This window comes from Cheilinus undulatus, linkage group 11 (genome assembly GCF_018320785.1).
Source record: "Cheilinus undulatus linkage group 11, ASM1832078v1, whole genome shotgun sequence".
Classification (NCBI taxonomy): domain Eukaryota; kingdom Metazoa; phylum Chordata; class Actinopteri; order Labriformes; family Labridae; genus Cheilinus; species Cheilinus undulatus.
Genome location: NC_054875.1, coordinates 4,137,170 through 4,207,237, shown reverse-complemented (window position 1 = coordinate 4,207,237; position 70,068 = coordinate 4,137,170). Strand labels below are relative to the sequence as shown.

Below are 70,068 nucleotides of genomic sequence, written 5' to 3'. Positions count from 1 at the left end.
GGCATACTCTGCAATTTCAAGCTGACCCTACGACAGTCGTGGCAGAATGTCAACTCATACTGTGCATTTGAATCGCTTACGACGCAAGACCATCGCACACAATTTATGTGGTCAGACTATACAGTCAGATGGTTGTGCTTCGTCTGAGTGCTCACACTGAACTAGTGAAGTCGCGACTGACTGTAGGAGAAATCTGCAGTTTTCTTTTTAAAAAGTTTCACACTCTGAGAGTGACGTGTCTCCAGTCATATTCTCTTTCTCTCTATCCCAAACACACAGACAGCATCACCATCCGTGCCAGCTGCAGGTCCGCAGTTGGGAATATTTCCTACTCATTTATTTCCTTTATCATCGTGAGGATGGAGGGCCATCAAAAAGTCAATCCAGCTGTTGTCAGGGTGATTTACAACATTGTCTGACAGCTAACAAAGGAAAACAATCCCCCAAAGTTTTTAATCTGCATGTGTTTCTGCTCTGACTGTGGAGTGTCTGCAGTCATACAACCAAAATATCAAATGTGTCAGAAATCCATCCGACCAGTTGCGAGCTGCTGGTCGGACTGTGATCGGGACGTTGTCGGCCGTCATATCCTCTTGTACGCAGCACGACAAACAACGCCCAACCCATTGGAAGTCGGCATGACTTCTAAATGTGTCGTGTGACTTAAAATTCATGGCTGAATCAGAGGAAAATTGCACAGTGTATGCCCAGCTTAACGCAGTAAACGTCCATACTTTTGGTTAACAGTGACTTAAAAGTTCAGTTTACACATCATGAACGACAACATGAGCATAACTCACTCTGAAGCTACTCAAGCAGCATTCATGCTCCGTGACATAGACAGAGGCGAAAACCAGCATGTACCAAAGCAGACTGACTGGATATATCCTGTCTGTCAATGCTTGACAGAATGTAAGGTTTCTTACCAATGTAAGGTCAATCCATAGTAAAAATGCTATCTGACTGGTGATTTGACTACCCGTGTTTTCACACAGTGCTTTTTTTTTATGAATATGTTTACAGTGCAGGTATTTCCTTCTCCAGGTCCTTGTCAAACTTCTTCACCAAAAAGAACAAAACAAAACAGTCGCAAAGTCCATTTGCACGCTGTATTTTAATGATTTGAATCATCAGGTTGCAGGTTCCGTTGTTAAAATTAATTGCCTCCTTTTTAATTGCATTTTAAAATTGCACAATTTTACATTCAAAACTGTTTTTGGCATTTTGAGTTTTACCAGTCTTAAAGTAAGGTAAAGGACCTCCTGCTGGAGGTATTGGCCTGCTTCTTTAAGTACACTGTAGATTAAAACATGCACATAAACATGAGAAAAGGAACTTTTTATGGATTGAAACGGAAATGTTTGATATCACAAGTGACTTCAAATGACTTCTGAACCCAAATCAATATGTTTAAATTTGAACAATAGTGTATTAAACTCTAATTCTGGTATTGTGGCATCTCTACTTCCAGGATCACCAGCCCCTCCCCATCCGGGACACCAACGTTGTGGTCAAAATGGAGCCAGGAGAAGACTGCAGGATCTCCAGACAGGTGTCAACTGAAGACGAGTGTCGTGGAGGTTTGAAGCAGTCCATCAACCTCCCCGGTTCTGCTGCTGCCTCCAAGAGACCGGCCAGCTCAGCCAGACCGGTGTCTAGTGTGGAAGCCAACAACCCGCTGGTCACTCAGCTGCTACAGGGCAGTCTGCCCCTGGAGAAGGTTCTGCCCACGCACTCTGCCAACAGGTTAGAGATCAGCCGATTACCGGGACCCCAGCCAAGATTGCCACCGCTGCCACGAGGCAGACCGGACATCTCAGCCCAGTCTCCAAGCCCAGATCTGTCTGCGGCCTATCAGAACCACAACAAGTCTCCTCCAGGACGTCCTGTGTCCTGTCTGATGGAGACCCCAGCTGTTTCCCAGTATCAGTCCCAGCAGGCCCCTGGAGCGGTCCCTGTCATCACCTCTCTGCCCCCCTCCTCCTCCAGTTTAAACTTCAGAGGGAAACCAGACATCAGCTCTCAGGGCGCTATGGAGTCCACCGTCATCAAAGACTCTCACGGCCCCGTGGTCACTCCAGACAGACCGCAGAACTCTCAGCGGACCCTGCAGAACGGCCCCTCTCCTCCCCATGCTGACCCGTGCCCCACGGAAGTGGTGCCCACCATCAAGATCAACTGGCGCCCTCCTCCATCTCAAATCCCCCATGCTCACCAACAGCAGCTATCTCCTGCGTCGTCTGTGAAGAACGAAGTCGGTGCTCGTCCATCCTGCCAGGCTCTGGCTAAATCGCCCCCCACCAAACCTCTGAGTGTTACCAAAAAGGAGCCAAGCAGCTCCATGGATGGCTACCTGAGCGGCGGGGCCATGGAGGGACTCCTCAACATGGAGATGACTTTAGCCAGGATGGCCAAGAAGGAGCACAACAAAGCTCCCTACTCCTCCGGCTCCCCGTCCTCCTCCTCCTCTCCATCGCCCTCATCGTCACTCCCCTTCCAGCTCTACGGGAAGCTCCCCAAGCAAGGCGGAGGAGTCAGCTACACGGCCAACGTGTCTGTGATGGATAACGGCGGTTTCTCCCGCAGCATGGCGGACAGCGTTCTCCAGCTGCGCCCCCGTTTGACCTCCACGCAGGCCACCCTCAGCATCCAGGCCTTTACTGACAGTACGGCCGAGGAGGTGGCGCTCAAATGCTCGTGCCGCCTCAAAGCCATGATCATGTGCCAAGGCTGCGGTGCCTTCTGCCATGACGACTGCATCGGGCCCTCCAAACTGTGCGTGTCGTGTCTGGTGGTCAGATAGTGTGTTACTGAGGTCTCTGTGGGGGGGGCCCAGCTGTACAGAAACCAGGAGGAGCCTGACAGGCAGGATTTGCCTTGTATGATAGATTTGGTCTGTATTTTTCGTTGTTGCAGATTTTCAGATTTTTTTTTAGCTGTATTGATATATTATTATTATTATTGTTATTATTATTATTGTTGTCGTTATAATTATTGTGAATTTGGGGCATGATTGATTGTAAATTGTGCCTTTTTTTGTTTTCTCTCCTCAAAAACATTTACCTCATCTTCTCTCGCTCCACCTGTCATCATTTGGTGGCCATCATTGTTTTGGTCTCTTGTTTCCTCAGTGAACAGAGACGTATTGTTGTCTCTTTGCGCAAAGAAGTATTTTTTTAACCATTAAAATGAGTAAATGACACGTTCACTGGGTGGAGTTTTTACTTCCAGTTGCATCTGCACAATTCATCCAATTTTTTCACATTAGCTAAGAAAATTCATTAGAAACAATGTGTGCATTTTATTTAAGGGTGACATTTTTTCTCCAAAAATCAAATTGGCAATATATCATAAATGTGCTGTTTGCAGACGCGTATCGATACAATTCTATAGAATCAACATAGCAGTAACCATGGTAACAGCCGTTTTAAAATGCACATTTATGATGGTTTGTTTCTTTAACCTCCTGAAACCTAAACCTTTGGAGCGCATTTTTATTTTCTCCCACCTATTTGGGATAAATGGGACCTGGTACATTAAAATATCGGTCTTGTTGTTGATCAGGAATTTCTTAGGAAATTTTCCTTTCCAAACCCCCAAAATTCAGGACAATCCTGAAGCAGCAAAAAGGTGGGAAAAGTCAGAAAAAAGTGGCATTCATTGGCGAAAGGCTGAAAAGTTGAAAAGGGGGGGATGCAAAAACAGTATAAAAGTTGCAAAAAAAATGGGCAAAAAGTGGCAGAAATGGGTTAAAGGTGGCAAAAAAAGTGGTAAAAACTGAACGTAAGGGCAATAGAAATATATAGACAGAAAATAAAGCTTGACAATTAAAGCCAACTGTGTAAGTGTGGAAATCAGCCTGACTTGTGACTTGCAATGGATTATTTCTGAGGTCAACATTTCCCTTTTTATAGGTATTCCAGGGGAATAATATTTTAAATGAAGATACAAAAGAGCCACATGTGCCTCAAGAGCCACACCTTGAGTATCACTGCTTTAGTTAGTCCTCAAATCTTTCAGTGAAAATTCCTCATAAAGCCTGAACACTCCAATAAAAATGTATCCAACAAACAACCATGCAAATTCCTGAAAAAATTCAAGCAAATTCTTAAATATTAAAGTAAATTCCAACTTAAATCTCTTGGCAGATTTAAAAAAAACATTCTCCAAAATTCCATGAAAGTGATGCAATGACCAAAACCCCCTAAAGTTTTCTAACAGAAATCCTGAAAATTTCTAAGGACAATCCTGAACTCCAAATTCCTAATCTAGCTCCCCCAAAATTTGGTCATAATTTCCCCATATTCCCATGAAAATGCACAAAAAATTTAAATAAATTCAAAGCCATGAAACCCTCAAATATACAAACATGTCCTCCTAATTTCAATGAAAATACTTTGATAACTTCCAAGCAAATATCCAAACAGAAATTTATCCCAGCATTTCAAGCTCAATACCTTAAAATTGACTGCACATTTTTTTTTGCATCAGTTCTAATACCAAGAGTGATTCCTATAATGTAGGAAAGCCAAAATGTAATGTACTCATATGTTGATGCAGGATCTTAGGAGGTTAAACACCAGACAGTAAGGAGTTAAACAGGAGTCATGCAACATGAATCAGAAAGTATTCAGACCCCCTTCACTTTTTTCTTCTGTTGCAGCAGAATGCTACCATAAAAAAAAATTGTTCTCATTAATCTACACTCAGTCCTCCATCATGACAACAGCAGACCAGAATGTTGGAAGTTTTTGCAACTTTATTAAAATTAAAAACTGAAATATCACATTGACTTTAGTATTCAGACCCTTTGCAACATCACTGTAAATTTAGCTCAGGTTCCTCCCCTTTCTCTGATTGTTGCTGAGAGGTTTCTACACTTTGATTGGAGTCCACCTGTGCTAGATTAAACTGATTATGATTTAGAAAGGCACACACCCTCTCTATACTGACAGTGCATATCAGAGCAAAAACCAAGCCATGAGGTCAAAAGATCTGCCTGCAGAGCTCAGAGACAGTTCTCCTGTACTGAAGGTTCCCAAGGGCACAGCAGCCTCCGTAATACATGAAAGAAGTTTGGTAAAACCAGGACCTTCAAAGAGCTGGTCTTCTGGACAAACCGAGCAATCAGGGGAGAGAGGCCTTAGTAAGAGAGGAGACAGAGAACCAGATGGTCACTCTGACTGAGCTCCAGAGATCCTGTGTGGAGATGAGACAAAGCTCCAGAAGGAAACCATCACTGCAGCCCTCGACTAATCTGAGCTTATGACAAGTGATAAGATGGAAGCATCTCCTAAGTGCAAGACACATGAAGCCCTCTTAGTTTGCAAAAATTTGCTCATGAAATCCAAGCAAGCTTTCATGTTTTTCCTCCGTGTGAGAATTCTGGAGGCCACTGTGATCTTGGGAACCTTCAATGCAGCAGAAATGTTTCTGTAGCCTTCCCCAGATCTGTGCCTCGCAACAATCCTGTCTCTGCAGCTCCTCTGACCTCATGGCTTGGCTTCTGCTCTGGTATTATTGTCAGCTGTGAGGCCTTTTATAGAGAGGTGTGTGGCTTTTCAAATCATGTCCAATCAGTTTAATTTAGCACAGGTAGACTCCAGTCAAGGTGTGGAAACATCTCAGCAGAGATAAGAGGTATGGGGCGAACCTGAGCTAAATTTCTAGTGTTTTTACAAAAGCTCTGAACACTGATGTCAATGTGATATTTGTGATATTGTTGTCTAATTACACTCAGTACATGTCTGCCTGTAATGTGAGGACTACAGATGGAAATTAGCTTTACGCTAAATCTGGTGCAGCCGTCTTTTTATGTTTGTAAATAATCAATGACACTGCACACTGTCCTGTTAAATAATTTCAACCAAATATTTCTGTTTTTGTTTTTGATTAACTGGCAAAATAAATCTGTTTTCACTTTGTCCTGATGGGGTGCTGAGTGTAGATTTGTGACAGAGAAAATATTTTTTAAGAATTGATTTTATAAATCAACCATGGCCAACATAGTTTGTGAGAACAGCCTAGATCTGACTGCAGACAACAACTGCTGGTCAGGTTCTTCACCAGTCAGAGCTTTATGGGAGAGTGGCAAAGAGAAAGACATTGTTGGAGAAAACTCAGATTCACTAGAGTTCACCAAAAGGCATGTGGGAGACTCCATGGTCAAGAGGAAGAAAATTCTTTGGTCTGATTAGACCAAAATGGAGACACCAAACACTGCAGATCAGCACAAACACACCATCCCCACTGTGAAGCATGGTGGTGGCAGCATCATCCTGTGGGGGTGCTTCTCAGCAGCAAGCCCTGGAAGGCTTGTAAAGGTAGAGGGTAAAATGAATGTGGCAAAACACAGGAAAATCCTGGAAGACAATCTTAGTCTGACAGAGAACTACGGCTTGGGAGAATATTTATTTTCTAGTAAGACAATGAGCCAAAGCCTACAAAGAAATCTGCACAGAAATGGTTTAAAGCAGGGGTGTCAAACTCAATCACAGCAGGGGGGCTGGGTTCTGGATTCAGGACTAACCTGAGGGCCTAACAGGGTCACCTTTTTAACCATGAACCGTCAACCTCATATCACCAGTAATAAAATATGAAAAAAAAGAAAACTTAGCACTGATGATAAATGATTTTGATGTTTAAAAAACTAAAAAGATACGTTTAAATTTTCACAATTTGAGAAAGTAAATTTATTAGTCCAAAAAGGTCAAAACATAAAATTGAAATTGAAAAATAATGTATTTTAAAGGCAAATATATGAGAAAGAAAGTCAAAATCATCAGTTTAAAAGGTCAAAATATGAAATAAAATTTGTAACCATGAAATTAAAAGTCAAAATATAATTCAAAATTTTAAATTGTGACTCTAAAAGGTCAAACTATGGGATTATGAAGACACAGTTTGGAGTTGAAAATATTTGATAAAATACAAAATAACTGGTCAAAAAGGTCAAAATATCACTTAAAAATTAGAATTATGAATCTAAAAGCTCAAAATATTATATGAGAAGTCAAAATTATGAGTTGAAATGCTCAAAGTATGAAATAAAAAGTTAAAATTTAGTTTGAGTTCTATTTGTGAGATGCTAAATTGAAAATATGAAATTAAAACACAATTAATTTCTTTTCCCACATTCCTGACTCCTTGTCTAAGTATTTTTACTCCTTACTTTTTCAGATTTTTTGACTTAACAAGGAAATCTTAAATCATCAGGATAAGTTCACATTTTTATACTTGAGGAAATCTGCAGACCTCAGACTGATGGGCCAGTTAGAACCGAAATATGAGATCATCTTGTGGGCCGAATTTAACTGTTCCACGGGCCGGATTTGGCCCCCGGGCCTTGAGTTGGACACCTGTGCTTTAAAGGAAACCAAGGTGAATGTTCTGGAGTGGCAGAGTCAAAGCCCAGACCTCAATCCAAGAGAAAAATTGTGGCTGGACTTGAAAAGGGCTCTTCACTCCAGATCCCCGTGTACTTGAGCAGTTTAGCAAAGAAGAATGGAGTAAAATTGCAGTGTCAATTTTATTGACTTTGATTAATCTGTAAAATCAATTAAAGGGTAAAACATCCAAGGGGGTTAATACTTTTTATAGTCCTTATATAATTGATCTATCAGTGGCTGATCAATTAGGACATCGTTAACGCAGTCTGTAATTTAAAAGATAAGGATAAATAACCAGGCCAGTCGACGTTTTCTGCAGGGTTAACCTTTATTTCAAGAGCAACTTAAATACTAATTCATACACAGCCATCGTTAACACATAGACAATACAAAATAAATATTCACCATCACTTTGTTCTTCATCACCAAATAAATACCAAATATGTGCAGCTCATTATTCCCAGTGTATTGCAATGTACTCAAAATAGTTTGTGAGAATAAAAAGGAAAAATCATATAAACAGAAGCACCGAAAAAAACAAAGAAAATCTTTAGAAAATTATTAAAAAACTTTCCGTTACAAAATATTTGCACTTAAAAAGATTCCAGTATTTTAAATAAATAATAAGATATATAAAAGAATTCATAGTTGATATCTTAAAATATTTCCTCTTTGTTCAACAATGCAGAGGAAATGATTCCTGTCTCTGGGTTTAAAATCTTCTCAGGTAGTGATTGAAACAAGATAATAAATAGATAATGAATAATAAATAGGCCAATAAATAAAAATAAATACAGCAGACATGAATGAATAAGTTAGTAAACCAACGTTTGCAAAGGACTTAAATAGTTACACAGCAATAGTAAGAATGAATCTACAAACTAGTCCTGGAGGTGCAACATCACTATGCTCATATAGATACTATCAACATTATTGAGTGGAGATGGGAGATGTTCACTAACTAAGAGGATCTGCTCAGCTAAGGCCGGATACTGCACTCCTGATTTGTTCATTTATTTTTTAACCTCTGGACGCCCTCGCTTACAGCAACAGTTTGATTCCGGTGTGCGACCACACGCTTTACAGCCACACCCTCATTTCTTCACACATACCGTCATAAAGCAACATGCAAACAAGCAAACAAACGCAAAGAACGGATGACCGGGATCCAAATGAGAAGAATTAAGTACATACAGTATCTAATGGGTTTGGAAAGAAAGATTGGAGTTGTCACTGTGATGCCCTGCCCCCTCGCCCGTCACACCTCAATGCCCTTCACTGCCTGGTTGATGGACTCAAGCAGAGCCCGGTTCTCAGGGTTCTGGTAGCAGTCTTTATTGGTAAACATGTGGGTCAGGGTCTCTACGTAGCTGTCGAAGTTCTGCTCTGACAGCGGCTCCTGCTGGATACACACGAGTCAGACAATCACAATCCTTGCCATAAGGTCTGAATAAAATCCCTGACTAATCCCTCAGAGACCAGATTTTCCTCCAGTGTTTGAAAAATGAAGACAGGAGAATATGCAAGTGAGTTTTTATACTTACTATCGTGGGCAGTCGAATGTTGGTCAGGCTGCGGATCAGGGCCTGACTCAAGCCGGATAACTCCAAGAACAAGGCCTCATTTCTCTCCTCAATCTGTTTGTTCTCCTCCTCCATGTTCTTCAGGTTCTTCTCCATGGATGAGATCTGAGGCACAAAGGACACAGGTCTCTGACAACTGTTTTAGAAGTCACTCATTACCTTGAAGTGATTTCAAACCAAAAGGTCTCACATGGCAGAGACATATTCTTAAAAACTGATGAGTCTTACACTCAAATGGGCGTCAGCTGGGCTCACCTGAGTGTGCAGGTTCATCATGTCAGCCTCCATCTCTGAGTTGGACTCGTTCAGCTCGTTGATCTCCTTGTTGAGCTGCTTGATGTCCTCATCGTTGTCTAGGACTGAGTAAAATCAGTGAACCGTGGTTAGAAGAAACAAATGTGGGTTCTATGATCGCCATTAAATTAGAAAAAGGAAATCTATCCATCTGTTAATCTATCTGTTCCTCCAAACATCCTTAACTTTCAGCCATCCTTATGCTCATCCATCAATAAATCTATCTATCCATGAATATATCTATAAATTAATCCACCCGTCTTTCCATGAGTCCATTAATTCTCCATGATCCACTGAATGGAAAGATCCACAGATCTGTCCAACTATTTATTAATCAGTCCATCCATCTTTTAATAAATCAATCATCTATTATGTTATGGGAAGCAAAGATTTATCGATGGATGTATGAATGACCCATCCATCAAACTCTAAATGAATCCATAAATCCATCCATAAATCCAAGAGACAAGAAGTTTAATGGATGATCCATCCAGTCACAAATCTGTCAATCTATTTATTGATCTGTCCCTCTGTCCATCCATTCATCTATCTTTAAATGAATCCATAAATCCATGCATTAATCCATCTGATTGACTGTTCCTCTATCCATAGATGAAAACATCGTTCATCTATAAATCCATCCCTACATTAATGAATTTGGCCATGCATCTTTCCATCTATCCATCCATCCATCCATAAATCCATCCATCTATGAGATTATCTATCCATGAAACTATCCATCCATACATCTTTTGAACCATCCATTCGTCTTTCCATCTATCCATTCATGCACCCATCAACTATCTATCTATCCATCCATGAAACCATACATCCATTCATCCATCCATCTTTTGAATCATCTATCCATCCTTCCATCCATCCATCAATCCATCCATCCATCCATTCATCCATCCATCCATCTATGAGATTATCCATCCATCCATCCAACTTTTGAATGATCCATCCTTCTTTCCATCCATCCATCCATCCATCCATCCATCCAACTTTTCATCCATCCATGTTACCAAACATCCATCCATCCATCCTGAGATGTTCTTTAGGAATATGAGATATGTAATCCCAAAACTTGGGGTCTCTTTTGAGTCTGACCAGCTTTGTAGACCTCCAGGGAAAGACAACCCAACCAAACAAGGACAATCCTGGTGAAATGGCTATTTTCAATAACAAGGAGCAACAACTCCTCTCAGGCCCAATCACATGTCTGGAGTCTTTATTTTTGACAGCTTGTATTCAAAGTCTCATTCTTTCTATTACTGCCAAGCTCATTTCCAACTGTAAGGAAACACTGATTGAGCAACTGAACACTTTCTGCAACTACAATTAAAGCCAGGTACAAAGCCTGCTCTGATACTGATGGGTTGAGTTTACCCTCAGTTTTACAGTCTGAGAGATACTTTAACCCCATTGGCTGAAGGAGTGCCAACAAAAAGGGCAACTTCCACCCTTTAATACTCCGACATGTCTTCGCAGCTCCCTGAAGTTTGTTCATAAGTCAGTGTTTGTGCCCCAACAAACCTTATTTCTGATTTCTTTTGGTTATTGTGGCAGTTATTTTTTGGAAACGCTAGATATTATCAGAAAGAGGGAAGGAATCGTATCTTACCATCACTGGCTCTGAACTTTGCAGTGATGTACTCGTCTCCTGGGAACCTGGCTTTCTTCTTGTTAGCAGAAGCTCGTGGACAACCTGAGAGACTGAAAGTAGCAGCTGGTTGAGACATAATGTAGTCTTCATAAAACAGCCTTAAAGCCTTCATTAAAGATACATCACTGCTCTATCAGATATAACTGATACCTGCGATGTGTGAGGAAGCTTCCGTTTGCATGTCCTGAGCCATCACAGCCTGGCGTTGGGCAGGTCGGACCCTCCGTCTTGAAGGCCTTCCAGGAGAATGGAGTGCCGTTAAGAAGACCTTCCTTCTGCCGGCGAGCTGCTAGTGGACAGCCGTAGGCACTGCGGTGGGTGGCATACTTCCCACTGATGTGGCCCATACTGTCACAACCAGGAACCGGACACCTGAAGGAGTACAGTTTAGAAGTACACTGACTTTAGTCATGGGTTCAAACAATCATATCATGCATTCGTGCATTTGCACTTTTTAGAAGATAATCGATCAATCCACTGCCAAAAAGATCCAATTCTAAATTTGGGTGGTTTAATGTTCTTGTATTTTTACTCTACTGTGTGTACTGTTCTATAGCACTGACAGTGGTTTAAATAAACGCACTGCTTTGATGCAAAGAGCTATTTCTGCTCACCTCAACAGCTCAGAGTCCTCTTTATCATCCTTGGTAGGAGTCACTTTGTTCCCACTTTTCTTGGCTCGAGGGCATCCAGACAGACTGGAAAAACAGAGGAGCAGTCAAAGCCAGTATGAAATAAAAGCTGGTACAAACAGCAGGCAGACCAGGAGAGCAGATCCTACCTTCTGTGTGAGGCGTAGTTTCCTGTGATGTGGCCTGAGCCGTCACAACCTGGAGTCGGACACCTGAGACACACATGCAGATGCTTTTTTTTACTCCAAAGACTCACATTATCTACTGACACTAACACTATGTAAATCAGAATCATTGCTTTTGGTTTGGAATTGTTCAATAATGGGCTTAACTATGATTGTTATAATATTAGAGTTAAAGGAGAGCAGGGACAGAGCTGTAGCTGCAGACTGAGTGCTCAGTGAACGTGTTGGAGGTGAGAGACAGGAGAAAGCAGACATACTTTAGTTCAGCTGTGTGGGCAGCCATGAGGGTCCGAAGTGATTTATCAGCAAGAGGACAGCCTGACAGACTGGAAAATAGGTCAAAGAGAGAACGTCAGAAAACCAGACTGAGAACAGGACGTCCCAGCATGAGTGAAGGAAAGAGCTGGAACCTGAACTTGGACTGCAGAGCCAGGACACAAAGGACAGGGGTTAAAGTCTTATCACTAGAGTAGAAGAGTCAGTAGTGCATATTGAACAAAGATCTGAGTGGAGAGGGTGAAACTTCATCTGAATCAGTAGATGGCATCACAGTGATTTATGTAAAATTAACAGAAAATAACTCCAAGACTGAGGCTGATGTAGAACAGACCTTAAAAAACCCTGTTGAGTAAAAATACCATAGACAATAAAAAGTGGAAGAAGCTCCTTACGCTCCAAGTTTGCAATTCTGGCATTAATGTCTTGCATGTTTGGATTACATAAGACCATATTTGTGCAAGAAATGTTGCTGCTGCTTGGATATTTTTCAACTAAATGCACATTTTATAAATTCTGCTGCACAGGGATGTCAATCAAAACAGTGATAACGTGAAACCTACAGTAACAGGGAATCAACGGAGTGGCCTTAAGACAATGTAGCTCCCTTTTTTTCCCAAAAGCTACTCCAAAAGAAATAAAAATATTTTTGGAGCGATTACTATCATCAAAGACACAAAACACTAAACAAAAACTTAAAACAGTGGTTCTCTGCTGGTCTTGCACCAGGACCATCAGCTTTATGAGAAATGTAGACCCTCATATTTTTCAATCAAATCAGATTTATCTAAACAAACGTGGTGCAGTTGCGACCACAGATAGTAAGAACCATTTTAAAAAAGTGGCCAAGGCAATACCAAAAATTCTAAGAGGATCTGGCTGCAGACCTCTATGGCGGTGTGTTTCAGGCCTCTACAATGAGGCGACCTAAACCCTTGGGCAGGAAGTGGCACACATAACCCAAGCTGGAACTGGAATGACATAGTGATGTAGGTATAATCTCTGCTCCTGGTCACAGGTTACATAAGTGGCCATTTTTCCCGACAGCAGACTTTTATGTCTAAAAATCCAAATTTACTGAGGGGGTTAACTGAAATTTAACACACCACACACTAAGGAAGAACCAAAAGATGGTTAGGGTTAGGCACCCAGACCCTAAAGGTTAGTGTTAGGGCAAGGGGGAAAGGGGGTAAAATTAAAAAATAACACCAAAACTAATAAAAAAAAAAACCCAAAGATAGTTAGGGTTAGAGTTAGGGTATAAGGAGGCAAGGGAGGAAGGGGGTAAAATTAAAAATAACAACTCAAACTAAGAAAGACCCAAAGAGGGTTAAGGTTAGGCATCCAATCCGTGAAGGTAAGGGTTAGGGTAAGGCGCAGGGAGTTAAAATAAAAAAATAACACCACCATCTAAGGAAGACTTATAGATGGTTAGGGTTAGGCTCACAAACCGTGCAGGTTAGGGTTAGTGTATGGGGGCAGAGGGAATTAAAAATGACACCACAAACTAAAGAAAACCCCAAAGAGGTTTAGGGTTGGGCACCCAAACCCAAAAGGTTAGGGGTTTGGGTAAGGAGGGGAAATAAAACTAAAAATAACATGGCAAACTAAAGAAGAACCAAAGGTAGTTAGGGTTAGGCACCCAAACCCTAAAGGTTAGGGATAGGGATAGGTTAGGCAAGGGGGAAAGGGGGTAAAATCAATCAACACCACAAACTAAAGAAACCCCAACAAGGGTTCGTACATCACTTCCTGCCCCACAGGTGAGGTTGCCCCATTGTAGAGGTCTGCTACAGATGAGCCAGATGCCTCTCAAAGTTCAAACCTGCTGGAAAAGATTGCTGAAGGTTCTGGGAAAGATCCTAATAACGGTTGAAAACTCCTAAAAATTCCTAGTTTCTCATGAAACTGCTTTATATTTACAGGAAAAATCCCAGAGGATATGACTAAGTTGTTGAAGTTTCCTCAGGTTCAAAGGGGAAATTCCTCAAAGTTTTCAGGTAAATTCACAATAAAAACTCTGGAATAATTCAGGGTTTGCTTTCTGTAGTCAAAAACTTAAACTACTGGAAAAAAAAAAATAAAAAAGCTTCATAAAGTTCTGATATTTTTTTACGCTGATACACATTTAGAACCAACTGAACCACTGTCACTCTAAGATGGCTTACTGCACTACAATCAGCGTAAATCATAAATCTTTCTTTTGTTTTGTAAAGTTTTATTTTTCTAGAACTATGAAAAATGATTCAAAACTGTGGATATAAATTAACATTTTAGTCCAGTTTTTGTCCATAAAGAGTGATTATATTTCAGTCTGGTGCCAAATCCTACTCCTGTGCTCCATGCACCCTGCAAAACCTGTGATCCCTGCTTTCTACTGCAGACATGCAGAAGAGTTTTAGATTTGGAGATTTGGATTTGGATGGAGAACTATCACAGATTTTTAACATCTGACAAGAACTAAATTACATTTTAGTCTGATTTTAGTTTTGACTAAAACTCAACCTACTTTTAGTCAAAGTTTAAGTGATCAAAGTTCTATTTTTAGTGAGTCTTAGTCCCATCTTTTTCATGAAAAAAAGCTAGTCCAACATTTTTAGTCAGAGTTTAAGTCTACAAAGTTAGCACTGATGCAATGTGCAAGAAATAATAATCTAGCTATATGAAATACAAGCTATGTTTGTGTACACGCCAGCCTCTGTGAGGGTAAAATATAGACAGAAGCTTTAGGTCCTTATAAAAAGAAATATGCTCTTATCCACCATATTTCCAACTTCCAACATATTGTACTCAACACAGCTGCACATTTTGTCTCTGTGTGGCTTCTTTGAACAGAGAAATTTACCTCAACTGATCCAAGACGTACAGTAAAAATACTATAAAGGGGCAGTAATGATACTCAAACATCATTCATGTCACATTTACTTTCTTTCAGGAGGTAGAATTTAGTAGAGAATAAGGAAAATGAGGTCAAATTAAATCTCCTTTTTTAAAGTTATCTGTCATAAATTTCAGAAGTAGAAGTCAAATTGAAGCAAACTTTAACATAGTATCTGTTTGGAGAATCATAAATGTGCTGAATGAACTGACCTCCGATGGGATGCGTAGTTGCCAGTGATGTGTCCGCTGCCATCACAGCCTGGAGTTGGACATCTAAGGAATAAGACACAAGCAACATCAGCCTCACCCATAGAACCCATAGAACTTTAGGTAGTTGATCACATGATTGACAGACGTCTTAGCCAATCATTATCTTCTAGTTGTTATTTTTCCCTGTCTGAGATCTTTCTACTTACACCAGAATCTCTTTTTTGCTGTCTTTGGGCTGAAACTTGATCTTGAAGCTGCTGGTGGTGACCTCACCGGGGTACTTCCTATCCTCCAGGTTCTCCTGGTCGTCCTCCTCACAGTCAGAGGAGGTGTAAGAGGGAGCAGCATACTCCACCTAAGAAAACATAGTTGCTAAATAATCCAGTAGCCACTGTAAACGATATCATGTACTGTTTTTCTTGAGAGAGTACCTCTTCGTGGTCTTCCTCCTTGACTCCACTGGATTTGGTGAAGTCCAGCGGCCCCTCCCACTCTGGCTGAGCGTGTCCCTGAGACAACGAAGCTGTGATGAGCTGGGAGGATGAAGACGAGGAGGACGAAGGCTCTGGAGGCAGCATGCCCTCCCGTTTAGTCTTCTTCATGCTGAGGTCCAAGGTGCCATTCTCGTCCACCTCGATGTCCGACTCCTGTGTGGTTCACGTGCACAGTCAGAGAAAATCTGCTTCAAAAAGTACCTTTAAAAGAGAGTAAAACACAGCATACCTTAGTGCAGGGTTCCCTGGGCTTGGTGCTGAGGCTCTCGGGTCTCTCCCAGCAGCGTGTCGACAGGTTGAGGATGGCGGTTGCTGCCATGTGAGCGGCCTCGGCATCTTGGCTGTAGTCGTAACCAGAGGAGGACGAGGAGCTCTTCTGAAAACCTCCTGGCACGCTGTGACTCGGGGAGGAGGCCTTAGGGAATGATTTAGCTATGTGGGAAAGAGAAAATGGAACTTCATTCAGTTTATTTTGCCTTTTTATATCTATAAATGTGGGAAAAAACACCTCTTAAATGGGATGACTCCCACCACCCACAAAAAGAGCCAGCTCATCCGCAAACAACACGTCATAACTTCAACTCTAGTAAAGCAAGTTCAGGACATCATTAGGAGGAAAAGCTGTTAAAAAGCCCCCCCTTTTCTTACTTTTGAAGGCTTTGGGTGATGTTTCAGTGCTGCTGGGCGTCTTTGGAACGAGCATACGCTTTCCAAACACCTGGACATCAAAGCTTGCATAGTCAAAAGACACCTTGGAGTATTTCTCCAGCTCCTTGGCCAGGTTAGCGCGGGGCGTGGTCGTCACTGTGTTCGGCCGGTAGCTGCCGTACTGAGGGATCTCCAGCTGTTTCACAAAACACATGGGCCTGAAAGAAAAGAAAAAGATTGTTACTCCATCTGCAGTGGCTTGGACAGATTTGTAAAGAAGAAAAAAAGCCATATTTAGAGTCTGTGTCTGACCTGAGCACTCTGTCGGAGTTGGAAGAGGGTTCACTGGATGACGGCTGTAAATGAACCTGTTTGTCCTGGCCTTTGTTCAGCTTAGCTGCTGCAGCGATGGGGCATCCAGACAGACTACAGGAGGACATGAGGAAGGAGAAAACGCATATTTATAGGTAACAGAAAGGAGCACAGATGTTAAGTGGCCTTGTAAAGACAGCTTAAGTTCATATACACTGTATAACCCATACAAAGCGTTTGTGAAGGGCAAGACATGTCCAAAAATTCTGGGAAGGTTGTTAGACAAATGCTCTGTCCGCCACAATCATTATGGGCCAATCAGAGGGACAGAGACAGACTTTCATATTTCTTTCTCCTCTTTACAAAAGGAAATGCTGTAGATTGGAGTTTAGCAAGATGAATCTGGCTGATCTATTGGCTTTGTAGGATAAGTGGGGTAAGACTCTATAATGCAAAGCCAAAGCCATATATCAACAACATATAGAAGCTCCATCCACTTCTCTAGTCCTAAGGTGATCTGCGATGGACTGGTCTAAAGTGATAGCCAAAGTGATGGCCTAAGTGTGTGAAAAAGTCTACATTTCAAATTGTTTTTGGAAATAACGGCAGCCCAGTCCACCCAAAGTTCAAAAGTCAGCATCTGTGATGGTGTGGGGGGTGTATTAGTACCCATAGCATGGGTCACTGCTCATCTGTGAAGGCATCGGTAATACTGAGAGTTCATGATGGTTTTGGAGCAAGATATGCTTCCATTTAGACTGTTTAATGCAGTGTTACTCGACCCTGCTCAACCAAAGAGCCATACTGTTGAAAAATACCATTGCAAAAGCCACAAATTAAATGGTGAAAAGTGGTGAAATGAGTTATGTGGCAATGAAAATAAGTTACAGATGGCAAAAAAGGTCAAAAAGCTGTAAAAAGAGGCAAAAATGGTTGATAAGGGGGGAAATTGACATACAAGGGCAAAAATTGGGTAAAAAGTGACAATAATGGGGTGAGAAATGGCAGAAGTGGCTGAGAAGTGACAAATACTGAGTTACAGTTGGCAAAAATAGTCAAAAAGTGGCAAAAACGTGGCAAAAATGAGTGAAAAGTGACTAAAAATGTGAAAAAGCAGCAAAGGGTGGCAAAAAGTGGCATTTAATTGCAAAAGGCAGCATAAAGAAGAAAAGAGTTTCAAAAAAATGGGAAAATTGCAAATAGTAAAAAGTCAAATAAAAGAGAAAAAAACTGGGGAAAAGGGGCAGGGTAAGTGGGAAAAATGGGTAGAATGTAGCAAAATTTGATTAAAAGTGGCAAAAAAAGGGAACAAAGGGGCAAAAACTTGCAAATAAGGGCAATGGAAACATACAGACTAAAAAAAATAAAGGTTGACAAGTTTTACAATTAAGTCACACTGTATAAGTCTGGAAAAGAAATTGATTAAAGTGACTTGCAATGGGAAATTCTGGAGGACAAAATTTCTCTATTTAAGGTTTTCTGGGGGAATAATATTTTGAACGTGATAGAGCTAAAAATCATCATTGAAGAGCCACATGTGGCTCAAGAGCCATGTGCTGAGTATCACTGGTATAGTGCATGACAAAACAGAACAACAGATTGATTATTGATTTTAACTATTGATTTGGAAGGATTTCCACTATCAGTACTTCAACAATTCTTCAGTCTTCAGTCCAAGGACTCTAACAGAGTCTAACAGTATGTTAGAAAATAGGCATGCTCCTGCCCCAACCTTTTTGGAACTTGTTGTAGGCATCAAACCTAGAATGTGTTTGCAATTTTAAAAAATCACTAAGGTTTCTCAGTTTGGTCATTAATTACCTTGTCTTTGTGCTTCATTCATTAGGAAATAGTTTGAAAACAATTTAAACAAGATCAAAATTGCAATTTCAGCTGAAATTGTGTGGGGATGCTGAGAGCTGAATTGTGGAAGAACTGCTGAAAATAGCCAAAAGCACATAAATAGCTGAAAATAGCACAGAAACAGTATAAAATAGCATAAGATGGCATAAAAGTAGCTGAAAATGGCATTTAATTGTTAAAAAAAGGATAAAAAATAGCTGAAAGTAGCCTAGAAAAGCTGAAAATAGCCTAAAAATAGCTGAAAGTAGCCTTGAAATAGCGGAAATTAGCATAAAAATAGCTATGTTTGGCCTAAAGGTAGATGAAAATTACATTCAATGGCTGAAAAAGCATAGAAAAAGCTGAAAATAGCATGAAAATAGCTAAATTTTAAAAATTCTAAAAGTTAGAAATGAGAAAAGTCATGGTAGTGGAATGACAAAGAAACTGAATTTTTAAAAGTTTAAACGGTGTTGATACGACAAAGTATGAAGGAGGAGATAGCAGGCGGGGAAGAAGAATAGTAAACAAAATGGCCGACGCGAATATCAATGGTGTGGATGCTCAGCATCCCCACTAATAACTGTATTCAGTTCGAATTCTCATTTTGCACAATGTCCCAACTTTTCTTGAATCAAGTCTTTTTTTATAGGGTGTAAAACCATGGATTATACATAAACACTGACATTCATTACAAAGAGATCCAAGACTTTATATTGGACATAGCCAATATTTACTGTTTTTTAAGTTCTGTGAACTGAATTAGCTGAAGGGGAGGGAGCTATCTACACTCACCTGCAGCTCAGAGAGCCCATCACTCTGAGGAACATTAAACCATTATATGACTTAAAAGGCTAGTGGATAAAAACAATTAATCTATTGTACTACTAAGATTAATGAAATGATGCTATATATGTCCAAAAAAGCTTTTTTTATTTTAAGTTATTCTTCTGGTTAAGTTGGGAATTCTCATGTGGAGCTCTATTGGGATTGACTGAATTTAAGAGTCTACCTAAAGTAGTTGTTTAAAGAACTGCTGATTGTGGTACTTCTGCCTTATCAGCTCTAACTTTCATGAATAAACCTTAAACTCCAAATTTTCACATGCTTTGTTGCCCGTTTAAGTCCTACTGAGTTCATGTTTGTGTTAGTGTTCATGGACGTGTGACTAACCTGCGGTGAGTGTTGCGGTTGCTGTTCACATGGCCCTGCCCCGTGCAGCCTGGAGTCGGACACTTCAGCACGTTCTCATGCATGGCCAGAACTACAAACACAGCAGACACACATGTAAGTCAGTCTGTTAAATTCACTGCAGCAAAAGTAGACAGTTATTTATAAAAATCAAACAGCAGAGGAGGAGAGCGTTTGACGTCAGCAGCAGAACTCATTCACTCAGAAGTGATTAGATCACTGGTGAACACGCAGAGAAGTGGAGAAAGCTAGACTGGTTATAAAAGGGTTAATGTTAGTAGTTAATGCTGTCAGAGAGGAACGTAGCAGTGGTAGTACTAGATATTAATGCAGGTAGTAATGACAATTAAATGTAACTGGGCCTTCATCTCAAAGCTCCCACGATGTTGAATACCTGAACAAAAAAGTCTGAAAAAGAAAATAAACATCAGCAGAGTCAGATTCATCTGAATAGGTTGGTAGTGTTCTGAAATGTGATGTGTACTTACTCTCTGGAGGGATTCTGTCTTTGTGAGGACATCCAGACAGACTACGATGGTGAGGGTACAGACCAGTGACGTGACCCGTCCCATCACAGCCCGGGGTTGGACACTTCACTTCCTTCTTTTCTGTAAGGGAGAAGAAGAGATGACAGACATAAAGAATGAGTAAATAATATTTACCTTAGTATCAGCTCTTTCTTCTTTCCATATCCTGTTAATCTCACCATTCCTCGGCTGAAACAACTGGACTTTTTAAGAATAGACTACTCCAGATTCAAGATTGTTTTGAAGCCCTTTTATTTTCTCAATCAGTGAATGAAGTAATTGTAACATTAATAATAATACTCATACGGGCCCAGTCCAGGTTAGCTTTAAAGGAAGGCTCACATGTTTTGGACCGGGCAGAGGAGTATTGTCAGGGAAATGGCTGGCACACGTGTGTCCAGGGTAAGAGGAGACGTTGTTGTTAAACGTGTTTTTGGAGTAAACGGCTCCAGTTGTGCACATAGCACATTGGGTGCTTTTCTATTATTGGACATGTGTGGGCTGCCTGTGGCCTGACTCCATCTCTTACTGAGCTACCTGAGACAAAAATAAATTAGTACTGGCTAGAGACTAATACTAATTCAAAAAGTAAAACTGGTAAATATAATGGAGAAGAGGAAGTTGCTCTTCTGTTACATCTGCCTTATAAGTCTTTTAGGTAACAACAAGCAAAATGATTGGTCAGATGTGTGCTCATGGAAGCAAGACTTTGGAAAAATTCGAGCATGGTCAGAAAAAATAGGCCAAAATTTACCTTATAAGTTATGTTGCTAGCATGAAAGCTTGCATTGACAGGCTACAGGTTCATAAAAGCAAATAACTTGCAAATTAATTGCACCAAAAATTTGTACCCGGTGAGCAAAGGCACAACTGTTTCTGGACATGCACTCATTAAAATTCAGTTCAAACTATGAAGGCAGTTGTTTTCTTCTTTATACCAGTGCTACCAGGAACTTGACGAATGATAAGCAAATACATACTAACAAGAAGAGAACAGTATGCCCCTGTTTTATTATGCGCATAACAATACCATGATGCAGATCTCTCTGAATACTCTAATTATGCTGAGTTCATACATCTACTAACCCTAACATTTCTGCAGAAATTTGCAAGGGGACAAGCAGAAAAAGTCTAGTTAAGGTTGTGATGGAAAATTTACCCCTTTGCTTTTATGCAAACAGTTCATTGTGGTAATCTGGGGAAATGCTGAGGAATTTTGTGCATGTGTAAAATCATCATAAATCTGTCCTTCAATTACAGGAACTTGAGAGTTTGCTAATGTTATTTAGACCTGGTTCCCCCACAGCAACTAGGTCCAGACAATATTCCTGCTTATGGGATAGAACTTTCTAAAAGCACAGGGACTTTGGGGAAACACTTTTAGCTCTGAGCATTGTGGAGTGGTTGTGGATTTGGAGCCTAATTTGCCTGCCAGTCATCAGTAACTGCAGCTTTTAATCCCTTTAAAATCCAAATCAAAGCATCAAAGATGCTTAAAATAAACGTTAAAAGTTGTTTTGTGGTAGAAACAGGAAGTGTACCTTTGCTGTAGTGTGAAGGGCGTCTCGGTGCAGTGCCGGGCTCGGAGCTCTTACTGGAAGAGCTGTATGGATGATACTCCGGGGAGCTCTGCGGCTCCTTTCCTCCCCTCACTTCCTCCGCCTTCATGGCGATGGCCTGCTCCAGCAGCCCCAGGTTCCCCCGGGTCATATCCCAATTCTCAGAGTCGTCTGTAATCCCCGAACCCTCTGATACACGATCCTGCTCCTCCTCTAGTTCCTCCTCCTCTTCTTCTTCTTCCTCCTCTTCCTCTTCCTCATCATCATCCTCGTCGTCGTCCTCAGAGCGGACTTCTATGACCACAGTGGTCGGGGAGCCTTTGCTGGACTCCCTCTCCTCCTCTTCCTCTTCCTCCTCCTCCACCAGCACCTCTCCATCCTCCTTCCCCTCCCTCACTTCATCCTCCTCCCTTTCCTCCTGCTCTTCATCCTCCTCCTCTTCCTCAGTCATGGGGGTGCAGACTTTCTCTTCTCTTACTGAATCTTCAGCTTCAGATCCCTGAGTGTGTGGACTCAAAGTGTACAGAGTTTCGACCTCTTGGTGAACCTCCCTCTCTTCTGCCTCCTCTTCTTCTTCCTCCTCCTCCTCCTCCTCCTCTTCATACTCCTCCTCTTCATCCTCTTGCTCGTCTCTGTGACTCTGCAGCTCTGTTGATTCTTTGGCGTGGTGGCTGTAATCTCCGCTGGAGTACTGGTGATCAGAGTTCTCCTGACTCATCATCGGTCTTTCTTCTATAACACGCTCTTGCCTCTTTTGCAGCACTTCCTCAACTTTTTCTTCATCTTCTTCTTCTTCCTCTTCTTCCTCATCCCCTACCTCTTCCTCCTCTCCCTCCTCCTCTTCTTCCGTCTCTTTAAGTTCAGTAACCTCTGTTTCCTCTCCTGTCTGCTCTGATGGTTGCTCCTCTATCACTGGCTGACTCTCCACCACCTCCTCCTCCTTCTCACTTGTCACAGTTTCCTCCTGATGATGATTTTCACTGAGGATCTCAGGCTTCTCTTCCTCAATGGTTTTCTCAATTTCAGTTTCATTCTCTGTTGGGTTTTCAGTCTCTGTGGTGATGCTTTCTTTATTGACATCTTCAGCTGGAGGACAGACCTCTGTCTCGGTTTGTTCTGGGTCCTCCGGTGTCACTAGTGGGGAGTCTGCTGTGGAGACAATATTCAGATATAAATAATCTGATTCAGAGGCCATGGGATGAGGTCAGAGCCTATATGCCCAACACAAACGGATAGATGGGTCGTCAGTAGGTAGATTGGTTTATCAGTCCGTAGGTTGGTCGGTTTGTTGGTCAAATGGAGAAATGCACAAAGGTAGTTGGCCAGTCGGTAGGTTGGTGGGTCTGAAGGTATCTAGGTTGGTTGTTTAGTTGGTTGGTCAGTTGGTAGGTATCTAGTTTGGTCTACCGGTCAGTCAGTAGGTCTGTCGATCAGTTAGTTAGTCAGTAGGTAGGTAGGATGGTCAGTCAGTTAGTCAGTAGGTAGGTAGGTTGGTCAGTTGGTGGCTAGATTGGTTGTTCTGTTAGTTGGTCAGTACAAAGGTAAATAGTTGGACGGTAAGTAGATTGATTGATCAGCTAGTTGCTGGTCAAGTTGGTAGGTAGGAAGGTCAGTCTGTTAGTTGATTGGTCAGTCTATCAATTGGTCAGTAGGTTGGTAGATCATTTGGTTGGTCAGTCGGTAGGTTTGTAGATTGGTAGTAGGTGGATCATCGTTCTGTGAATAGGTCTGTTGGTTGTTCAGTTGGTAGGTATCTAGGGTAGATTGGTCAGTCAGTAGGTAAGTTGGTTTGTCAGAGGGCAGATAGGTCAGTTGGTTGGTTGCTAAGAGTGTCAGTTGGACAGTTGGTCAGTGCGAAGGTAGGCAAGTTGGACAGTAAGTAGATTGGTTGATCAGTTAGTCGCGGGTCCAGTTGGTATGTTGGTAGGTAGGTTGGTCTGTTAGTTGGTCAGTAGGTAGGTTGGTTGTTCATTTGGTTGGTCAGTCGGTAGGTTTGTAGATTGGTAGTAGGTGGATCATCGTTCTGTGAATAGGTCTGTTGGTTGTTCAGTTGGTAGGTATCTAGGGTAGATTGGTCAGTCAGTAGGTAAGTTGGTTTGTCAGAGGGCAGATAGGTCAGTTGGTTGGTTGCTAAGAGTGTCAGTTGGACAGTTGGTCAGTGCGAAGGTAGGCAAGTTGGACAGTAAGTAGATTGGTTGATCAGTTAGTCGCGGGTCCAGTTGGTATGTTGGTAGGTAGGTTGGTCTGTTAGTTGGTCAGTAGGTAGGTTGGTTGTTCATTTGGTTGGTCAGTCGGTAGGTTTGTAGGTTGGTAAGTTGGTTGGCCATTATTCAGTGGATAGGTCTGTTGATCGGTTGGTTCGTAGATATGTAGTTTGATAGGTCAGTTGGTTGTGTAGTAGATTTGTTGGTAGGTAGATTGGTTTGGTAGTAAATGGGTTAGTTGATTGATATGTAGGTAGGTTGGTCAGATAGAAGCAGGGCATGAAGGTAGGTGGACTACTAAGTAAGTAGGTAGGTATTTTATTGATCCTGAAGGAAATTCAAGCTTTTTACCATTTATTTACTTAATCATTCATTCATTTATTTATGTATTCAATATTATACAGGACATGTTCTGCAGCTGCAGCAGATATATTTAGCCACTACATATGTGAGCCGTCTGACTGAACTGCCAAGTCTAATAATCGTATTTTTGGATTTAAAAGTCTAGATGATCTAGATTTGTGTATGAATTAATCGCCAAGATCCATAAGCCCAGTTTAGACCAAAGATTTCCCTGTTTAGTTTAAATATTTATGTTCATTTTGCTTACCTTTTGTCGACTCTGGCTTTCCTTTTGTTTTGTTCTTCTCTTTCAAATCTCCTTCTTCATCCTCTTCTTCCTCCTCTTTTTGCTCCTCCTCCTCCTCTGCTGTGTCACTTTCTGCATTGTGTCCTTCATCAGCTGCTTGTTTCCCCAGCTGGTTCCTCCTCTTGGGAGCAGACTGGTTTTCCTCAGCCTCGGCTTCTTCAAGCTTCCTTTTCTTAACAATCGGGCATCCCAGTGCACTGTGGAGAGAGAGACACGCATGTATGTACAGTATGTTTATCAGTGCAAATGTTAGAAAAATAAAAAGATTACAATTTCCAACCAGTAAAACGTTTGACATCACATAAGTTTAACATACATGGTGAAAAATAAAACCCTTACCTCAACCATCAGCACTTACTGACATGATTTAACCGTCAAAAGATACATTTCTGTTTGGCTCCTACTTCATTCTTCAAAGTAAATTGCTTTTTTATAATCTTATACATCCCTACAAATACATTTAATCATTATGATTATACTGGTGCATATCCGGCTTACATGCTTACCAGTTGCTGCATTGAAAGTTTGATGATACACTTTGAATTTTACCTTCTGTGTCGTGAGTACCGTCCACTGACGTGTCCTTTGCCGTCACATCCAGGGGTAGGACAGCTGCTGCTTACACACAACACCATAAATACAACCTTAATGTACACTAAACCAACAGAAGCCCTAAGCAGACATACATCCTTACAGTTTATTTATCACGATAATGAGAAATTTCCCATTTTAACAAGTATCTTCTTGATGTTTTCCTGGATGCTGAGTCATTTATTTCATTATCTTGACTAATTAACATCTTAACAACTTTTGCTTTCTGGAAATAGCAAGTTAATTTCTCAAAATCTTAAAAAAAAAACTTAAATTATCTTGTTATTATCCCAAGAAAATAAGATAGATAGCTCAAGGTCACCAAAAGTTAACCAAAAATATTCAATATTATGGAAAAACTGAGTTAAATGAAATACATATAGGTTTGCTGTTTCAGGGCTTTTGCACCAAACACCTCATTATCATGATTGCACTTTTTATAGGTAAAGAACTGCTCACCTTAACTCCTGCTTCATGTCTTGTCCTGCAAGCTCTGTCGCTGGGGAAAATCAAGCAGGAAACTCATTAAATAAAGGAAAAACTGATATAAGGATAAATGTACTTTTTGTTTGTATTTTGGAGAATATTTACTCCTCGCAGACTTATGAGTGTGTTTTTCTTAGGCTTTATGGTGTAATCAGTCCACTCTATGTTTAGTTCTATAAAATGAATTTACAAGAAAGCATCCAAGTTACATGCTTTGTGTCACTGGTTCAATCAAAAACCCCTACTTAAAGCCTTTTACATGAAACATCTGAGATGAGAGGATGCATATAAGAGTTGGGGCCGGCTTTGACCAGATATTACTCCAACATCGAGCTCCTTTAGTGAAGCTCTATGAATGATATCATGATGGGTCAGTACAGGCAGCTGGCTCAGTTTTGCCCCCGTCCATAGAGACGCGACAGGAAAGGTCACATCAGTGCCACTTTACGTCAAATCAAGAGCGTGTGCATGCATGTGACTGTACTGACCTCGGATGCCCTTAGAGCGGGATCTTGTTCGTGTCTCTGTTGTTTCTTGGCTCATCTAATGAAGCAGAGGGAGAAAGTTATAAATGAATGGTCAGATTTATGGATGTTCAAATGGATGAATGACAGGCAATGGATGGATAAATACTTTGATGCTGAGGCTTGTCCTCTCTGTTGATTGGCTCTGCCCACGTCCTCCGGTTGGCTCAGTTTCAGATCTTTTAACTCATTTTCTACAGTAAATACACAGAAAATTCAGAAAAAACAAAGTTACTATCAACAATTATTTAACATGTATTTGCATCCCTGGACCTCAATTTTGGCTTTTAGTCTTTTAATATTTGCACTACCTTTTCCAAACTTGTCCTTGTTTTATGTGTAGTATTGCACTTTCTTTAGTCTATGCACAATTCAATTCAATTCAGTTTTATTTGTCATATGCATTAAAAGGCAAAATGTTCAGTCAGTGCAATGAAATGCATTTTGGCTCATCACCCTCCCACCCCATTAAACAAATAGATTACAACCATGGAAATAATAAATAGTTCTGTAGAGACAAAAAATTCTAATAGAACATCCTGAAACAGTTATTGCACACTTGAACATTAGGTTCTACTGCTGAGTAGTGTTATATCCTGAGGATAGAAACTTTCCTGGAGCCGGCTGGTACATGCCCTAATGTACCAAAGGTGCCTGCCTGAAGGAAGGTATGAAAACTGTGTGGGTAGAGTCCTGTATGATGAGTGACACTAAGAGTAATTATAAACCAGAGTCAAATTCCTGCAAGCTTTGCCTGTAAAATTGATTTTAACCTGAAATAAGTGTCCAAAATGTATGGAGGAGAACTACTGAAATAAGTCAAGTAAATTTTGACTATCAAAATCAGATGATACCTCTAACTAAGGAAGAAAGTCTGCATTTATATCACTGTAAATTTAACTGGCATATGCTGCAGAGTTGTCACAGTACCATACTTTAAAACTGTTATGCTACTTCACGAAAAATGCTGCAACATCGACACCAGTTTCCATACAATGGCAACAAAAATAGAAATCCAAGGCAACCAACATTAGTTCAGTTTTTGTTTTTGATTACCTCAACTTGCAGGAGAAATCCTGCACACTTTCTTAATTGCACAAAAAATTGGTAAAGTTAAGTAACACACCGGCTCGCACCTGTCTTAGGAAATCACTAATGTTTTTCAAAACTTGTGTAGACTTTTCTTCAGACAATCAGTCATAAAAACACTGGAAATTTTAAAACATGTAGTTTTAAAAAACATAGAAAAGTGTTTAAAGCATTAAAAGGAAGTTTAAATGTGACAGCCTTAATTTGGTGTAATGATAGGTCCATGAAAACATGAAGCATATTTCTTATAATTATAAGAAAAGGTAGTTAGATAATAGAGTCAGTGTAATTCTATTGTTCCTGTGAGGACTTTTTAACTGGTTAGTCTTTTTTTTTTTTTAATTTCCAGATACTAATAATTTCAACTACTGTGACACTTGTCTGATAAAAGAAAGGCAGAAAATATTAACCATTTATGGGGGCAAAATCTGTAAGGACACATTATAAGGACTACCATTTTGGCCACAGGTGGCATCAAATTCACCTACAACAACTGTTAATCACAGGAGCTTTAAAGGTCACATATTATACAAAATACACTTTTTCAGTCTTTTTTAACACAAATATGTGCCCCTGGCCTGTCCACAATCCCCTCAAGTACCAGAAAAATCCATTCCCTCCCCCCGTCTCTTTCTCCACCTTTCAGAAAATGTGTGCTGAAACAAGCTGTACTCAGATTTTCCCCTCATGATGTCATGTGAGGAGTAAGCCCCGCCCCCAGGTTTGGTTGGCCCTCTCCACTAGGACGAAAGTTCCAATCCTCCTCTAAGCCACATCCATTTCCTATGAGGGGCGGAGTCAGACAGCTCAGTAACATTTAAAGCCACAGACACAGAAACAGCTCGTTCTGAGCAGGACTGAAACAGAGGATTTTTTAGACATGCAGAAATCCAAAAGTAATGAGTTTTTTCAGCAACAAACTTTGCAGGCATGTTTTGGGGACCTCTGAGACCAATATAAACTTGTCTTAAAAAGGTCAAGTATGTGACCTTTAAGCTCCTATGAACTGGCATCCTCATATGAGAACATTACATTTTAGGTTATCGTTAATTTTGATCAATTTAGACCTGCTTGCCTTATTTGTGGACACTTTGTCTGCCATCTAGAGGCCTCAAAAGCACATCACAATTATGGGTATGCATTTAAGATGGCTGCCATTCTGACCAAAATGCTCTACAGCCAGTGTCACACAAAACTGCTCATGGTACAAAAGCTCTTCAGATTTGATAATTGTTTATTTATGCTTTCTAATGTTTGTAGTTTGATGATGGCAAATTTGATGTTTTATTAATAGTATCAGGCAACCACACAACTAAACTGCAAGTACTCATATGAGGACATTGGGACTTTATTATCATTTAAATTAGCTTGGGATTCCTTTGGAAAGAAACAACAGTATAGTTAGTAATAATGCTTATTGCATGTGGTACAATTTAGTCTACATTTTGATCTTTATTTATATGAGATATATTTTAAAGGTATATTTCTCTATCAAGGAAAGATTGTTGAATGTTCTGACGACTCTGAGATATCTTATTTAGGAGATACTTTATTTACCACTATTTCTTTAAACCAGTATGTCATAGGCCATATTTTGTTGCTCGATTGTGTCTTCACATTATTATGTAAAACAGACCCACTGTCCACATATGAGGACATATTTTTTAAACTGCTCATCGAAATACAAAGTTTAGTTTTTATACTTATTAGGTCCTAATAATCTCTAATAACTAGGAGAAATTTAAATAATGTCTACCAAATAAAAGTCTGGTTCTCAGGAGAAATATTTTACATGGTTATGTTTGAAAATATTGCCTTTGTGAACATAGGCTACCGTTTCTATTGTGTTATCAAATCAATATGATATATATATATATATATTTATTCTAAGGCTTGTTAAATTTATATAATGCTCTTTAAAAGTACAATAAACTAATCTGAGTCTGAAAGTAGCTACAGGCCAGAACAAACCTGTTTTGCCCGTGAAATACTTTGAAATCAAGTCGTAAATCTAGCACGTAACATCATAAAATGACATAAATTCAATATTTTATTTAGAATACATACTTTTTAGTTAAATGTGGTTAAATGTAAATATAATGCCAGTAAATTAGCCCAGAATTGATGGATATATATGGTAATGTATTCAATCCGGAGACTCCTCGATGCTCCTGATACAAAGGTATGTGTACGTGACAGTTTGACAGCAGGCAGCGGTGGTCGTGACAGTTTAGGGATCTTTGACTCGTTCAGCGACCAAAAAACGGACTTTTGCCAACTAGGAAGGACTTTTACTTGGTTTAGATACTCTAAACTTTAGGAGGGAGAAACATTTTTTAAGCATAAAAGCGCAAATTAAACACGAAAGTTAAGAATAAGTGCGTAGAAATGTTTAGTGGTGACAGCAGAGATGTAGGCCGGACTAGGACGAGGCCTTTCTCCTCTCATAAACTGGCACAGTGACAAAACAGCAAACATACAAAGGCCAGCGGTGTTATACACTTAAATTTAGAGTTAAAAAACGGACTGTACACACTCCTGGCCGCCATTGTAGAAGCCGAAAACAACTACTAGCATTAATAATCGGTTTATAAGCCGGACTGTACGCTCATTCACACCGAGGTTGAATTTTTTCTCCGCGGAAGGAGAAAAAAAAACAACGGAAAGCCAAATGACACCCGCGGAACAACAACCTACCTAACGGTCCATCCCGTTATCTCTACTCGGTGATAAATCCACCGTAAGACCAGGGGAAGAGTCCACAGAAAATACCGATAAATAAGTGAGCTTCATGCTCTTTGTCACGGAGACATAAAGCCTTACCTTCCGCTCAGACTGCTGCCCTCCCCTCCCCCTCCGCTCCGAGGCTGAAGATCTCACTTTAACCCTCCTGGAGCCACTCCAACCAGAAACACACGACCAGAACCGGATGGAAGTGGACCGAAGGAGCGTGACAGCAGTTTTAGACTGAGCCCAGCACCCCCCAGAGCCTGCTCAGCACCCAGGACAGAGCCAGCCGAATCTTCAGCACCATGGACAGAAGCCCCGCTGCACCGCCTCCTTCTGGACACCCGAGGAGTAGCAGCCGGCCGGGGTAGGAAGGGGCCGGATACCCCGCGGCGGAGAGGCTGGCTCTGCAGGGTGTGAATATTTAAAGAGCCGCCAAGCAGCTGGAGAACGGCGGGTAGAGAGGAGAGAGGGAGGAGGATGTCACCAAACACTCCTGAAAACAGCGAGAAACTCAAAACCACTACGACGAACGATACCCAAGTTTTAAGATTACACATAGGCCTGCTGCTAATATACCACTCGTTAGAGTATAAAAAATTTAAAATCAGAATAAAACAGGTAATACTAATAAAAAACGTTTTCGGTAAATATTTGTCGTGTTTAGTCGTTTTTTTACCCCTAAAACAAACTCAACAGCCAATCCCTACACGGCTCATTGATGCCGGAAAGAACAGCCAATCAGAGAACACAACTATCTTCACGTGATCCAAATCATCCAATGGGAACAAAAGGCAGTTTTCAACACACAAAAAAGACTAAAAATAGTTTAGACGACGGATAAAAGGGCCATAGAAGGCTTTATCAGGTAAAATTTGAAAGCAAACATTCATGGATGATTTTGTATAAGAAATATTAAAGTGATACATAACATCATCTCATCCCAAGTAAGAAAAATAATTATGCCAAGTCATTACAGTTGTATAATTTGATATTGTCACACGATAAAACTAGGGAAAGGAGTACCTGCCAAATACAAATACGAATCAAATAAAATGTATTTATATAGAACACTTTTAAACAGCAGCAGACTAAAGTGCTGCACACTGGAGAAGTTAATAAAAAAGAAACAATGGCTAAAAAGAGAAAAATTCCATGCACAAACACAGATAAACCTATACAGACTCTTTCTGTCATGACCCAGGTTTTGGTTTATTATGTTTCTGAGTTTTCCTCTGGTTTTCCTTTGTGAATTCTGTGATTTCTAGGTTTACTTTGTATTAGGTTTAGATCTTAGATGTTATCTGTAGCCCTTGTGTTTCCTTTGTTCAGCTTTTAGTGTTTAGTTAAGTTCATTTCGTGTTTTATATAGTCTTTGTGTTTCTGTGTATTTTGGGCTTTTGTTATTTTCCATGTGTCTAGTTTTTTATTGTATTAAATAATTCCCTGTGTTCCATGTTTAGGTTTTCCCCTGTGTTTCATGTGTAGTACTCCATGTATTTCATGTCTAGTTTATTTCCCTGTTTCATGTTCAGTTTTTGCTCCTTGTGTTTTATGTTTAGTTAATTCCCTGTTTCATGTTAAGTTTCCCTGCGCTTCTTGTTTTGTTGTTTCATGTTTTAGTTTTTTTCCCTGTGTTTGAGTTTCCCTCCTTGGTTCTTTGTATCCTCCTGTGTTTTCAGTGTTTCTATAGTTTAGCTTCTTGTGTCCAGTTTTCAGTCCTCATGTGCTTCTTGTGTTAGGTTCCATGTTTCCTGTTTTATTTTCTAGTTGCCTTCCCTTGTGTGTGATTCCAGTTTTGCTTCCTGCCTGAGTTTTCCTCCACTTTGATTATCCTTCACCAGTTTCACCTGTGTCTGATTGTCCACACCTGTCCGCCATTGTTAATCACTCCCTGTGTATATAAGCTCTGTGTCTCTGTGTCTGTGTCGGTTCATTGTAGATGTCTTCCTCGTGTCAGTTGCTCCTCGTGCTTCCCTCGTGCCTCTTTTGGATTTGCTTTGTTTTATGCACTTTTGAGTTTTGATTCCTAGGGTTTAGTTGTAAGTAGTTCTTTTGTTTGCTTATTAAATCAGTTTTGTTTAATCTGCATTTGGGTCCTCGGTTTTGAGTTTTTCCCCGTAATCCGTGACACTTTCACAGGTAAAACTAAAAGAGAGGGATGATAACCTCATATTCAAGCACTCAAAGTGGGTATGGCCTGAGGTCCATAAAATGACTGGAAAAATCTCAGTATAAACAGGTTTATCCTTCTTAATGGGACAATCCTTAAGTCCTGGTTTGGAAACGTATGCTTAACTGGGATAGTCAAAAGAGCATTGTACGTGTGATTAAAGTTTTATGTGGAGATTGAAATGTTAGGACATACCAGGAGCTACTGGACCACTTAAAATTGAGTGGGAAAGGAGAATTTTGGAAATACCTCCAACTGCAGAGCAATACATAAGGAGTGTTCTTGAAAATAAATGTTTAGAGGAGTCCAGTTCGATGCAGAAGGTTTTTGAGATGCCAGAGAAAAAACACAGGGCCTCACTATACATAAAACTATCATAAATATGAAGGGTGAAAAGTGGGAGAACTTGAGATTAATTTGGAAAAAAGATTTAGAAAATGCAATTGGAGAGGATGCATAATATCCAGCACAGGTTGGGCTTTCAGAGATATAGGGAGTGAATCTTGTCGTTACAAAATGATATGTGTGTACTGTTGTTTAGGATGGGTCTGGCACAAGAGAGAAAATGTTAGAAATATAAAGTGGAAATTGGCAGACTGTATAGGATTAACCTGTAGTTCTTACCTTTTGGAAAGAGGTGCTGGAAAACTTGGATAAATGTTAGAAAAGCCCCTCTCAGTAACCCCTCAGGTGTGTCTTCTAGGAGATAAATCATTTTACCACTAGGTGTCACAAAAGCACTGCTTTTTTTTTATTGCAACAAAACATTGTTGAAAACTTGAGAAATGCAAAAACCCCAGTACCCGGTGAATGGATTAATGATGACAGAAACTCTGACAATCTATTAGCTCAAATAAATAGCAAAAAGAGGAAGTTTGATAAAGTTTCCATCAAGGGCTCAGAACCTTCAATATATACAGGTGCATTGGTGAACTGTGTTGGGTAAGTGACTGTCTGTTCTTTGTTTGTGTTTTATTACTTAATGTATGTGACCTGAGTGATACCAAAATTGATGAAAACTGAAATAATCCCAAATAGGAGTATATAGATACATATATACAGATGCAGAAACGTCCACATATACACTTCCCACTTAAAAATACTATTTGCACACTTGGATGTTTTACCCTTTTATTGATTTTATAAATTAATCATGGGCTATACGTTTTGGCTTTTTTGATAAAATAAATGTATATATAAAAAACATCTTTAATGTCAAAGTGAAAACAGATTTCTACAAAGTAATGTCAGTAAGCTAGCTCCCCGTGTTGTCTCTCCTTCGGCCAGCAGGTGGCGCGTGTGTTCAGTAGTTTCCAATCCCTGAAGTTCAGCGTGAGGGAAGAAGAAGAGCGCGACGAGGAACGTAGAAGAAGAAGAGCAGGAGCGGACAAACCAAAGGTGTAACCTAACTTTTATCATCTCAGGTATCAAAGATTTGGTATTTTTTAACTCCTCCACTCTTCAGGTCGGCTTCTTAGCGATTTAAAAACACAAACGAGTTGTGACTCGGTGCACTGCACGTTGTTGACAACGTCAGAAACGAGCATAATCGACGCATTCTGATGCTATTCAGTGGACTGCTGGGATTTATTGTGCTGAAATTGAGTGATTTAAAACTCCAAACAGCCAATAATCGATAACGATAGCTGTGGCTATGTCAGCTACATTTTATTAAAGCGTTTAAGATTGGATAGTTAACGTAATGCTACTTATTTATCGGTGTTTTCAAACTTTAAAAAGTTTTACTAAGTTAAATCAGAGTGTCTTACATTAAGCTAACATGGCGTTATTTATTGTTGGACACAGAACACAGTCACGGTTAAAAACAGCATTTTTGATGACAGTTTTCTATCAGTTGATTTTTACAGCTAGCTTAAACTATGACTGTCATTTACATACAACAGTCCGCACTGTGATTCATTTTTGAGACAAAGAAAAATAGAAAAATAAATCAACTAAATGGACGCCAGGGTTGTCCTGTAACGTTTATTTAATTATAGTATGAATCAAACTAGATCAATACCTGTTTCAAAACTATGGTAACACAAATATAAATCTTATGTACCCAATATTTATTAATTCTTTGTTTCTTGCTGTCAGCATTACTTTGGTACACATTTATGAATCATCATCTTTCAATGGGCCGATGTCTGGGAGAGGCTGATATCTGCTGATACTGATATTAGACCGATGCACTGGCGGACTCATGATGTTTGAGAAATTACTAGTAGGGCATCAGCTGTATGCAGAGGAGCACCGGTGCTCAGAAAGGTTGTCATATCCTCCTGAAACCCTGCGTGCACACATGAGGACATTGTTACATTTGGTCTTTCCTTCAACATAGCAGTGAATTCTGCTACTAGAATTTTAGAGATAATTGTCCAGAATTTCCATAAGATTTTGGGAATTTGCCTGTGTGTTTTGCAGATATATATATATTTTGGCGTGGGGTTAGTATGCTTTGATTTTCTTAAATTTTATGGCAATTTGAGGAATTTATTCATGCATTTTTTGGAATTTGTTTTCCATATTTTCATGGAATTTTGGAGGAAATCATTTGATTTTTTTGCAGAATTCTTTTAGGGAATTTGCTTATTTGCTTGCTTGTTAATCTTTTGGCTCTTTTAAAAAAAAGCTTACTGAAATATATGGGGGATATTAAGGACATACTGGCCTTTGAAATTGTTATGTTTTGGGAATCTCTGTATTTAAAAGGAAATTTTCAGTGGAAATTTAGCTCCTACATGGCCTTAACAAGTTCTGTAGGTCTATCATCGGAAAAGGACAACGTCGCACATCTTTGAATGACTGACACTATTTCTTATAGACTGTGTCTTTGAAACACACTTGAAATGTATGAAAATCATTATCATTTTTTTTTGTGTGTTGTACACTAAGATTAGCCTGTTCTCATATACCATGCAGAAATCATTTTGGTTGGAAATTACTTACTGTACCAAGATGAGGCTTACTGTAGGTTTTATACTTATCAGGTTCTACTGATTCTAAGTAAGTTGGGGAAACTAAAAACGAATTGCAAGCAAAAGCTTGGGTCTCGGGAGGATATATTTAAGGTGAAACAGTCAGAAACCCTGTTGAGATTAAATATTTATATTATGTGATTGTACCTATTACACCTCTGTACTTAGACAAGGAATTCTGAATTGTTTAGTCGTTTACCACATCTGTTCCTGAGCAAGGTCTTGGTCATCTTCATTTAGGAAAATGGCTGCCTCTGCATGCACAGTTGTCACTGGCTGTGTGGCATTTGTAGTGTTGTGTTGAGCTTGGTCACAGTAGCAAAGATCCCTTTTTCATTTAACATCCAATGAGAGGGCTCCCTGAAGGCACTTGACTAAATTTTAGCCAATCAAAAGGCACCATATAAAGCACTTTATCTTGCTTTGCCCACTTGAAGGACCCCCTAGGGAGCACTTTGTGACCATTTGCCCACTGGAAGGGCACCAGAGAGGGCACTTGTCTGTGTTTTTTCCCTATAGGAGGGTGCTTAGAAGGCACTTTATCATGGTTTATGTATCATACAGGCATCCGAAAAGGGCACTTTTGCAGATTCTTATGTTTTTTTAACCTGAAATATGTGTCAAAGTACCATTTTCTTTTGAAGGTTGATTTTTTGGGCATTTTGCCACCATTTGACAGGATAGCTGAAGAGGGACACAAAATATGGATGAGGAAAGTGGGGAAGACATACACCAAACATGCACTGAGACCGGGAGTCAGTGCAGTGTGAATTATAGCCTCTGCTTACGTGCGCCTGCTCTACCCACTGAGCAACACTAGCGCCCAAAAGTACCAGTTTAATGCTATTTTTTTCTGCAGCAGGGATGCTTCTCTCTACATCTTGCAAACACTCAAGTGCCATGTTCAGAATAGTTTAAAAAAATCCCACCTTCCTTATTTTTTGTGTATGTTTTTCTTGATCAAAATGAGAATGACATGAAAATCCCTTTCATCAAAATACAGCAATTCATATTGAATTCACAATATGGGTCAACAGCGCAATTAAGTAGTTTTCAAAATTGTGCAGCCCTTGTTTAACCTATCAAATAACATCTTGGATATTATATAGAATGAGCTCTGGCTTGTCTTTGTTGAAAAATACACACAATGAGGAAGTTTAAAAGTAGATGCATATCAAATCACAATTGCAATAGCAGAAAAAAAGCCCTGCAGTTAGATTATTTGCCCCTCTGAGTCCACCAGTGAACTGATGTATCAGTGCTTTATTCATGATTGTATGTTTTTGATGTGTTTGTGTAGCTGCAGGATGGACATGTCCATCAGGCTGGCTCTGTGGCTGCAGCTGGCAGAGAGCTGTGGGCTCAGCACGCTCCAGCAGGGTGTGCAGCAGGTCTGGAATCTGCTGCTGCTCTGCCTCGTCTGCAGGATCTGCTTCAGACTGGGTAAGACGCACAGAATGCATGAAGACAATTCTGATGCTATTGTTTGGTTTATCTTTACTATACACACTTCACACTGCTCCAGTGTCATGTGGCCTTTCTGTCAGTTTCATGTGTCTTTATAGAATATGAACTATTCGTAACTGTGATTCAGAGTGTTGTCCTGTTTGTGTTCCTCAGGCAGTGCGTCCACGGTGAAGCACTTGACGTCGGCGCTGTTTGGGATGTGCGCCCTCTTCCTCTTCTTTGAGATGCACATGCTGTGGGTGCTGCTGCTCAGCGCTCTCTGTTACCTCATTCTGCTCCTCAGCCGAGACTCCAGCGGCAGAGGAATCTTCCTCTCTGTTGTCATCCTCGTCTTCCTCCTTATCGGGTGAGCAAACATGGTAAAATAATGTCAAGCTTTATATGGACACAGACAACATCATTACTGTAAACTTGTGCATGCCTTGAATTTAAAGTATTGTTATTGTTTAATCTTTATAGACTTTTGGTTGTAATGAAACAAATCTCTAGAGAGGAGTTTGGACCATTTATTAAATCTAAATTTTATTTTTAATCTTTGTCTATTGGTATCAGAATATAACATATAAAGGCTCAGTATAGCAGAATGAAACACTCATGAGCAATAAGTGTTTATGCTGTATTTTTGTGTGGCTGATTACAGAAAAGTTGATGTGCTTTACCTGGAAATAATTCTTTGCCTTTATTATTAGAGGACCTAACATTCAGAGTGGAGTTTTTATTCAACTTACCCATCATAAATTTCATATTTGATTCTTGGGATAAAATCTTTTTTTTTTTTGTTCTTTTTCATAATTTCAGAGAGTTGCATTTAATCGATGCGGTGACCTGGCATAAAATAAGAGGTCAGATTTACATTTTTCTTATTTCCTTGTTCTTTATATCTGACTTTAACCTTTAAGAGCCTGATGGGAATTCTGTTGGTTGTCAGAGATTTTCCTGGTGTCTTAGAAGAATTCTGCATAGTGTAATAAAAATTTTAAGGCCTTTGAGGTACCAGGGGATACTGTATCTGAAAAGACATTTTTAAAATAAAGGTCAGTTCAAATCAAAAGTTATAGCAACAACAGCTTCTTAATGCTTTCATGTTATTTGAATTTTCTGTTCTGAAAGAAATTAAAGTATCCACTTTTTTTTTTTTTTTTTTTAAGTCTAAGTGACAAGAATCCTGCCTTCACTTTTTAGAAACCAAGAAAATCAGCCTGTTTAATTTTCACAATAGTGATCTGGGTCTATATCTGTTTTTTTTTTTCTGTTAAGACATTGATGTTGTAGATGTGTTGATGTGTGTCAGGCTCTCAGATGGTGGTTGCGATGAAGGCCATCTCTCTGGCCTTTGACCTGGACAGAGGGGTGGTGGCCGCTCTGCCCTCCCCTGCTGAGTTCCTCGGTTACATCCTCTTCGTGGGTTCTGTCGCGTTCGGCCCTTGGATCAGCTTTACCAGTTATAAGAACGCAGCAGAGGGCAGAAAACTGGTGAGGAGTTCATGCTTCCTGCTTCCTCTGCTTACATCTTCTTGTTTATGTCCTTATCGTAGTGTTGGATGTCACGTTATTTGCTCCTTTAGAGCTGGGCGTGGCTGCAGAGCTGCTCTTTTAGCCTTCTGAAGAGTCAGATCTGTCTGCTGGTCTCCACCTGCATCGCCCCCTACCTCTTCACGCTGTTCATCCCCATCGAGGGAAGCCCGTTCACACAGAAGTAAGCCACATTATCATTCAGATCACAGACCTCCTGCATCAGAGAGGACATGTACACAGAAGATTTTAAAGGGTTACCCATGTGTGTGTCTGATGTGTGTTTTCTGTGTCTGTCAGGTGGATGCATGCTTATGAAAACGCCGTGTCCTTCCACTTCAGTAACTACTTCGTGGGTCACCTGAGTGAAGGCACCAGCATGCTGGCTGGAGCCGGTTTCACTGAGGACAAAGACAACATCAATTGGTGAGTTTTATCAAGGCTTAGCTCCTCTGATTAGAGAGAGATGTCATGTTTGTAATGCATCTGTAAAGGTGGCAAAAGCTTTAGCAATGATCTTATTTTTACAGAAAACTATTCTCATATTTTTTTAAATGTTTTTTACCACAATCAAAGCTCGGGAATAGTCATCAAATCTCCAAAAACCAAAGACTAGATTAAAGAATAAATGCCTTTAAACTTGTTTTCTTCATACAGTTTCTCCATGTTTTTAATGTTTAGGGATATGAGCGTTGTAAAGCCTCTCAGTGTTGAAATGCCTCGCTCCATGGTGTTGGTGGTGACGTCCTGGAACATCCCCATGTCCCGCTGGCTGAAAACTTGTAAGTGCAAACCTCATGTGTATCCACACAAAACTCCAGTATCACTAAATATGGCTTAAGAAACAAGCATATCTCAGCACATAGCTTTCAAGAAGCCATTTTTTACTTCATCTTTTGGTCACAGTTATTTATAACAAATTTAATCAGCAGGTAATTTGAAGGCTGTAAAGTTGGCAAATATTAACCAACTATAAAAAGCTACAGAAAAGAAGATCACTGTTGCTATCAGCCTGTTAGATCTGATTCCCTTTATTCTTTGTCTGCTTGGAGTATGACTATAGCTATCTATGTACAGTATATTCAGTCTGTCTCATATGTCTTATCCATGAATGTTGCATCAAAAACAGCATTTGTATGAACAAGTATGCTGAGATCTAACATTGTGTTGTCCTTTTATTTCTTCAGACGTTTTCAAAAATGCGATGAAACTGGGGACTTTTCCAGCCATCCTGGTGACGTACACAGCCAGCGCCTTACTGCATGTTAGTAACACCATGCATACTTCCTTTTACCAGCCTTTGACAGTAATGAACGGCATTTTAATATACTCTAAACCAGTGTTAATTTTGGCAGCTATTTTTAATTTTAGTTTTAGTCTTTAGATGAAATGCATTTTAGTTCTAGTCACATTTTAGTTATTTCTTTCCTTTTTAGTTTTAGTCTAGTTTTAGTCGATGAAAACTCAAAACATTTTAGTCTAGTTTTAGTCCATAAAAAGTCCTCACATTTTAGTCTTTACTTTTAGTCCAAGCATTTAATCTCTTGCTTAAATCTGGTACCAAATCATGGTAGCGTGTTCTATGCACTCTGCTAAATATGGGGTCCCTGCTTTCTACAGCTGAGAGGCAGAATAGATACAGACGCGTTGTTTTTTTGACAGATTTACCCACAGTGGACAAATATCACAGATTTCGAATGTCCGACGGAAACTACATAACATTTTAGTCTAGTTTTAGTCATCTTGACGAAAACTTAACTTAGTTTTTGTCAGTTTTAGTCATCATAGATCTATTGTTGGTAAGTCTTTATCTAGTTTTTGTCATGGAAAAAAGTCTGTCATAACGTCATAGTTTTAGTCGACAAAATTAACACTGCTCTAAACAATAACTGTTTCAAAGACAGATTTTGAGTTTTAGATAGAATAATGCAAGTTCTGCACAGGGCCAAAAATGTATTAAAAAGTGCGACAAGGATCAAGTGCTTTAAAGGATAAGGGGACGGAGGTCAAAATAGCAAAACAATGACTATCCAAGTTACTTGCAAACAACGCCTCTTAAAAAAATGTCTAAATTTAAGGCACTCTCATGTTATTTAAGGGGACATATTATGCAAAAATCACTTTTTTAGGCTTTTCTAACATAAATATGTGCCCCTGGCCTGTCCACAATCCCCTCAAGTACCAGAAAAACCAATTTCCTTCCACCCTCTTTTCTCCGCCTTTCAGAAAATGTCTGCTGGAACAAGCTGTTCTCAGATTATACCCTCATGACCTCATGTGGGGAGTTAGCCCCGCCCCCAGGTTTGGTTGGCCCTCCCTGCTTGAGAAGAAGTTCCGCCCTCTTCTCCTGATCTTCATCTCAGCTGCCAGCTGAGATGCTGGATAGCTGTTGACTCTGATCTGAGAGTAGGAGTCAGACAGCATTTAAAGCCACAGACACAAAAACAGCTTGTTCTGAGCAGGGCTGAAACAGAGGGGTTTTTAGACATGCAAAAATCCAATACTAGAGTGTTTTTTCAGTAACAGACTTCACAGGCATGTTTTGGGGACCTCTGAGATGGATATAAACTTGTCTTACAAGGGTAAAATATGTCCCCTTTAAGGGATTTATATTATGTCAGACTAGCTTAGATTTTGAATTTTGACTGCAGTTCTTTTTTCCAGGGACGTTGTTTGCAAATAACCTGGACAGTAACTGAATTATTAACGTTTAGTTTTTTGGAAGTCCTTCCGCTTTAACAATTGCTTTTAAATAACAGATATTATCTGGACTTTCTTCAGGGTCTGAGTTTCCACCTTGGAGCAGTTTTGCTGTCTTTGGGATTCATCACATATGTAGAACATGGTAAGAGTTATTATTCTGCTTGGTATGGAGGCACGCTCACACTTAAATCTGTCCCCCTCCTCAGTACCCCACCAGTCTGTGCACACGGATATATCATCATGCTATAACATGGCATTCACAGTTTATAAGACACGCTGTCTGACAGTCAGCACAATATAGAAATTCACAGACAACATGACAGTAACTTTACTCACTTGTTGTCACTCTTTGATACTCTCCATTGTTTTAAAGAACTGCTGAAGGAACAGCTAAACGGATTAGACGTAACATCTGTGATAGGCACATTAGCATGCATGAGCAAACATCATCAACCTTAATTCAAGCCTTGAAAACCAGCAGGGTTTCCCTCACTTCCAGTGATGTTGATACACAAACAATTCACATTTAAACCAAATAGAAAAATACAAGAAGAAAACACAGAGATTAAATGATTCAAGATTTATAAATCACTGCCTCTGAGAAATGAGAGTTTTGATCTTAACAGTGTGATTCTACATATTTGAAGCATGAAAGCTCCTTGCAGATTTTCCTAATTCAGAGTAAGTCTGTGGGGCATCAGACATAAAACAGTCAGTAAGTGTTCTGTAAGGTCCAGTGGACCAGCTCAACATAGACGTTATACAAGATGATGAACACCCAAGAAGATTTATAGACATAAAAATAATTACCATACCATGCTGAGGCCCTCCTCCATCTGGACCAGCGCTAAGGAACCATACTAGAGCGCTCACAGCTGTCAAACAAACTTGATTTTGGGGACAAGCATGCTTGGGTATGTGACAGATTGTCTAGTATGAAAATGCTCTAAAAATACTAATTAAGGCATTGGTTCCCAACCTGGGGTCCAGGCACCCCTGGGGGGGGGGGGGGGGCGCCAGAGATTTCAGGGGGGTGCAGGACCCTGTCTACTCTGAGGCTGTCAAAATTAGATGTACAAATATATTTAGTAAGAATCATGATTAGAAACATGATGATTTAAGGCCAATGTAAAAGATTTTTAAAAATGGAGAGAATCTGTAATTTTTTAGGCAAAAATGTTTTTCAGGGGGAAAATAAGATTTTAAAGTTGTTTATTTTCCAGAAAAAACTCTGGGTTTCAAAGTTTAAAAAGTAAGAAATTTACAAGACAATATTGCAGTTTCTGAGCTAAGGAAGTCTTTAATTTTGACAATAGAAACTAAAAAAATGTCAAATTTTAAAATCCTTCAATGCAATGTAAAATAGTGTTTTACCAAAAATCTATAAGAAACCAAACTGAAAATATTGGTTGGATTTTTGACTCTATAATCTCAAAAACACTAAATTTTGGTTCACTTACATTACAACTTTCAAAGTGACAAAATGTCTACTTTTTTCCTGTAAATTAACAACTTTTTTACCTTGAGAATTTAGAGGTTTTATTGAAAAATGACTAAGTCCTCTTTATTGTTTTTTCAAGAGTTGCCCTGTAGTAATAATGGAAAGTTTAAACATTGATTTTTGTCAAGAACAGGAGTATGTGGGCCTATTATGTTCAGATTTTGTCAATAAAAACAATTAAAATTGATTTGAATTTTTCCGAGGGGGTCCTGAGGGGCTTTGCTTTTCAAGTAGGGGCGGCCCTAAGGAAAACAGGTTGGGAACCCTGAATTAAAGCACTGAATTGAAATAAACTTTCTATTTCAGCTGTGCAAAAAAACACCAGATTGTATTTCTTGAGTTTGTAATTGTTCTCCACTCTGTCTCTTATGCTGTACTGGTGTTTTATCTTCCTTCATCCTCAGTTCTGAGACAAAAACTTGCATCCATCTTCAGCGCCTGTGTCCTCTCCCGGCCCTGCGCTGCTGACTGCAGCCATCAGCACAAGAAGGTACAACTGCTGCTCTATAAACCTGTTTGATTCAAAGAGCAAAGCTCGGAAATCACAACTAAAGACATTCAGATTCTTCAGAACTTGATTTAACCCTGCAGTCTACCTGGACTAAACAGACATTATCAAACAAAACTGACAGGATAATAAACTAAAAGCACATTTACCATGTTTTAATCTTGTATGTTGTGTTGCTGTTTAAAGTGTTTCGTTTTCCTTGTGCGCAGGATTACTGGGTGATGCTGCTGAACCTGGTCTTTAGCCTCTTGGCCATCTTCCACCTGACCTACCTGGGCTCCATGTTTGATCCTGGAGTTGATGAGCAAGAAGTAGAAGAGGTAGGAGCACAATGACACTGCTTTTTTATTTATAATACACCTCACCTAATTGCCTCCTCCCTTGTTAAATCGTGAACTAACAGTTCTTGGAAAGAACTATCATAAAATTTAGGAAATACATTTTACACGACTCTAGTATTGTTGGATTCTCCATAGATGGCACTTGAAAACTCTTATGTTTGCTTACATGTGTCTCACGTTTGCAGGGGTACGCAGCGATCCACACCATCCAGAGGTGGTCTGAACTGAACTGGGCGAGCCACTGGGTCGTGTTCGCCTGCTGGGTTTTCTACAGACTAATCCAGTGAGAGTATTAGAGAAGTTTACTAAAGAAGAGGGTTTGTGCCAATAAATATCAGGATCTTTTTAACTGATGGTAAAGAAGAAGCTGCTGGAAAGATGGAGGACTGAGCCTGCTTCTTTGCAGGTGAACGTGGAGGTAAAAACACTCCTTCTCTCACTGTTTGGATGGGACACATAGTGGCACCTCACCTGTGGTTTCCTGTACGAACCCTGGTTATTTTGGGACCATTTCAGGACATTTTAAGTAAGCTTCTGCAAGCGATCACTCCACTGATTTGACTGAACTGAAAATCCTGCATGTAAGAGTTAGTGATGGACCCACAAAGGCAATAAAATGTTTTATTTTACCTGTATGCAGTATATTGGAGAGAGAAGAGGTTACCTGTATTTCTCCACAATGAAGCTGCAATGTTGTACACGTCCAACACATTTCAGTTTGAAATATAATATCTAGGTACATTATTATTATAGGGTTTTAAAAGGTACATTTCTGTAAGTATATATGTCCTTTTGTTACAACTGTGTATTTTTCTACTGCTGCTATTTTGTTTTTCTATTGTTTTCTATTAAAAACAGCTGAGATAGAGCCTGACTCAGCCTGAGTCTGATCATTGTTCTTTCTTTCTTGGCAGTATGTAAACACACCAACATATACAATTTATTCATTAATGTGATTATTTATTTAATCCTGCAATGCACTTAAACACTTACACATCAATTTCACACAAACTCCTTGTTAATTTGCCTTATTTTATTTTGGAGGGGAGATATTGTTAATATAGTCTGAAATAGCCCTTCAAAATCTTTAAGTTTACTGAGAAACATTGCATGAATGCATTTAATAACAACCCATGGATCAAGTCTTCATATCAACGCATTTTCAGCCAAAAGGTCCAATGGATACGACAGGGGATCCAGTTAAAGGTCACAAATGTTACCCCTTTAAAGACAAGTTTATATTGGTCTCAGAGGTCCCCAAAGCATGCCTGTGAAGTCTGTTGCTGGAAATCATTCCAGTATTGGATTTTTGCATATCTAAAAACCCCTCTGTTTCAGCCCTGCTAAGAATGAGCTGTTTCTGTGTCTGTTGCTGTAAATGATAATGAGCTGTCTGACTTGGCCCCTCTCAGGAAATGGATGTGGCTCAATGGATGTTGTTCTCCTGATCCTCTTCTCAGCTGGCAGCAGGGAGGAAGATCAGGAGAGGAGGGTGGAACTTTCTTCCAAGCAGGGAGGGCCAACTGGACCTGGGGGTGGAGCTAACTCCCCACATGACATCATGAGGGGATAATCTGAGAACAGCTTGTTTCAGCACACATTTTCCAAAAGGTGGAGAAAGAGAGGGGGAAGGAAATTGGTTTTTCTGGGGATTGTGGACAGGCCAGGGGAACATATTTTTGTTAAAAGTCTGAAAAAGTGTATTTTGCATAATATGCGACTTCCAAATATTTCAGCAGAGATTGTTCCTCCTTAACTCATTTCCTTTGCCTTTATGATACCAGAGAAAGCTGTAGGGATGTCTGGCTGATCTATCTCTGCCATCTTTATACATAAGCTATTCTATCACTAAACCCCAACGCCCAAAGAGAGCAATCCACCGTTTCACAGCCGAGAACGATGGCCTCGGACTTGGAGGCAAAACACGAAAGTTATTGACTTGTTTGCTTTAAAAGCCACTTACTTCAGCTCATTCTAAATTTTGCAGTAGACCAGCTCCTTTATCAGCTACCTGCTTGTTGTTGTTAGATTTAATATGCCTCATTCACCATAATCTTCCCAAGGTTTTTCATATGTTGTTCTTCAACGGCAAAACTGTTCTCCCATGTGTTCTTTAGTTGATGAATGCCAGGAGTTTACAAACTGGACAAATGTGCAAATTTCTCCCACTAAGAATAGAGAAATGCCTCGTTTATGCCCATGTAAGGGCATGAGAGTGCAGGGCAGTGTGCAAACACAGAAGTAAGAGCGGAAGAAGCAAGATATCAGTAACGTCCTAATTAAAGTAAATTATAAAAGCAATCACAATACTTTGACATTTTTTGAAAGTAAGTTCTGAAGTAGTCCCAACTGCTCCAAAATGGAAGATTCAGTTATATTTTTTTATTCTAAAACCTAACACGTAACACTTACTTTGTTGCGATGAACCTACATGTGCTAAGATCAAACACTACATGGTAAAATTACTACTTGACTGTATTTAAGTCATGTATTTTCACATATTTGATTAAGTAAAAGTGTTAAATTGATAGAAATGTTGCTAAATAGGATAAAAATATTCAATGTTATTGTGCTATTCTTAATCTAGCACATTAATATTTTATCCTTCCATCTTTGGTGAACATCAGACTCTTCTTAAGACCTGAAAAAGCTTTTAAAAACAAATATCCTCTCAAGAATTTCGGGGGATTGAGTAAACATCTGGGACCAATTTCCACTTAGATAAGTGACTAAGGCTTTATTTAACCTGGAAAGGTGTGTTTTCAAAAGAATATCTCCTCAGGTGAACTTAAAGCCATGCTCAGGATGGACTTGGACCTCCCCCCTGTCCTGTTACCTGTCTCTAGTTGATCATTAATGTTCCAGTCAGACAGGAAGTGTTCAGATCAACGCAGAGACGACCTGGCAGAAGAAAATGGCTCTAAATCCTCTCGGACCCAGGAGAATCCAGGTTAGTGTGGCACCTCTGGCCATTCCAACATCTGTTTTTGTATCAGACAGTGATTAATCTCCATTTTCTGTGTTTGCTGAGCGACAGGTGGACAAAGCGTGAATTCACATTACAGATAGGATGGGAAGAACAACAAACTGCAGCTGGATTGGACCTGAGATCCCGCTGTCGTCACAGTTTTTTAATGGTAAGAGACTTTTTATCAGTGTTAGATTAGAGGTAAAACTTTTGATCTGAATCAGATTTATAGACAAGTAGGTCTGCATGTTTTTGTTCAGAAAAGAAAACTAGCTGTAGAAAGCTAATATACAGAATCACTCCCACTAACAAGGAACTTAAATAAGTGTATTGAGGAGCTCCACAGCTGTGCTGGACTGCTAAAGATGCGTAGTGTGAATTTCTTCTGTCTGTCTGTGTCTTCTGTCAGTCATCAAAGATGAGCTGTGGCTCTTCCTCATTCCGGCCGGCCTGGCTGTCATCATCCTGGGGGTGTTTCTGGAGGAGGTGGGCTTCTTCCTGCGTCACATCCGCTCATCCAGACGGAAACAGCTCTACCTGTGGATACTAGGGATGTACCCGGTAACAACAGCACCTTCATTCAGCTCCTACTCTGAGAAAATACATTCAAATAACAAATCCAGAAAGAGTCCTCATGATGTTTTTATCATCCTCAGGTGTTTGTCACCACCTCCCTCATAGCGCTGTACATTCCTCGCTCCTCCTCTCTGTGTAACTTCATCGCCTCACTGTGAGTTAACAAGTCTTTCTTTAATAATCACTTTTGTTACTGCTGCTGTTGTCTGATGTTGTACATCTGTGCAGGTATCACTCCATCACTCTACTGAAATTCATGGGGCTGATCACAGACTTCTTCGGTGGGAAAGCACGTATGCTCTCGGCTCTCTCTGGTCAGCAGGTTTCTCCTGATCCGTTCCCTTGTTGCTGCTGCTGCTGCCTCCCAATGGTGTCCATCAACAGGTAGAGACAAAACACTAGCCTGATTAAGACAGACAAGATTAATTACAGTTAACTACAGAAATACTGAGACTAGCTGTGACGGAAATCTTTAATTGTTTGACAGCCCTACTTCAAATCCAAAGTCCACAAACAGTTGTTATGCTTGGTGGCTACATCCACTTCTTATATGCAGTTTTTGTTTGTTCTTGTGTTCAGCAGCAGCCGTGGTTGGATGATGGCTGCCGTGCTGCAGCTCTCTGTGGTCCGCAGTATTTTGTTCTTTGTCACTTTGGTTCTGTGGACGGATGAACAGTACGACTACGGTGATGTGAGTCATTTATTTACCTTAATATGTGCTTACTCTCCCAAGCTGGTTCCCTAAGCTCCTTTTCCACAGTTAGATCTCGTTGAAGGGAAATTCTTTGGCTCATCTGGTGTTTAGCCAACATGTTTTAAGATATTTAAACAGTCCAAACTATCTTTTCTTTTCAGTATTTTCAAAAATTAGTCAGAAGATATCATTTAGTAAATGCTTGCTCTGAAAATGTTTGTTTGAAATCATTTATTAAGGATGCAGAGATGCATCAGTTTAACATCACTATTAGTCAAAATCAGCCCTTTTGACAGACATCAGCCTTCTGCAATCCAGATGTCTATGGACAAACTCTGATCTATTGTCATGGTCAAACATGAGAGAAAATGTTAGAATTGGGGTAGATTTAAAGAGAAGTACTGAAAAAAGCATCAGCACTGGTATTGGACTCATGCATGGGGCGATGGGTTCACTGAGGAAGACAGTGTAGCGTTCCCGATTTCTGAGCATGCGCACGAAAGTCAGAGTCTCTTGGTGCGTAGTCCTCCCGGTCTTACTATACTCTTGTGAAGCCTGGACGTTGACTGATGGCCAGAGGCGCCAGCTAGACTGGCATCTTCTCTTTGGTACATCTTTGGATATCATTGGTAGTGTTGTCGTCAAGACCACACTATCTGAGACCAAGACTTGCCTGAGACCAGAGTTCACCAAGACCAAGAAAAGACCAAGACTTTTAGGGGTCAAGACCGAGATAAGACCAAGACCACAAAAATCATTTCAAAAATCATGACAAGGTTGAACAGTTGAAGAGCCTTCTTTCTTTCATTTTAGTTTTCTTTAAAATAAATTTGACAGATAAAACAAGGTGTCTGCAACTCTTTCCAAGCACAACATACAAAAATCTCAAATCTTAACAAATTTGTTCAACTAACTTCTTGTAAAAAATAAATCATTGTATGTATTTAAATGCCACTGACAAGTTTGGAATTATTTTAGCTAACTGGAAATTAGATGTTTATCTAGATTTGTCACGTGAATGAGGCCTAATGCCAGAGGGATTTCTGACTAGAAATAAGACGGACTGATGTCCGAGTTTTTGCAGGTGTAGCTATTTGTTGTTTTAGCTAGTGCTCCTCCTTATTATCACATTAATGAAGTCAAAGAATAGCAGATCAGTGCTGGTCTCAACCGGCCAGTCCCAGACTGAGACAAGACCGAGTAAAAATGCTCTTCAGTCCAAGACAAGACCTAGCCATTAAAAATATGGTCTTGAGACTAGTCTTAAGACCAAAACCATTCTCAAGTACTACGACACTAACCATTGGCATGGCCTTGAGTCTAATGCTGATCTATCAGGAGAGCGAAGATGGGAAGGGTCAGCTGCTTGATGCAGGAACAGCAGCTGCGCTTTTAAGGGCACCTGGCGCACTTTCCCTGGCCTGATCCAGCTCACCACATACTGGATGCCCAGGACACTGTGGGCAAGTCCAGACGCTGGACCCCAGGATACCTGGAGAGCTGGGGCATGGACAATGGCCATCAAAGTTGATGCAGTGAAATACCAGACCGGCACATGTTCACATACCTGACCTGATCTGGAAGTGGCAGTCAGTTAAATAGTTGTCTGAAACATCAGTATCTACCCTGATTTTTACAACTGGTGCATCTCTATTGCTTATATTTATAGTTTAACTTCATAAAACTTAAAAGTTCTTATTAATGCTTTTTGAATAGATAAGAAGTCTTTGGAGCTGTTTACGTGGGAACAAGCAACTGCAGCATCTCCAAAAGCCTCAGTATGCTTCCAGTGAAGTACTTGCCAAGTGCAAACATATGAATGTTTACGTGGCATGATGCCCTGAAAGCCTGAGTTATATTCATGTTGATGAGTTTGTCACAAAACAAAATCCATAGATGCTGAGAGATCAAGAAGACGGCAGGATGCAGCCTGGAAGATTACACTCATAGTAAACTGTTTTTGCTATAACAGCTTGTGTTTTAAACACTTATGCGTGCAAATGAGATGAATCAGAACCAGAGATACAAATGAAACTAAACAAAGGTGATTTAAAGCAAACTGAAGCCCTCAGAGTGTAAAGAGCTGCAAGCAGATGACTTCAGCTGTCCTGTCAAACCTTTATAAACTCAGAGAAATATGAAAGGATTATTTCAGCCGACTAAATTAAAGGATAAAATAACAGAACCACTTTCTTATTGTTCTCCAGGTGGATTCAGTCGACCCAAACCTTTATGTTAATGGCATCATTTGCGTATCCACCTTTGTGTCCTTTTACGGCCACCTTCTCTTCTACAAAGCCACTAAGAGCGCTTTGCCTGGCTACGGACTGAGAGCCAAGTTCATCTGCATCATCGTGGTGTTGGTGCTGTGTGGCCTGCAGAGCGGCATCTTGGAGACTATGGGAGCTTTGGAGGTGATCCCCTGCATGCCGCCTTTCTCTGTACTGACCAGGTCACAGTGTAAGTCAAAAAACGGCACAAATCAAGTGCACTTATAACTATGACACAAAGACAAAATATATAAGGGTGTGCAATGATGCAAAACAAGATTATGACAAGAAAGGTGTAGTAATCATGAGTATTATTGTGTTCTTTGTTGAATTTCAGTGATCTACCACTACTGTGTGATTGTGGAGATGTTCTGCATCGGCCTGTACGCCCGCCACACTTTCCGTAAGGTAGAACCCAGCGTCGTAGAGGATGTGGAGAGGCTGGTCAGTACGACGGAGACGGCCGTCCAAACAGACGATGTTCAGAGGACTCATCCAGAGCCGGGCCGACCATCAGAGGAACTTTGGCCCGGTCGCTGCCTCGCTGGCACCTCAAATCCGAGCTTCAGTCACATAGAGGATAGTCTGTGCAGGATAGAGCACACACCTCTGGACGGTTTCCCCTTTCCTCGGGTGAGACCACAGACGTCCCGCAGAAAAGAAGTGGTAGAGCTTAAATCTGTAGATGAACCTGGTGAAGATGCGACCCACATCACTGTCAGAGCTGACATTAATTATCAAGCATCTAAAGATGTCACTGTGGTTTGATCATCCATGGAAGAAATAAAAAAAGACCAATATGAACTAATGTTTCTGCCACTGGCTTGGATGTGTCAGGGCAAAGACCCACCATCTCAAAACCCTAAAAAAAACTCATATTTATCAAGAAAACTTAGACAAAGTTTCAATACTCATCCTCACCATTATGCAAAGTCACTTAATAATGTTTACACCTCATGTTTTTAGTTTCTTATTCATTACTGCACCAAGCACCTGCTGAAAATGAAAAGTTTTGCTACATGAACTTTTTCAGTGTAAGAGCCCTGGAACTGTATTTGTGAAATGTTATTTTTTTTTGTGCAAGAAAATCAAGGAAAATATTTAACCCCCCAAACATTGACAGCTTGCACACTCATTACATACTTAGAGGTTGTCTGAAGTTAGTAGCATCTTTTTTTACTTGCCAAAGCACACAAATATGAAGTTTTAATCACATTTTCCATGGCACCTTATGAGAAAATGCATGAAATTGAGGAATTCCTATTTTGTGACAATTTTATTGTTGAAATCAGCACAGACATATATCAGCCTGTCCATTTTACATTTTTAACAATTTTGAATATTTAAATATCAACCCCCTACCCCAACCCATCCCACACCAACCAACAGGGTACCAGAAGACAAGGTGCTCTTATTCACAATCCCAATTCCAAAAATGTTGAGGCGCTGTGTAGAATTAAAAAAAAAAAAAACAGGATGCAATTTTATTCACAATAGAACATAAACAACACATCAGATGTTGAAACTGAGACATTTTACCATTTCATGAAAAATACTAGAAAAGCACTCAGAGAGCGCAGACCTCTGCCATCAGCCCTATCTCCCAATAGTGAAGAATCCTTTAAAAACATTCCTGGATCCAGACAGTGATCCGGATGACTCCGAAAATCTAATTCGCCGATTACTCCCTCCCCGGTGGGGTGGAGACATGGTGAGGCAAAGCATTGGCTTTGCTATGTGTGGAAGTCATGGCAGAGGGTGAATATTCCTCTATTTCTCCCAGCATTGTGAGTATTCTCGCTACAATTTGCTGTCTTTCTCTCTGTTACGCTCCGAATCGTCTCTCTATAAACTCCAAAACTTTGAATAAGTTACTCATGTCCGCAATCTCCTGGTGTAAAGTGGTAACAGCGCAGACCTCCACCATTAGCCCTATCTCCCAATAGCACAGAATCCTTAAAAAAATTCCTGGATCCAGACGGTGATCTGGATCACTCCTAAAATCTAATCAGTTCTTCCTTTTGCCATTTCTGACATTTCCTGAAAATTGTATCAAAATCTGTCCATGACTTTTTGAGTTGTGTTGCTAACAAACAAATGAACAAACCCACCCGATCACATAACCTCCTTGGCGGAGGTAATTAACTAATATTGATTTGATGGCAGCAGCACATCTGAAGAAAGCAGAGACAGGGCAACAAAAGGCTAGAAAAGTAAGTGTCACCAGTGAAAAACTAATGACAGAACATTTTGGATTAATTGGTAACAAGTCAGTAACATGACTGGAAATAAAAAGAGCATTTTAGAGGAACAGAGGCTATCAGAAGTAAAGACTGGCAGAGGATCATCAATCTGCAAAAACTGCTTCTAAAAATTAAAAATGCTTTTAATTATTAATTATTAATGCTAAAAAGTAAATAGAGGTTTCAGAGCAACATATGCTCCCATCCATACATCTCTGTCAGGGAAGGCCTTGACTATTCCAGCTAGACAATGCTAAACCACATACCACGTCCATCACAACAGCATGGCTTCACAGAAGAAGAGTCCAGGTCCCAAACTGGCCTGCCTGCAGTCCAGACCTTTCACCAACAGAATACATTTGGAGAATTATACAAGGAAGACCCGGGACTGTGGAGCAGCTAGAATCCTACATCAGATAAGAATGGGACAACATTCCTCTTTCAAAACTCCAACTGGTCTCCTCACTTCCCAGATGTTTACAGACTGTTGGGATGCTACAATGGTAAACATAGCCCTGTCCTGACTTTTTTGAGATGTGTTGCTGCCATCGAATTCTATTATGTTTCAGTTTTAAGGTCAGATATGTTGTTTATGTTATACTGTGCATAAAAGATGAGTATAATGAAATATGCAAGTCATAGCATTCTCTTTGTATTTGCAAAACAGCATCACAATGTTTTTGGAATTTGGGTTGTATTATAGGTTTAAGACAACATCATAACAGCAGAGCAGATGCTGAGATACAAAAAGACTTAAGCACAAATGTAAAAAAGATTAAGTGGATGTACAGTCCAAATTGCTGTAAAGATTAATTACCCAGATAATTAAATAAGTCACTGAATACATGAGCCTTCAGCCTGGATATAAGATAAATAAGAGTTTAAGCAGACCTACAGTTTTCTGGAAGCTTTATTACTGAATAAATGGAGATAAATGTCCATCCCTTTAACCTGCTTGTATTTTAAAGGGGTCAGTCTAGTTAACAGCTGGTAGGCAGTTCTCTCAAACACTGATACAAGCGCATCCTAAACAATTAACGTCGATAAATGGGAGTGGTGTAATTTAAAAGACGTAAATGAGACTGACTGTTAAATAAAAATTATTTTAAAATGGGGGATTTTTGGTCAGTTTTCATACATTTTTTTTTTTACTGTTCTCTACCCACAACAAGCGGCAGAAGTACTACACTTCTACGTTTTTTTCGTAACTTCTTTCTGAATTCAACTAGCTTCCTTCGACGTTCATGTTTTCCGGTCAACCACTGCTGAGCCAATCAGAGACCTGATAGCTAGCGCTTATCCAATCAGAAGCCGCCTCCGAATTTTCTGCGTCACAATCCTCCCTGCGCCGTGGCTCCTCTTATTTTGGCGGCTGAGGGGGAAACATGGCGGAAAATTTGAAAGGTAACTCACGAGCACGACAAACTATGAAATATTCGATTTAAAGGTTAAATAAACACGTGCATTTGGTTAAATCTAAGTGACAACTCTTCCGAAACTTCAAACATACATGCTTGTTTAGCGTCGAGTTAACGAAGCCGCAATAGTTCGTTTCAGGGTGGTATTGTGTTATCATGTGTTTCCTAAGAAAGCGAGTTTAAAAGAGATGAAGTTACGGATGGTTGAATGCAGCTTCTTTGGTGAAGAAAGCTGAAGACGAACTCGTCTTACTCATATCGATTATATCGATTTTGGCAAGCGTTTTATAATTGATTTAAAAGTTAGTTTTCCCCCATGAGTTTTATAATCGGCATGCTGCGTGGTTAAAGCGGCAAAACCGCAGCTCAACGCGCCATGCAGCTGCTTATAAATGGAAGTATATACTTCTGGACTAACATTTTGTTTATTAAATAACACCTATTTACGTTATTATATGACTATAAGATTAAGAACTATTTATGGTCTTGGTTGCCATTTTACGAACGCGTTGTCAGTGACATTCTACAAAAATAGCACTGAAATACCATTATTTCTGTAGTAGTCAACCATCCATTCCTTGTAAATTTATAATATTTGAATCAGCCTAGAGCGACAAATAGATTTTGACGGCTGTTGAATGAAAAAAAACATACATTTACATACAGCTTTCCGTTTAGTCCACTACCGGTGTAGCGGTTTAACTTGTGATCGTGTTATCTGACGTCTTTAGCCGATTTTTTTAAAGCTGTCGAAGTTACCTCGGGTACCGAACAGTTAAGAAGTTTTCTCTGTTATATGTTCGTTATGTCATCACATATGTATTCACTTGTAATTAATAAAACGTAAAAAGGGCATTCGTGAGGGCTCTGTACTCAAATCTGTTGGAACAACCTTAGACGCATTAGGCCAAATGTCGCCAGTCAACACGGCCACTCATTTAACCGTAACACCGGCACTGGAACGCTACAACCAGTTTACCGAAAAAATTGCCTGATTTTTTTAATGACAGCCCTTCCAAACTATTGGTCTGTCTCACGTATGATTAAAGTATTTCTACTAAGTGGAAAGTAGGAGTAAATTACGTTGCTATTAAATGCTAGATCGAGTGTTAACTGTATGCCAAACTAGGGCTGGGCTATTTTGTCCAAAACTTATAATTCATTTTTTCACTGAAGGATGATATAAGGGCAGTTCAATTATGGCAAGATTTTATATACAATGATTTTGATTGGTATTGGTATCAGGATTAGAGCACACTATTGCTCACTTCACTTCAAAAGCAAAGAATAAATGAATAGAAATGGATGATTAAGCACACATATGTACTGTAACTTTAAGAAGAAGGGCACCTGCTCCTGGGTACAATGTTTTAGGCATGTTGACCACATGTGGCACTCACCCTCCTTTTTTCTGCTTGTATAGTAATATGTAATAACTGAAAAAATGATAAAGCCTATGGACAAAATGGCAAATATTTTTAACAGAGATGCATCTGTATCTGCCACCATTGCCCATCAGCAAAGGACGCAGCATGGATAGCTATTAGTAGCCATCAGTTATGTCAGATTAATTTAATGCATCTTGTATACTGAACTGCTGAATCAAATAAGACATTTTTAAAAGGCAGAGGGAGTCCCCTGTTAGAAATCTGATGTGTTTTCATGGTCAGACATGAGACAGACTGTTGGCAAAGAAGGAAGCTTACACCAAAAGAAGAAAACATCTGTATCAGCTGGATTATTTTATACATCCCATCAGCCCTAATTTACACAATCAGTCTATGTAATTTCTTATCCATAATAATGTAAAACATAACATAAATTAAAGATGAGAAAGTGTTTTGAAGATGGCGTTGGTGTATTTTCTGTTCCTCAGGTGCGATCGAAGTGGAGAAGATCACTCTGTGTGAGGATGCTTTCCGAGAGTTTGAAGTGCCGTTTGAAGTCAAACCAGGTGAGAAAACAAACTAGTATTTGATTAAGAGGGAGGATATTATTGATTAATCTAAACTTTGCTTTTAGTTCTGTAATCAGTCTTTTACTGTTAGTGCTGACATCAGTTTTTCTTTCTAAAAAACCCATCAGCTTAAACTATATTGATTTAAATATCTTGTGCTGTATCCCATTTGAATATATGTCCAATATGGATATATTATCCAGCCTTAATTTAAATAGTTTTAAAATGACAGAATCTTTGGTTTGGTCCCTCACATTTTACTATAATGAGGACTGTGTTTGAAAAATATTCCTAAGCTAATGGTCAAAACAATTTTTACAAAGTGTGGCTAACAAAGCTTGTTAGAGACAATCAGCACATTTACATCTCAGTTAAGTCGAGCTACAGTCATAACTCGATTAGACCATTAAACTGGACTACTGTCCTTGTACCAGTATAAATGCTCTAAGGGAGAATCGATTTATCGACAAAAGTATTTCTGCCTCAGTAGGTGGTGATAATGCACCTTTAGGCAAACTACAGTTGAACACTGTTTTTGTAGACTTTGCTAACACATTGGCAAGCAACTAACTGGTTCTATTAGTTTATGGTAAAACTTTGTGTTTGGAACATGAACACCATACCTCAAACTCATGGGGATTTCAAACAACACAGCTCCTGCTATGGTTAGCATCTATGCTTATCAACTCAGGTCAAAGCCTGGGGTGGAGACTGAGAGCATCCAGAGAATACCAAGCCCTCAAACATGCAAGAATAAATTGTAGGAGTTATAGTCTGAGTTAAAAAGAAAATATTGAATAAGTACAATTTCAGTCATATTAACATGTTATAATGCACCTCAGTAGTCCTGTTTTAGCCAAATTTACACAAAAGTTTGACTTTTACGACCTGCACATAAACCTACTGAGTGTTTGGGTGTTTCTGGTCGTTTCTCAGGACTGGTGGAGCTGGAAAATCCTCCGCTGCTCAAAGATGATCTCCAAGAGTTTGACCTGTCACTGGAAGTCAAAGCAGGTAAGACAGACTTGGTTATAAACTCAGCTAAGATATAAACAAAGAATTTAAGAAGTTTGAAAAATAATAAACTAAAGTCAAATATTGGACTTCTTCTCAATGCAGAGCTTGTTTCTTTCTTGAATTGTGACAGAGTACGGTTATATCCTCCTTGTTCATGATACTAAAAGTCAATAGGGGTTCTACATGAATAAACTAGGAAGCTTGTTACAGTGTTGAAAACAATGTTTGTGTATTTTCTGTTGTTTGTCAGGAATGGTGGAGCTGAAGGATCTTCCTCTGGTGAAAGATGCCCTACGAGAGTTTGACCTTTCACTTGAAATCAGAGCAGGTTAGATGAACTTATTTATCATCTCATTAAGATTTAACACGAATAACTAGGGATGCACGGTATTGGATTTTTGCCGATATCCGATATGCCGATATTTTGAAACAAATTTTGGCCGACACCGATATTTAATTAATTACATTTTTTTCCACTGTTATAAACACCAATTCTATCATGGACTACATTTTTTTTTAAATATTGGTAGTCTATTTTTGTACAAACTGACAAACATTTGATTTTTATCAGAACTGAAGGATATATTGTTTTTGTTTTTTTCAAATACAGCCATACACAAATGACAAACTTACAGTAATGTCTTTGGGTTACATGTGTATTACATGCTTACATGTATTTTTAACAGTACAGCCAAAGTCATCTGCATTTTTGAGGGCAATAAGACACAGCAAAATAACCTGCTTACTCTGAGCTCCACAGTATAAAAAAGAAATAGCTTATACATTTAGACTGATTCTCCTTATTACTCAGCCAGTTTGCAGGATGACTCCCTGAGATACTCCTGACAAAGGGCTTTAAATAACAACAACAACAAAAGATTCTTCAATGCAAAAAAAATCTAGCTATAGTTCAGAGCTTAATCATAATTCCAAATTTCTGAGACTCAAGATGAACAGAAATAAAACTTCAACTAAAGTAGTTCTCCTGATTCTGCTTTAAAAAGCACAAACTAACTAAGCAACCAAGTTTAATGGGCATTTCACTGTAAACAGCGCTATAACAACATAGTGACACCCACATCTCCAATGCTGGACACACCTTTGTGCACCTTCGAGTGTGCACAGGAGACGGCACTCAGAAGTCCGTCATTGCTTTTGCCATATTTTGCGCATGTCACGTAGGACGACATGCACGTTCTTTTTATCTCTATCTAAACATGTTATCAAAAGTGGCTGCTACTGCAGTTGCTGAGTGAGCACTCCTGTGAGTGTAGGACAGACTTTAGAGTAATATCCTCATCTATCCACGGAGGCAGTGAGGCTAAACGTGATGATGTCTATATATCCGTGGTGAAGCTAATATGTTTAGCTTTAACGAGGAGCTTCTCTACGTGACTGGAAACAAAGTTTTGCAGTTCAGGTAAGGCTATAAGTGCCTGCTAGGTATAACGTAGCGGGGCTTTAAATGCATCACAAGCTGCTATATTCCACCACGCTGAAAGGCTGATTATCAAGAGCTATAAATTCAATGATTTTCCTGTTCAGCTCCTTACCTTTGGGTGGTCACTGCTCTATTTTTTTAGCTTTGTTGAATGACTTAAGTAGAGGCTGCTGCTGAGTTTTCCCTGGCACGAAGTTTTGCCATTCTTTATAGTCCTTATAGTCATCAGGTTGGTGTTTTTTTAGATGAAAAATTAAACTGGTGGTGTTAAAGGCATGTTGTCGAGCTCATACATGCATCTGATGTACTTTACAAGCGATGCAAACAGCTACTTTGCTGTCTTGTTCCCACACCTCAGACTTCTCCCACACAGCTGACATGTTGTTTATTGTTGTTGGTTGTGCACGTCCGGCGTCATCGCGTGCGCTTCATTATGACGTCATATTATCGGCCGTACACATCGGCGTAAATTTTACTATCGGTCGATACCGGTAATTAACTTTTTAAGCTATTATCGGCCGATACCAATATACTACTGATAATATCGTGCATCCCTACAAATAACCAGAAGAATAAATGTAAATTATATCACTGAAGTTAAATATTTGACTTCTTCTGAAGGCAAAGCTGCATATTTCTTGGAGGATGCTTTAAATTTGTGGACTCTTACAGTATTCTGTTATTTTTAAATAAGAGCAAAGTCCCTTAAAAACCCTCCCAAGCTGCATTGACCAATCACGTATCAACAGGATATGGTGCTGAGATATCTTTGTCCACACTGATGACGATATTGTCATAATTCATTTTTGTCTCTATAAACAAACAGCATAAATGCCAGCTTCGATCAAAGTTTTGAGTTTTAACCACAATTCTGCTCAACACAGTGTATAAAACCAGTTGGCAGTTAGATTCCCTCCCTGTTCACACACAAGATCAAACCAAATGTAATTAAAAAAAACATGACATCTGAAAGCTTTTTTCCTAGTCTCTCAAGTAGAGACCTGAAAAACCTTTGCATCACATCCAAAACTAGAGGACTCAGTGTGCCAAGCCCATAACTCCTGCGAGTGGCTTCGCTGGAAGTATTGAGAAATTCTCCCTAGTTTCCAGGGAATTAAGGGTTTGTCAGATGATGATGGAGGAGGATTGCCAAAGGATTCCAAGTTTGCTATGGCTTATGCATCTATTTTAACAACTGCAGCCTTTCTTTCCCTTTATTTCATTTGAAAATGCATTAATTTGTATAAAAACCCCTGCCCAGGTTGTATATATTCTTTAACAAATGTTTTCTAGTATCATCAGTATTCTGTTATTGCTTTACATATTTCAGCAGCATCAAGCAGAGTTAGTTTAAACTGGCTGTTTGGTTTATATTTGGTGCATTTTTAGCTTTTTAAAGCAGATGTTGTGTGTCAGATTGCAGTGTACCTTGTAAGATGTCGTGGGATGAGCTGGAGGCTCTTTGTCGTACTGAGGGTCTTTACTGTAAAGAGCTGGGGGTGAACAAAGCCAACGTCAACGAGTATGAGGTGGAGTTCCTGTGTGACTATAAGAGGACCAAGGTAAGAAGTCATAGCTAAACATGACTGCTTCTTGTCAGCAGCTTCACTGATGTATGGGATATTTTACTGCTTTGATATAGTTCTGAGGGATGTTCCTGTGCGTCTGTTTCCCCCTCTGGCTAAATGCTAATTTAAGCTGTGTATAACCGACTGGTCTAAAGAGAAGAAAATATTTAAAAACAGTCAAATCAACAGCACAGAGTAAATCAAGCTCACGTCACACCCGCTAACATTAGCAGCTAGCACCGCCAGTATTCGTTCCTCTTTGCAGATTAATATTGTGCTTTGATATGGGGCATTTTCACTTTGTTGGAGTAGTTATACACGCATTCAACCCTCAACAGCCTACTTTCCACTTTATTTCTACTTCTTACTTAATGAACTGCGCTGTTCCTACTACACGCTAACTGCTAAGCTTCTCACATTTACATCCGATGAAGCACAGGGGGAAAGTTTAGACAGGAAGGCAGCAGCCATTCACTGAAGCTACAGCAGCCTCTAGCGGCAGGAGGTTCATCACAGTTTAAAAAAGCACTATAGACCAGGATTTCAAGCCCGGGTTTATAAAAAATTATCCGTAATTAGTAGAGGTGTATCGATTCATTGATACATATTGATATATCGATTGGTTGATGGATGATCCAATCAGATCGATGGAAAGTCAAAACATCCATCTAAATCGACGCTTCAAGCTACGCTTTTATTTTGAAATGTTCCCCTGACAGTTTCCGCAGCAGCGTCCTCAGTAAGCTATCTGCAAGCTAGCTAACCAGCAGCAGTGGCTTAAAGTTTTGTGGCTGAGGGAAGGAGGATTTCCTCTCCTCTCTCAGCTGTGTGGATATATTTCAGACAGACGCTGCCGCAGGACGGGTCTCCCTCCTTAGACTACATCTACATTTTTATCTGTATACAATGCTGTATGAGATAGTTCACAGGTAAAAACACCACTCATTATGGCTGAGGTAGCAGGAGTGCTGTCTGCAGCAGACCGCAGATACACAGAGAGGGAAATGTCCACTGCTGCATGTCTCCTTTGATACACTGGTTTTATTTCGCCGTCTCACGTTAGATTTTTAATGAAAATATAAGCTGTCCAAACTTAACGTGGTTCAAGCAGGACAGCTGCTCTCTGTACACCCCCACCCCCTCGCTCTTGTTATAAAGCTGCACATCACAGAAGCGTCTTTTATAATAAAACTTTGCCCTAATATTCTGTCTAACCTTTCCATTTATTAAAATCAAGCTTGCAATAAATAAAAAATGAAGAATCATTAGATAACATCATATGCCACATATTTTACCTTATTTAAATCTCACAGGGTGAATAAACTACATAAATGAACTATCTGTCACATTAACAGGCCCTTGTGTAAAGTATGAAAGGCTGATATAGAGCAGAAATATCTGTTGAAGTCTACATCCGTGTAAATACGTTTAAGAAAAATATCTAAAACGGGAACACAGGCCAAACATTTTTATGTTTTTATAAAGGGTTGCAGAAAAAGTCCATATTAGTGCTTTAGAGTGATTTGAGTGATTTGTTTTAGATTAATATGTTTTAACACAAATGTGCATCGTTGTGTAATCAGGTCTTTGTTGTTTTTGTTCGAGAGATATTTTTATTGAATACAGAGACCTGTAAATAATTTCATTGCAGAAACTGTTTTTTTTTTTTTTTCGGTAACTGTGAAATTTTTGCATAAAATCACCTGATATTGATTGTAGGCCCCTATATCAAATCAAATCCAAATCGTATCATGGCAGATTTTGTGATATCCGGAAATATCGTATCGTTTTCCAAAATACCGATATCATATGGTATCAGGACGAAACTGGTAATTTACACCCCTAGTGATTAGTCTTCATACTTGATAAATTACTACTGAAAGTCAAAGGTAATTGATACTTGTTTTTATACCACATTCAAAAAAATATAAGTCCCAGGCATCCAGATCTTTCATTTTCTTGATCATAGTCACTTTTCCTTGTTTGTAATAAAAAAAAAAGTAAGTTAACTCCTGCACACTATCTTAATTACTGGAAAAGAGAAACATTTTATTACTGATGTTTCTCTGCAGTTTAGACAGTACTGTCTCTTTCTTTGTGGCAGCTTAGGGTTAAAACAGGGCAACAGTTGTTTTTAAGCGTATGGTACTTTTCAAACCTACCAATTATTAAATTGAAATATATTTTATTGTGTTACATAAGTGGTTAAAAAAGTTTTCCAAATATACTGCAGCAAAAACAGGACATAGTGCCAACCTGTGTTTCTGTTTGGGTTTACTACTTCTCAACATTCTCTCACTAAAGCCCCTCCCTTTCTTATCTTTGCTCTGATGTGTGCAGACAACATATCTCAGCTCACGTTCTGGGGCTTGATTTATGTAAAAGAGAATACAACTGATACCAAAAGTACTTGCAAATATGTTCCATGCAAATCACGTTTGTTACCAGGCTTTCCGTGCCTCAGAATAAGGCAGTGGAGGTACCTTTTTTACCATGTACGTACACATTTTTCATACACATTCCGCATTATGGCTAAACTAAACAATCAACTTTAGCAGTTTTAATAGTTGTGTTACTGAGAAAAGACCGGTGTTGTAGTCAAGTTACCAAACCTCAAGACCGAGTCACAGAAGAAAAATCTGAGTCGAGTCCAAGTTGAGTCCCCAAAACCCATATAGGAGTCCTAGACTAGTGGTTCCCAACCTTTTTTCTTTAGGACCCCCTTCTTATATCTAAGAAAATCTAAGCTCCCCCCATGACCCACTAGGAAAAATTACACATTAGTTTTCATTGGCAAAATCCCATCATAAAACCCCTACAAACACTTGTTCTTGACTAAAGATCTATGCATAAACTATCCATTATTACAGTGATGTTTTAGGGTCACTGGGGAAAAAAATAACAAAGAGGATCTGGTAATTTTCAAGATAAAACTCAAAATTCCCAAGTTGAAAAAAGTCTTTGATTTACGAGAAAAAGAAATAGAATCTTTTTAACTTTAAAAGTTGTAAATGTACACGAACCAAAGAGTAGAATTTTCCAAACTATCAAGCCAAAAACCCAAACACTGTTCTCAGTTTAGTTTCTTCTTTCTTAGTTTTTTGGCTTTTTAGTGCCTTTATTGGACAGAGGAGGACGATGACTAGAATCAGAAATGGGATGATAGTGGGGAGAGTACATGGGTAGCGTGTTAGACCGCTAGACCATCTGCTGATGTCGCCCCATGTCACTTTTTAAACTCAGAAATTCTGAGTTTGATTTCTTATAAGTAGGACTTAATAATCTCATTTCTCCCCCCAAATTTTAAATTTTTTGCTCAAAAATGTACCGATTCTCTTCATTTTATCCTCTTTAGGTTGGCCCTAATACATTTAGTTTCTAATTATGATTTGAAAAAAAACATAAATGTACATCTCATTCAGAGCAGACAGGGTCTTGCACCCCCTGTATTGCACCCCACCAAGGGTTGCCCAGACCCCAGGTTTAGGTCCACTGTCCTAGACGAGTCCCCAGTACCTAAACCAGAGCCAAATTATTTTAAGTTATTAATAATTTTAAAGTTTCTCCAGCATTTTAGATGGGCTTGATTGATGTGCTGTGTTAATGTATGAATTTCTTCAACTTTTTATTTGATCTAAACATCTGGGACCCAGTGAACGAAAAGCCTTAGAGACTTTAATTTTGGCAGTAGTTTTTAGATTTAGTCTTAGCTTTAGTCTTTGGACAAAAATTCTTCATAGCTTTAATTTAGTCAAAGTTGAAAACTTAGAAGGAAAGGATTATTAAACTAAATGATGAAATAATCCTGTATCAGTCCCTAACTGAGGTTGTTTTGTGTTCAAGGAGGAGGAGGAGTTCTACCTGGTGAAGTGGAGAGGCTTTCCAGAGTCAGACAACACATGGGAGCCCAAGAGGAACCTCAAATGCAACAAACTGATAAAGCAGTTCCACTTGGATCTGGAAAAGGAGCTGAGGCGCCACAAGAGACGCTGCATCCCTAAAAAGCTGGATAAGGAGGTATCCACGTTCCTCGTGCAGAAAGCCAAAACCCGTCAGTCCCTGCAGCGCTGGGAGAATCATTTAAACCAAACCCGCAACAGCCCGGGACGCATTTATGTCATCAATGATGTAGACTTTGAGGGCCCACCAAAAAACTTTACCTACATCAACAACTACAAAGTGGGGCAGGGCATCGTGTTGGACGAGATGGCGGTGGGCTGTGAGTGTAAGAACTGCTTTGACGATCCTGTGAACGGCTGCTGCCCCGGGGCCTCGCTGCACCGGATGGCTTACAACGAAAAGGGGCAGCTGAAGATCCGAGCGGGGAAGCCGATTTACGAGTGTAACACTCGGTGCAGCTGTGGTCCGGACTGTCCCAACAGAGTGGTGCAGAAGGGAATCCAATTCGACCTGTGCATCTTTAAGACAGAGAATGGACGAGGGTGGGGCGTCCGCACGCTGCAGCACATCAAGAAGAACACATTTGTCATGGAGTATGTAGGAGAGGTAGGAACAGGTGTTAATAATCCATGAAAAAGCATTTCTACCATGTTGTTGGTTTAAATGTGTAGGTCAGGTGCAGCCTCCTGGGGTTATGGTGATGTGAAAAATTGACAAGGTGCAGATTAACTCTCTAGGATCACAAAAATATGTGTTCTCTTTACAGCTCTTTACTTTCAAGTAGTTAATATGTACCGTACATAGATTTTAGTTATTGCTACAACCATCGATGAGTAAACAAGCTGAATATGCCTAGCTATTTGTTTCCTTAGGTCCATTTCCGGATCACCCTTGTGAAAGAAATCTCAGTCTTTCTGATCTTCATCTGTTTAGACCAGTGTTACTCAACCCTGCTCAACCAAAGAGCCTAACTGTTGAAACATCCTTTCCAATCTAAGTGGGGAAAAAATGGCAAAAATGGGTTAAAGTGGCAATAGAAATAAGTTGAAAGTGGCAAAATAGGCATAAAATGGCCAAAAACTGAGTGGGCAAAAATGGGGAGAAAAAAGTGAAGAGTGGCACAAAATGGGTGGGAAGTGACAAAAATGAGTTACAGGTGGCATAAAATGGTCAAAAATGGCAAAAACGTTGCACAAAATGATTGAAAAGTGACTCACAAGGGCCAAAAATCAGCATAGAGTGGCAAACTGTCCAAAAAGTAGCATTTAGTGGCAAAAGGCAGCCAAAGTGGGCGAAAAGTGGCAAAAAAAAGGTCAGACTGGGGCAAAAATTGCAAAAAGCAAAGATCAGGGTGAAAGTGGCAAAAATGAGTTAAAGTGGCAAAAAGGGGTGAAATAGGCATCAAATAGCAAAAACTGTTTGTAAATTGGCAAAAATGGGGAGAAATGTCATTAAAAAGGGAATAAAGTGGCTAACATGGGTGAGAAGTGACAGAAAATGAGTTATAGGTTGGAAAAATGGGCAAAAAGCAGTGGCAAAATGTAAAAAAAAAAACAAGTGGGCGAAAAGTGGCAAAAATGGCCAAATAAGAGCAAAAAACTGCAAATAGCAAAAACTGGATAAAAGTGGCAATGAGGAGTGGCAAAAATGGGCTAAAAGCAGAAAAAAAGGGGGAAAAGGGGCAAAAATGCAAATAAGGGCAGTGGAAATATGCAGACTAAAAATAAAGGCTGACAATTAAGTTTGGCAATTAAAGCTTACAGGTAAGTGAGGTCAAAGTTTCCTTTTTAAAAGGTTCTCTAAGGAATCATATTTCAAAATGGATCACAAAAGAGCCACAAATCATCACGAAAGAGCCACATTTGGCTCTAGAGCCACACGTTGAGTATCACTGGTTTAGATGATATCACATTGATATCATGTACCCTCTTTTCAGCTTTGCCACCCCAAATTACAGAGATGCCAATCCACATTGGATCAGTTTTACCTGTGAACATCTGTGTGTGCTCGAATTTCCCTCAGGGTTAATGAAGCATCTGTCTGTCTGAACTGGTGTTTTTAATTTATACATTACAAACATGGTTGATTCCATAGGGGTTCAAAACACAAATGTTCTCTACAATTATTACAAATTATCAGAGGTCCCCAGGCAATAGTAATCCCGTCTAAATAGGGTTTAATAAGTGTCAGAAACTATTGTATTCACTTTTATACTGTGCATTAGCTCATGAGAATTGTTTTGAGGTCGATACTGCCTGTTTTCTAGCTGCTGGCTGAGCTAATCTATACAAATATATACAGCCTGTGGGGTTTACTACAGCTTCTTCTGTTAGTTGCTTCCCAAACTACACTGTATATCTGTACCACTTTTCCCTAAACGAACCGCTCAATATACTGACAAATATTTACAGAGTTTATTTTTTTGTTTGTGTTGTCTAAAATGAGCAATCATCTGTGATATTTGTTCGCATAAAGTCACGACTTGTTTCCTTCAGATCATCACAACAGATGAGGCAGAGAGGAGGGGTCACGTGTACGACCGTCAGGGCTCCACGTACCTCTTTGACCTGGACTACGTGGAGGACGTGTACACGGTGGACGCAGCTCACCAAGGAAACATCTCCCACTTTGTCAACCACAGCGTAAGCGTCCTTTAAAGACTATTTCAGTTTACTGTCTTTGAAAAAGAGCTGCAAGTCTTTCTAGAAAACACAGGAATAAACTCAGACAACTTAATGTTACTTAAAAATCATCAATAGTTTCTCCTTGTGCAAACAGACTCTGTATCCTTAATGCATCCTTTTTTAAAAGTCCTGAGTATGGATGAAAATTTGACCTTTCTTATGTGTTTTTGCATTGCAGTGTAACCCCAACCTTCAGGTTTTTAATGTGTTCATTGATAACATCGATGAGAGACTCCCAAGGATCGCTTTATTTTCAACAAGGTCCATTCGAGCAGGAGAGGAGCTCACCTTTGACTACAAGATGCAAAGTAGGTGTTATTGATTTATTAGATTTAACTTTAACCAGGTAAAGCTTAGCTTTCAGTCAAGCTTCCAGCTTGATAACTATAGTAGAAATGGAGTTAATTTATAAAGCTTTGCCGTTATCCACAGTGTCTCTTACGGGCTGTTTTGGGTTTATTAAAGTCTACAGTTTTGTTGCAGTAGGGTGGATGAGTTTTATCATAAAAAGACTTCCAGTGACTGATAAATGTGCATTTTTAATGTACATGATGCATAACTGTTGCAAACTGAAGCAAAACTTTGTTCAATTAGAGTTTATATTGTCGGCAAGTATGAAAAGCCACTTGCTTTTTTGTATTTCCTACTGCCGTGATAATTTTGCATTTCTACTGACAAAATGCACGCCATAAAATCGGTCGTCCCAACCTTCGCTGTTTCATGTAAGCGATGCGACGGTGCATCGTTACATTTTGGTGTCTACTACGAGGTTAGCTCAGAAGGAAAAGAAGAGTGAGGAAGATGAGGTTGATGAAGATATTGCGTTGAAAAAGAGCAGCACATTTTGGATTCCAGAGAGACGACACTTTGCCAAAAGGTACCGTGTAAAACAGGCTGGATGGTAGGTGGACTTAGGAATCTAAGTTTATGATATGCACACTGAAGTAATATCACTGATATTTAAAAAAAATGCTCTTTAACATGGCAGATTTTGCTCTGATACAGGATTAGTTCATGTTGTAATCATTAAAAGAAAAGGACACGTTTGTGTCTCACCATGCTGTTTCCAGCTCTTATTTAGAAGGATGAATGTTTTTATAGTGGTTATAAAGAGCTGATATCCCTTTCTAATCATCTTTTTTGTTTCCAGTTGATCCAGTGGACACAGAAAGCACCAAAATGGACTCCAGTTTCAGTCTAGCGGGGCTGCCCAGCTCCCCGAAGAAGAGGATTCGAGTGGAGTGTCGGTGTGGCTCGGACTCGTGTAGAAAGTATCTCTTCTGACGAGGGACAACACTCGCCGTTATCAGTGTAAAGATGTAGACATATGTACAGATTTGTATATGGATTTTTATTTTCTTTTCGTTTAAGAAGGTGAAACTTTTATATGTGAAAGTGATGAACTTTTTAAAGATAAAAACTCAAACCAGAATGTTAAATTTATCTAACAGGATGTAGAAAGTGTAGGTTTGCATAAAGTTAAGGACTCTATCAGAGGATTATTTTACTATGTGAACACTTTCAGATGTTTCCAAATATCTTTTTTCCGTCCCCTGGAAATAGAAGGTGTAATGGTGCATGTAAAGAGAATGACCTACATTCACTGACCATTTTATTAGGTACACTTGTTCAACTGCTCAATCATGTAGCAATACCAAACAACAGTAAGTTAGCCACAGGATTGATGTTATGGCTGTTTGCATAAGAAGTGAGCCCCTACATCACATTGTCTCTGAAGCTGTATTTTTATTGAATGACTCATGCACTTAAGTGCAGTCACTTGGTAGCTGAACCCCTAAATGGACCCTTAATCTGCAGAATGCATCGTTTAAATGACCCCTAAAATCACCTTCTCCTCCATGCTGATGCTCAGTTTTACCACCATCTCATCTTCTTGTCTTCATGCCAAAATGCACCGGTTGTTGCCACGTGATTGGCTGATTAGATAGTTGCATTAAAGAGCAGTTGAACAGGTGTACCTAATTACGTGGATGTTAAGTGTATTCATTTGCAGTCTTTTGTGCTTTAAACTATGATTGAAACGGTAGCCAACAGATGGAATCACTGACGTGTCCTTCAAGGGATTTTCTGTCTTTTTGTATGGTGCTAAAACTCTCAGAACTGCACAGAAATCAAAATATTCAAATGAAATATAATAATACCAACCCTAGACGCAGCTTATCCATAGTGCCAGTTAATTTTGCAGTAGAATAATTGAATGGGTTTTCATTATTTTCCAGCAGTCTGTTTGTAGTTGTCTCACGGTCTCTGGACTCAGTTGTTCAAGAGCAATTCTTTAACTGCACACGTGTAAGATTGCAATTTATTTGGAGTTCTGTTTTGCTTATTTTAACATTAATTTTCCATGTTTTTGCATCATGCTGCAGGTGCTGGTTGATTTTTATGGTTGTTCCAAAATCTCACTGTGCTTCAAAAGAGCTTTTTAGTCATGGCTGTGTCAAACTGCCAAGTTAAGTGTGTTTTTGTTTTTAATGTCAAAACTGGAAAATGAAAAGTTGACTGTCTTTCTACAGCTCACTGCATCTATTGTTTTCACATTATCATATTATTAAACTTGGATAATATGGGAGAAAAAAATCAAATCATAATGATACCAGTGGGATGAAAACCAAAATTAGGTGATTTCATGTCATCAATATGTGCAGGTAAACTCTGATATATGGTCTTAATTGCACAAACTCATTTGCAACATTTCAGTACCCGTTTGTGCAATTTAGACAGTGACTTGAGTCAACCATAAGATTAGGATATTTAACAGTTTTAAAGTTTTTATCACAGTTAACATATATAAGCCTCTTGCAAAAATATGTTGATGGTGCATGTATAATTTAGAGCCCGAGTTCTCAACTGGGTGGTAGATACTAAAAAGTCGGTCACAAATCCATCTTGAGTGGATGGTGTGCTTTTATTTTGAAGGATATGTTTCCATCTCTTTTTATCAACTCATGGTCTCAAATCTGCCCCATTTTTCATAACAAAAACATTCGGCTGTGTTAGAAATTTTACAAATTTGGGTTGCAATTTCATTTTGAAGTGTAACTCAACCCCCGACCACTTTCCTCAGCTGAATGTATTTTGTATATTAGCACTAACTGGTTTTATTGTATAATTAAGGTCGGACCATCGTCATTTAAGCACAAAGTTTTAGATCCTACATTTTGTGTGTGAGAAGTGCATGGTGACTGCCCTTTACAGGTTAAAGCTAGGCTACTGCAGCCAGATTTTTCTATTGGCGGAACTGGTGCCATCTGACATCAACAACCTAAGAACCAAACACCTAGTTAATGTTTGACATAGTGCTTTTAGTGAGATATTTCATTTCTATGCATTCTAAAGCCCAAAAAACTGCGCCCCCTTGTGTTTTGGCTGAAAGGTGTAAAATATTTGAAAGGTGTTTTAAAGTTGTTGCGTTTTTTTTTCTGGGCTATATGTAACCTTGCAAAGCAGATAGATAAGCCCTTTTCCGTGTTTCTCACTGGTGAATCCATCTTGCAAAGCTCCCATCTGAACCGTTTGGGCCCAGTTAGAAAGTGACAGGAACAATCAGCGTTGAGGGGCAGTACGTTCTGGCGTGGCGGAGTCGTGACGTAAACAAGCAGCAAGAAGAGACCAGTGCAATTATGGCGAAAGACATTAGCATGGATGCTGCTAAAGCGCCAGTTTTATCAGAACTTTTCGACATTTCTTCATTAAAATAAGAAAAAAGAACAACAACAGTGAGTTGTTTTCTTTTCAAAAAACGATTTAAGTCATTTACTGACATGTCTACAGGTTCACGTTATGCAGTTCCCTATGGAGTTTACTCCTTCGTAGCGGCTACGTCATATTTTGTTGCTCTGATTGGCTGATTGGCTCGTAAAGATGTGACAGAATGTTCATCCAATCACCCTCTGAGTTTTTTTTTTTCCAAAGGCTTTCCCAAACGCTGTGTACGGGTGGTTTACCAGATGGATGCGTGAAACAAATCCATCTGGGGTGTCAGGTTAGGCTATATGCACTTCAGACAGACCTCCGTAGTTTAGTCGCCCTTTAGGGGGTGTTCATGGGTCCTGACTTCAGACCAGCTGAGCTCCATTGATGTAGGGTGGTGGTTCTCAACTGGGCTATCCTCAGGACCCACCACTTCCTCCTTCCATGAGAAATTATGTTCCAAAAATGCTGCAGTTTA

At 39.7% G+C, this 70,068-nt stretch overlaps 5 protein-coding genes across 13 annotated transcripts in view; 4 read left to right on the top strand and 1 right to left on the bottom strand.

Moving 5' to 3' along the window:
- The window catches only part of asxl1 (ASXL transcriptional regulator 1), a 20,880-nt gene extending 17,680 nt beyond the window's left edge, over positions 1–3,200 (top strand). For all 3 annotated transcript variants that reach the window (XM_041799190.1, XM_041799189.1, XM_041799191.1), the window contains one exon: positions 1,472–3,200. In XM_041799190.1, the coding sequence (XP_041655124.1) occupies positions 1,472–2,803 (1,332 nt within the window). In that variant the 3' untranslated portion in view covers positions 2,804–3,200. The remainder of the gene's footprint in view (positions 1–1,471) is intronic.
- A 4,514-nt stretch (positions 3,201–7,714) lies between these two features.
- On the bottom strand, positions 7,715–30,176 carry LOC121517546 (myelin transcription factor 1-like). Of its 2 annotated transcripts, none has more exons than XM_041799401.1 (23): positions 30,054–30,176; positions 26,251–26,335; positions 26,106–26,160; positions 25,591–25,630; positions 25,090–25,155; positions 24,502–24,737; positions 21,670–22,836; positions 20,090–20,209; positions 19,584–19,674; positions 16,569–16,682; positions 16,257–16,474; positions 15,838–16,040; positions 15,546–15,761; positions 15,321–15,469; positions 15,115–15,177; positions 12,006–12,074; positions 11,713–11,775; positions 11,546–11,629; positions 11,082–11,303; positions 10,890–10,981; positions 9,227–9,330; positions 8,933–9,076; positions 7,715–8,790 (listed from the first exon to the last, which is right to left on the bottom strand). In XM_041799401.1, the coding sequence occupies exons 3-23, from the start codon at positions 26,158–26,160 to the stop codon at positions 8,647–8,649; spliced, it is 3,660 nt and encodes a 1,219-aa protein (XP_041655335.1). In that variant the 5' UTR covers positions 26,251–26,335; positions 30,054–30,176; the 3' UTR covers positions 7,715–8,646. The 2 variants fall into 2 exon arrangements, with proteins under 2 accessions (XP_041655335.1, XP_041655336.1); XM_041799402.1 differs by having other exon boundaries at positions 21,670–22,833.
- Positions 30,177–31,940: 1,764 nt separating this feature from the next.
- On the top strand, positions 31,941–44,017 carry LOC121516963 (protein-serine O-palmitoleoyltransferase porcupine-like). Of its 6 annotated transcripts, none has more exons than XM_041798425.1 (14): positions 31,944–33,072; positions 33,421–33,528; positions 36,412–36,554; positions 36,732–36,924; positions 37,377–37,420; positions 37,870–38,051; positions 38,144–38,274; positions 38,391–38,516; positions 38,772–38,872; positions 39,278–39,354; positions 40,872–40,935; positions 42,699–42,784; positions 43,012–43,122; positions 43,329–44,017. In XM_041798425.1, exons 3-14 carry the CDS (start codon positions 36,419–36,421, stop codon positions 43,428–43,430), a joined length of 1,353 nt encoding a protein of 450 aa, XP_041654359.1. In that variant the 5' UTR covers positions 31,944–33,072; positions 33,421–33,528; positions 36,412–36,418; the 3' UTR covers positions 43,431–44,017. The 6 variants fall into 6 exon arrangements, with proteins under 6 accessions (XP_041654360.1, XP_041654359.1, XP_041654356.1 ...); XM_041798422.1 differs by having other exon boundaries at positions 31,945–32,099; positions 33,421–33,554; XM_041798421.1 differs by having other exon boundaries at positions 31,945–33,072; positions 33,421–33,554.
- A 1,936-nt stretch (positions 44,018–45,953) lies between these two features.
- Positions 45,954–50,866, top strand: si:dkey-16n15.6 (organic solute transporter subunit alpha). Its single transcript, XM_041800129.1, has 8 exons — positions 45,954–46,093; positions 46,181–46,280; positions 46,521–46,672; positions 46,768–46,841; positions 46,916–47,071; positions 47,267–47,378; positions 49,589–49,841; positions 49,989–50,866. Exons 2-8 carry the CDS (start codon positions 46,214–46,216, stop codon positions 50,417–50,419), a joined length of 1,245 nt encoding a protein of 414 aa, XP_041656063.1. The 5' UTR covers positions 45,954–46,093; positions 46,181–46,213; the 3' UTR covers positions 50,420–50,866.
- A 2,371-nt stretch (positions 50,867–53,237) lies between these two features.
- LOC121518164 (histone-lysine N-methyltransferase SUV39H1-like) lies at positions 53,238–68,404 on the top strand. Its single transcript, XM_041800404.1, has 9 exons — positions 53,238–53,298; positions 55,189–55,266; positions 56,206–56,283; positions 56,537–56,614; positions 59,144–59,289; positions 63,139–63,801; positions 65,691–65,837; positions 66,058–66,187; positions 67,030–68,404. The coding sequence occupies exons 1-9, from the start codon at positions 53,280–53,282 to the stop codon at positions 67,161–67,163; spliced, it is 1,473 nt and encodes a 490-aa protein (XP_041656338.1). The 5' UTR covers positions 53,238–53,279; the 3' UTR covers positions 67,164–68,404.
- The last annotated feature ends 1,664 nt before the right edge of the window (positions 68,405–70,068 follow it).

Bases quoted from the DNA above. Each gene is read 5' to 3' on its own strand.
- LOC121516963 (XM_041798425.1), top strand. From the start codon at position 36,419: ATGGACATGTCCATCAGGCTGGCTCTGTGGCTGCAGCTGGCAGAGAGC. The intron at 37,421-37,869 runs GTCAGATTTACA...GATGTGTGTCAG, and splicing joins GACCTGGCATAAAATAAGAG to GCTCTCAGATGGTGGTTGCG. The intron at 38,517-38,771 runs GTGAGTTTTATC...TTTAATGTTTAG, and splicing joins GACAAAGACAACATCAATTG to GGATATGAGCGTTGTAAAGC.
- LOC121517546 (XM_041799401.1), bottom strand. From the start codon at position 26,160: ATGAGCCAAGAAACAACAGAGACACGAACAAGATCCCGCTCTAAGGGC. The intron at 22,837-24,501 runs GTAAGCAAAATG...TTGTCTCCACAG, and splicing joins AAAGCCAGAGTCGACAAAAG to CAGACTCCCCACTAGTGACA. The intron at 20,210-21,669 runs GTACACTTCCTG...TCTCCCTTACAG, and splicing joins CCCTTCACACTACAGCAAAG to AAAAGAAGGAAGTGAAGTGT.
- si:dkey-16n15.6 (XM_041800129.1), top strand. From the start codon at position 46,214: ATGGGAAGAACAACAAACTGCAGCTGGATTGGACCTGAGATCCCGCTG. The intron at 47,072-47,266 runs GTAGAGACAAAA...TCTTGTGTTCAG, and splicing joins CCAATGGTGTCCATCAACAG to CAGCAGCCGTGGTTGGATGA. The intron at 49,842-49,988 runs GTAAGTCAAAAA...GTTGAATTTCAG, and splicing joins TGTACTGACCAGGTCACAGT to TGATCTACCACTACTGTGTG.
- LOC121518164 (XM_041800404.1), top strand. The intron at 55,267-56,205 runs GTGAGAAAACAA...GTCGTTTCTCAG, and splicing joins GCCGTTTGAAGTCAAACCAG to GACTGGTGGAGCTGGAAAAT. The intron at 56,615-59,143 runs GTTAGATGAACT...GTTGTGTGTCAG, and splicing joins TTCACTTGAAATCAGAGCAG to ATTGCAGTGTACCTTGTAAG.